Source organism: Melospiza melodia (assembly GCF_035770615.1).
Source record: "Melospiza melodia melodia isolate bMelMel2 chromosome 3 unlocalized genomic scaffold, bMelMel2.pri SUPER_3_unloc_2, whole genome shotgun sequence".
NCBI classification, from domain to species: domain Eukaryota; kingdom Metazoa; phylum Chordata; class Aves; order Passeriformes; family Passerellidae; genus Melospiza; species Melospiza melodia.
In genome coordinates this window covers 154,960-220,882 of record NW_026948492.1, presented here as the reverse complement: position 1 = coordinate 220,882, position 65,923 = coordinate 154,960, and the positions used below count along the sequence as shown (strand labels likewise).

The 65,923-nt window shown below is 41.2% G+C and overlaps 2 protein-coding genes and 1 long non-coding RNA gene across 3 annotated transcripts in view; 2 read left to right on the top strand and 1 right to left on the bottom strand.

The window, feature by feature from the left end:
• Positions 1-25,830: 25,830 nt before the first annotated feature.
• LOC134432645 (uncharacterized) lies at positions 25,831-41,761 on the top strand. Its single transcript, XR_010031385.1, has 3 exons — positions 25,831-25,995; positions 31,938-32,082; positions 41,702-41,761. It is a non-coding gene; the product is annotated as an uncharacterized LOC134432645 (long non-coding RNA).
• A 1,962-nt stretch (positions 41,762-43,723) lies between these two features.
• On the top strand, positions 43,724-48,160 carry POMC (proopiomelanocortin). Its single transcript, XM_063181547.1, has 5 exons — positions 43,724-43,903; positions 45,119-45,202; positions 45,653-46,230; positions 47,655-47,718; positions 47,805-48,160. Exons 1-5 carry the CDS (start codon positions 43,724-43,726, stop codon positions 48,000-48,002), a joined length of 1,104 nt encoding a protein of 367 aa, XP_063037617.1. The 3' UTR covers positions 48,003-48,160.
• An 8,296-nt stretch (positions 48,161-56,456) lies between these two features.
• Positions 56,457-65,923, bottom strand: part of LOC134432648 (adenylate cyclase type 3-like) — a 73,965-nt gene continuing 64,498 nt past the window's right edge. The window contains 4 exon segments of the mRNA XM_063181545.1: positions 56,457-57,613; positions 59,179-59,303; positions 60,061-60,190; positions 65,636-65,749. Of these exon segments, the coding sequence (XP_063037615.1) occupies positions 57,425-57,613; positions 59,179-59,303; positions 60,061-60,190; positions 65,636-65,749 (558 nt within the window). The 3' untranslated portion in view covers positions 56,457-57,424.

The following is a 65,923-nucleotide window of genomic DNA, read 5'->3' as shown; positions in this document are numbered from 1 at the left end:
TGAAAAAATGGAATTTTTAATGGGAAAAATTGGGATTTTTAATGGGAATAAAATGGGCAAAGATTTGGAAAAAAGGGGGGAATAAAGGGGGGAAATGGGAAAATGGGGGAAAATGGGAAAAAGGAGGAAAATAATGGGGGGAAATTGACTTTTTAATGGGAAAAATGGGAATAAAATGAGGAAAAAAGAGAGGAAAATTGGGATTTTTAATAGGAAAAAATGGATTTTTTATAGGAAAAAAATGAATGGAAATGGAAATAAAATGGCGGGAAATGGGGAATTATTAATGGGAAAAAATTGGATTTTTAATGGAGAAAAGAGGGAAAATAACAGGAGGAAAATAATGGGGAAAAATTGGAATTTTAATGGGAATAAAACGGGAATGAAATGGGGAAAAATTGGATTTTTAATGGAAAAAAAGAGGAAAAATATTAGGAGGAAAATAATGGGGAAAAATTGGAATTTTAATGGGAATAAAACGGGAATGAAATGGGGAAAATTGGGATTTTTAATGGGAAAAATAGGAAAAATAATAGGAGGAAAATAATGGGAAAAATTGGAATTTTAATGGGAATAAAGTGGGAATGAAATGGGAAAAAAGAGGAAAAATAACAGGAGGAAAATAATGGGGAAAATTGGAATTTTAATGGGAATAAAATGGGAATGAAATGGGGAAAATTGGATTTTTAACGGGAAAAAATGGATTTTTAATAGGGAAAAATGGGAATAAAATGGCGAGGAAATGGGAATTTTAATGGGAAGAAAATTTGGATTTTTAATGGGAATAAAATGGGCAAAAAATTGGAAAAAAGGAGGGAAATAATGGGGAAGAATTGGAAATTTAATGGGGAAAATGGGAATAAAATGGAGGGAAATGGGGAATTATTGATGGGAAAAAATTGGATTTTTAATGGGAAAAAAGAGGAAAAATAACAGGAGGAAATTATTGGGGGAAAAATTGGAATTTTCATGGGAATAAAATGGGAATGAAATGGGGAAAAATTGGGATTTTTAATGGAAAAATGGATTTTTAATAGGGAAAATGGGAATAAAATGGGAATGAAATGGGAAGAAAATTGGGATTTTTAATGGGAAAAATGGATTTTTAATAGGGAAAAATGGGAATAAAATGGCGGGGAAATGGGAATTTTAATGGGAAGAAAATTTGGATTTTGAATGGGAATAAAATGGGCAAAAAATTGGAAAAAAGGAGGGAAATAATGGGGAAAAATTGGAAATTTAATGGGGAAAATGGACATGAAATGGAGGGAAATGGGGAATTATTAATGGGAAAAAATTGGATTTTTAAATGGGGAAAAAAGAGGAAAAATAACAGGAGGAAAAAAGGGGAAAAATTGGAATTTTCATGGGAAAAAATGGGAATGAAATGGGGAAAAATTGGGATTTTTAATAGGAAAAAATGGATTTTTAATAGGGAAAAATGGGAATGAAATGGGAATGAAATGGGAAGAAAATTGGGATTTTTAATGGGAAAAAATTGGATTTTTAATGGGAAAAAAGAGGAAAAATAATGGGGAAAAATTGGAATTTTTATGGGAAAAAAATGGGAATGAAATGGGGAAAATTGGGATTTTTAATGGGGATAATGGAGGAAAAAAATGGAATTTTTAATGGGAAAAATTGGGATTTTTAATGGGGAAAAATTGGATTTTTAATGGGAAAATTGGGAAATAAGAGGGAAAAAAAGGGAAAATTCCCCAATTTTGTGGAAATTTGAGATTTTTATTGGGAATTTTTCTTTTTCCAGGCTCACAGCTGCACGCGGAAGGATCTGGAAGAAATGTACCCAGAATTTCACAAATTCCGAGCCCTGAGGGAAAAGTTGGACCCCAAGGGGATCTTCCTCAACTCCTACCTGGAAAAAGTCTTTTTTTAACCCAAATTCATGGAAAAATCGGAATTTTTCTGAATGTTTAACCCAAAATTCATGGAAAATCGGAATTTTCCTGAATTTTTAACCCAAAATTGATGGAAAAATCGGAATTTTCCTGAATTTTTAACCCAAAATTGATGGAAAATCTGAATTTTCCTGGCAATTTTGGTGCCTTTTCCCAGAATTTTGTGGCAAAAAATTCCATTTATTTGCTCAATAAAATTAAAAAAAAAAAATTCCCATTATTTGCTCAATAAAAGGTCCTGGAGAAGAATTTTTGCTGATTTTTGGTTTGGGAATTGGGGAAAAAATGAGGAAAAATTTCAAAAAGAATTTGATGAAAACATCGCAAAGAATCCCAAAAAATCACCAAAAAAATCTGAAAAAAACAAAAAAAACACCCCAAAAAATCCCCCCAAAATAAAAATAAAATTTACGAAAAATCTTAAAAATTCCCAAATTTCCAATGGCAGCTGGAGCCCAAGGGGATCTTCCTCAATTCCTACCTGGAAAAAGTCTTTTTTTAACCCAAAATGGATGGAAAAATCGGAATTTTCAACAAAAATTGATGAAAAATCAGAATTTTCCTGAATTTTTAACCCCAAAATTGATGGAAAAAGCGGAATTTTCCTGAATTTTTAACCCATATTGATGGAAAATCTGAATTTTCCTGGATTTTTACCCCAAAATTCATGGAAAATCTGAATTTTCCTGGATTTTCCTGGGAATTTTGGGTTTTTTTCAGCAGAATTTTGTGAAAAATGAAAAAAAAATCCAATTATTGTCCTCAATAAAGATTCGTGGAATAGAATTTTTCCCGATTTTTTTATTGAATTTCTGAAAAAACAATTAAAAAATTGTTAAATCCCAGCTAAAAAATCCCCCCCAAAAATCCCCCCAAAATAAAATTAAAATTCAAAAAATAATCCTAAAAATAAAACATAAAAAAACCCAAGTTCCCATCAATCGCCCCCAAAAAATCCACAAAATCCATTAAAAAAATCCCCCCCAAAAAAAATTAAAATTCCCCAAAAAATCCCCCCCAAAAACCCTAAAAAATAAAAAAAAAATTTAAAAATTCTAAAAAATTAAATGTAAAAAATTCCCAAAAATTCCCAAAAATTCCAAAAATTCCCCAAAATTCAATCCCAGCTGGACCCCAAGGGGATCTTCCTCAACTCCTACCTGAAAAAGTCTTTTTTTAACCCAAAATTGACGGAAAAATCGGAATTTTCCTGAATTTTTAACCCATATTGATGGAAAATCTGAATTTTCCTGAATTTTTCTGGGAATTTTGGTGACTTTTCCCAGAATTTTGGTGAAAAAAACCAATTTTTTTTGCTCAATAAAAGGTCCTGGAGAAGAATTTTTGATGATTTTTTTTTGTTGTTTTGGGAAAAAATAAAAAAAAAATTAATAAAATATCTCAAAGGCTCCCAAAAAATCACCCAAAAAGTCATCCAAAAAATCTGACAAAAATCCCAAAAAATCCCCTGAAATTGCCCAAAAACTTTCAGAAAAATCCCCCAAAATAAAATTAAAAAAAAAAAAAACTCCCCAAAAATGCCCTAAAAATACAAATAATATTTTAAAAATCCCCAGAATTGAAATGCAAAAAACCTCCCAAAAAAAAAACCTCAAAAATCCTCCCCAAAAATAAAATTACAATTTAAAAAAATCCCCCCAAAAACCCCTTAAAAATTCAATAAAATTTCCGAAAAAACTCCCAAAAATAAAATGTAAAAACTCCCCCCAAAAATTCCTCAAAATAAAATTAAAATTCGCCCGAAACCCCTTCAAAATTCAATAAAAATCCCAAAAGTAAAAGGTAAAAAAAGACTCAAAAATTCCAAAATATTCAAAAAATTTCCCAAAATTTCCCAAAATTTCCCAAAAATTCCCAAAATTCCCCAAAATTCCCCAAAATTCCAATGGCAGCTGGAGCCCAAGGGGATCTTCCTCAACTCCGACCTGGAAAAAATCTGCTTTCAACCCAAATTTTCCAAATTTTTTAATCCCATTTTGATCTCATTTTTATCTCCTTTTATCTCATTTTGATCTCATTTTGATCTCATTTTTCTCCTTTATTTTCTCCCATTTATCTCATTTTTAAGCTCATTTTTTATCTCATTTTTTCTCTGTTTTTCCTCCCGTTTTATCTCATTTTTATCTCATTTTTTTCTCATTTTTATCTCATTTTCCACTCCATTTCCCCCTTTTTTCATCCCCTCCATTATTCCCATTTTTATCCCATTTTTATCCCATTAATCTCCTTTTTATCTCCTTTTTTTCTCCCATTTTTATCTCATTTTTTCTCCTTTTTTTATCCCATTTATCTCCTTTTAATCTCATTTTTATCTCATTTTTCCCTGTTTTTTCTGCTTTTTTAATCCCATTTCTCTCATTTTTATTTCATTTTTTCTCCCATTTTCCTCCTTGTTTTATCCCATTTTTTATCCCATTTTTCTCCATTTTTATCTCATTTTTCCTCCTTTTTTTCTCCCATTTATTCTGCCATTTTTTCTCATTTTTATCCCATTTTTATCTCATTTTTCTCCTTTTTTAATCCCATTTTTATCCCATTTTTTTCTCCTTTTTAGCTCATTTTTTCTCCTTTTCCCCCATTTTGATCTCATTTTGATCTCATTTTTCTCCTTTATTTTCTCCCATTTATCTCCTTTTTAATCTCATTTTTAATCTCATTTTTATCTCATTTTTCTCATTTTTTCCTCCCATTTATCCCATTTCTAGATCTCATTTTTCTCCCATTTTTCTCTCATTTTTCAACCCCATTTATCCATTTTTATCCCATTTTTATCTCATTTTTTCTCCTTTTTTCCTCCATTTTTTCTCATTTTTAGATCTCGTTTTTCTCCCATTTTTATCTCATTTTTCGCATTTATTTTCTCCAATTTATCTCCTTTTAATCCATTTTTTATCTCATTTTTATCTCATTTCTTTCTCCTTTTTTTACCCCATTTTTTCTCCCGTTTCTCTCATTTTTATCCCATTTTTCTCCATTTTTCTCCTTCTTTTATCCCATTTTTTTCTCCTTTTTTCCTCCCATTTATCCCATTTTTAGATCTCATTTTCTCCCATTTTTATCTCATTTTTCTCTCATTTTTCTCCTTTATTTTCTCCCATTTATCTCATTTTTTATCTCATTTTTATCTCATTTTTCCCTGTTTTTTCTCCTTTTTCTCCCATTCCTCTCATTATTTCTCTCATTTTTTCTCCTATTTTCCTCCTTGTTTTATCCCATTTTTATCTCATTTTTCTCCCATTTTTATCTCATCTTTCCTCCATTTCTCCCATTTTTCTCCTTTTTTCTCCCATTTTTATCTCATTTTTCCTCCTTTTTTTCTCCCATTTTTTCTCCCATTTTTTCTCCCATTTTTCTCTCCTTTTTTTCCTTTTTCCATTCAATTTTCCCAGCCCATCCCCTCCATTTATCCCATTTTTATCTCATTTTTTCTCCTATTTTTTCTCCCATTTTTCTCCCATTTTTCTCTCCTTTTTTAATCTCATTTTTCCCATTTTTAATCCCATTTTTCCCATTTTTAATCCCATTTTTCCCACCCCATCCCCTCCAGAATCCCATTTTTAGCTCATTTTTAGCTCATTTTTACCTCATTTTTTATCGCATTTTTATCTCATTTTTCCTCCTTTTTTCCCCCATTTACGTCATTTTTATCTCATTTTTTTCTCATTTTTATCTCATTTTTATCTCATTTTTATCTCATTTTCCACTCCATTTCCCCTTTTGTCCATCCCCTCCATTAATCCCATTTTTATCCCATTTTTATCCCATTAATCTCCTTTTTATCTCCTTTTTTTCTCCCATTTTTATCTCATTTTTCTCCTTTTCTATCCCATTTATCTCCTTTTAATCTCATTTTTATCTCATTTTTCCCTGTTTTTTCTGCTTTTTTAATCCAGTTTCTCTCATTTTTATTTCATTTTTTCTCCCATTTTCCTCCTTGTTTTATCCCATTTTTTTCTCCCATTTTTCTCCCATTTTTATCTCATTTTTCCTCCTTTTTTTTCTCCCATTTATTCTGCCATTTTTTCTCATTTTTATCCCATTTTTATCTCATTTTTCTCCTTTTTTAATCCCATTTTTATCCCATTTTTTTTCTCCTTTTTAGCTCATTTTTTCTCCTTTTCCCCCATTTTGATCTCATTTTGATCTCATTTTTCTCCTTTATTTTCTCCATTTATGTCCTTTTTAATCTCACTTTTAATCTCATTTTTATCTCATTTTTCTCATTTTTTCCTCCCATTTCTCCCATTTCTAGATCTCATTTTTCTCCCATTTTTCCCTCATTTTTTCCTCCTTTTTTAACCCCATTTATCCCATTTTTATCCCATTTTTATCTCATTTTTTCTCCTTTTTTCCTCCCATTTTTCTCATTTTAGATCTCGTTTTTCTCCCATTTTTATCTCATTTTTCTCATTTATTTTCTCCAATTTATCTCCTTTTAATCTCATTTTTTATCTCATTTTTATCTCATTCTTTCTCCTTTTTTACCCCATTTTTCTCCCGTTTCTCTCATTTTTATCCCATTTTCCTCCCATTTTTCTCCTTCTTTTATCCCATTTTTTTCTCCTTTTTTCCTCCCATTTATCCCATTTTTAGATCTCATTTTCTCCCATTTTATCTCATTTTTCTCTCATTTTCTCCTTTATTTTCTCCCATTTATCTCATTTTTTATCTCATTTTTATCTCATTTTCCCTGTTTTTTCTCCTTTTTAATCCCATTTCTCTCATTTTTATTTCATTTTTTCTCCATTTTCCTCCTTGTTTTATCCCATTTTTTATCCCATTTATCCCATTTTTATCTCATTTTTCCTCCTTTTTTCTCCCATTTATTCTGCCATTTTTTCTCATTTTTCTCCCATTTTTATCTCATTTTTCCTCCTTTTTTCTCCCATTTATTCTGCCATTTTTTCTCATTTTTATCCCATTTTTATCTCATTTTTCTCCTTTTTTAATCCCATTTTATCCCATTTTTTTCTCCTTTTTATCCCATTTTTTCTCCTTTTCCCCCATTTTGATCTCATTTTGATCTCATTTTTCTCCTTTATTTTCTCCCATTTATCTCCTTTTTAATCTCATTTTTAATCTCATTTTTATCTCATTTTTCTCCTTTATTTTCTCCCATTTATCTCCTTTTTAATCTCATTTTTAATCTCATTTTTATCTCATTTTTCTCATTTTTTCCTCCCATTTATCCCATTTCTAGATCTCATTTTTCTCCCATTTTTCCTCCTTTTTTAACCCCATTTATCCCATTTTTATCCCATTTTTATCTCATTTTTTCTCCTTTTTTCCTCCCATTTTTCTCATTTTTAGATCTCGTTTTTCTCCCATTTTTATCTCATTTTTCTCATTTATTTTCTCCAATTTATCTCCTTTTAATCTCATTTTTTATCTCATTTTATCTCATTTCTTTCTCCTTTTTTTACCCATTTTTTCTCCCGTTTCTCCCATTTTTATCCCATTTTTCTCCCATTTTTCTCCTTCTTTTATCCCATTTTTTTCTCCTTTTTTCCTCCCCTTTATCCCATTTTTAGATCTCATTTTTCTCCCATTTTTATCTCATTTTTCTCTCATTTTCTCCTTTATTTTCTCCCATTTCTCTCATTTTTATCTCATTCTGATCTCATTTTTATCCCATTTTTATCCCATTTTTTCTCCTCTTTTTTCTCCCATTTTTATCCCATTTTTCCTCCTTTTTTTCCCCCATTTACGTCATTTTAATCTCATTTTTTTATCTCATTTTTATCTCATTTTCCACTCAATTTCCCCTTTTTCCATCCCTCCATTCATCCCATTTTTCTCCCATTATTCCCCTTTTTATCTCATTTTTTTCTCCCATTTTTATCTGATTTTTTCTCCTTTTTTTTTATCCCATTAATCTCCTTTTTATCTCATTTTTTTCTCCCATTAATCTCCTTTTTATCTCATTTTTTATCTCATTTTTTCTCCATTTTTATCCCATTTTTATCTCATTTTTCCCATTCAATTTTTCCCTTTTTTTCCACCCACTCCAGATCCATTAAGGGACTCGACCTTGGCTCTTCCTCAGCTTTAAAATTCCATTGATTTTCCATTTTTTTACCCTTTTATTTCCATTTTTTTACCCTTTTATTTCCATTTTTTTACCATTTTATTTTCATTTTTTCCCTTTTATTCCCATTTCTTTACCTCCTTTTAGTTCCATTTTTAACCCTTTTTATTCCCAATTTTTCTCCCATTTATTTCCATTTTTCCCATTTTTTATTCCATTTATTCCCATTTTTAATCTCATTTATTTTCCATTTCCCCCCCTTTTTTCTCCCATTTATTTCCATTTTTTTCCTATTTTCATTCCCATTTATTTCTCCCATTTTTATTCCATTTTCCCCTTTTATTCCCATTTTTTCTCCCATTTATTCCCCCATTTTTTCTCCCCCTTTTTCGTCCTTTTTCCCCCTTTTTCCTCCCATTTATTCCCATTTTTCCCCTTTTATTTTCCATTTTTCTCCCCTTTTTCACCTTTTTTTGGTCCATTTTTTTACCCTTTTATTCCCATTTTTTACCCTTTTATTCCCATTTTTTTACCCTTTTATTCCCATTTTTCCCTTTTATTCCCATTTCTTTACCTCCTTTTAGTTCCATTTTTAACCCTTTTTATGCCCCTTTTTTCTCCCATTTATTTCCATTTTTCCCATTTTTTATTCCATTTATTCCCATTTTTAATCTCATTTATTTTCCATTTCCCCCCCTTTTTCTCCCATTTATTTCCATTTTTTTCTATTTTCATTCCCATTTTTTCTCCATTTTTATTCCATTTTTCCCCTTTTATTCCCATTTTTTCTCCCATTTATTCCCCATTTTTCTCCCCATTTTTCGTCCTTTTTTCCCCTTTTATTTTCCATTTTTTCTCCCTTTTTCACCTTTTTTGGTCCATTTTTTTCCCTTTTTTTACCTTTTAATTTCCAATTTTTCTCCCCTTTTTTCACCTTTTTTGTCCATTTTCCCCCCTTTTTTCACCTTTTATTTTCCATTTTTCCATTTTTAAAATATTTTCCTCCGTTTTCCCCCCCATTTTCCCCATTTTTCTCCACTTCTTCCTCACATTTTCCCCCATTTTTTCCCATTTTTTTCCCATTTTTTCACATTTTCCTCCATTTTTCCCCCATTTTCCCTCTTTTTCTCCCATTCTTCCTCACATTTTCCCCCATTTTTTCCCTTTTTTTTGGTGTTTTTTCCCCATTTTTCCCTACTTTTTCTCATTTTTTTCATATTTTCCCCCCATTTTTTCTCATCATTTTCTCCCATTTCTTCCTCACATATTCCCCATTTTTTCCCATTTCCTCCATTTTCCCCATTTTTCCCCATTTTTCTCCCATTTCACCCCTTTTTTTCCTTTTTTTTGCTGTTTTTTCCCATTTTTGATATTTTCCTCCCATTTTTCCCCCCATTTTCCCTTTTTTCCCATTTCTTCCTCACATTTCCCCCATTTTTCCATTTTTTCCTCCCATTTTTTCCATTTTTCACCCATTTCTTCCTCCTATTTCCCCATTTCCCCCCTTTTTCCCATTTTTTCGCTAATTTTTTCCCATTTTTTCCATATTTTCCTCCCATTTTTCCCATTTTTCTCCCATTTCTTCCTCATATTTTCCCCCATTTTTTCCATTGTTCCCCATTTTTTTCATAATTTCCCCCCATTTTTCCCCCATTTTTTCCTCCCATTTCTCCTCACATTTTCCCCCATTTTTCCCATTTTCCCTTTTTTTTCACATTTCCCCCCATATTTCCCATTTTCCCCAATTTTTCCCTATTTTTTCCCATTTTTCCCATTTTTTCACTATTTTTCCCCATTTTTTCACATTTTCCTCCCATTTTCCCCACATTTTCCCTCTTTTTCTCCCATTTGTTCCTCACATTTTCCCCCATTTTTTCCTTTTTTTCCCATTTTTTCCTCTTTTTCCCATTTTTCCTCTTTTTTCCCATTTTTCCCATTTTTCCTCCATTTCCCCCATTTTCCCATATTTTTCAGTGGTTTTTTCCCATTTTTTCATTATTTTTCCCATTTTTTTTTCATATTCTCCTCCTTTTTTCTCCCCCATTTCCCTCTTTTTCTCCCATTTCTTCCTCACATTTTCCCCCATTTTTTCCTTTTGTTTTCCCATTTTTTCACTATGTTTTCCTCTTTTTTTCCCTATTTTCCTCCCTATTTTTCCCTCTTTTCTCCCATTTCTTCCTCATATTTTCCCCCATTTTTTCCCATTTTTTCCCCATTTTTCCCCATTTTTTCCCATTTCTTCATATTTTCCTCCCATTTTTTCCCATTTTTCTCCCATTTCTCCTCACGTTTTCCCCAATTTTTCCCCATTTTTTCCCATTTTTTTCCTATTTTCCTCCCATTTCCCCCCCTTTTTTCCCATTTTTCTCCCATTTCTCCTCACATTTTCCCGATTTTTCCCATTTTTTTCCATTTTCCCTCCATTTTTTCCCATTTTTCCCATTTTTTCCCATTTTTCCCCCATTTCACCCCTTTTTTTCCTTTTTTTTGCTGTTTTTTCCCATTTTTTGATATTTTCCTCCCATTTTTCCCCCCATTTTCCCTCTTTTTCTCCCATTCTTCCTCACATTTTCCCCCATTTTTCCATTTTTTCCTCCCATTTTTTCCCATTTTTCACCCATTTCTTCCTCCTATTTCCCCATTTCCCCCTTTTTCCCATTTTTTCGCTATTTTTTCCCATTTTTTCCATATTTTCCTCCCATTTTTCCCATTTTTCTCCCATTTCTTCCTCATATTTTCCCCCATTTTTTCCATTGTTCCCCATTTTTTTCATATTTTCCCCCCATTTTTCCCCCATTTTTTCCTCCCATTTCTTCCTCACATTTTCCCCCATTTTCCCATTTTCCCTTTTTTTTCACATTTCCCCCCATATTTTCCATTTTTCCCCATTTTTCCCTATTTTTTCCCATTTTTCCCATTTTTTCACTATTTTTCCCATTTTTTTTTTCACATTTTCCTCCCATTTTCCATGCATTTTCCCTCTTTTTCTCCCATTTCTTCCTCACATTTTCCCCATTTTTCCCCCATTTTCCCCCATTTCCGCCCATTTTTTCCCTTTCTTTCCCTTTTTTTTTTCTCATTTTTTTGCCATTTTTCCCCATTTTTCCTCCCCCTCTCGGTGATTTTTAGGATTTGATACCAATTCTGATTTTTCCATTTTTCTCCATTTTTTCCTCAAATTTTCCTATTTTCCCCCATTTTTTCACTGTTTTTTCCCATTTTTTTCATATTTTCCTCCCATTTTCTCCCCCATTTCCCCTCTTTTTCTCCCATTTTTTCCTTTTTTTTTTGCTGTTTTTTTCCCCATTTTCCCATTTTTTCCCTATTTTTTCCCATTTATTTCATATTTTCCTCCCATTTTCCCCCATTTCTTCCTCATATTTTCCCCCATTTTTTCCCTTTTTTTTTTGCTATTTTTCCCCCAGTTTGTCCCATTTTTCAGTATTTTTCCATTTTTCACAACATTTTCCTCCCCATTTTTCCCCCCATTTCCCCTCTTATTTTCCCCCATTTTCCCCCATTGTTTTCGCTATTTTTTCCCATTTTTCCCATTTTTCCCCCATTTTTTCCCATTTTTTTCACATTTTCCTCCCATTTTCACGCATTTTCCCTCTTTTTCTCCATTTCTCCCTCACATTTCCTCCTTTTTTCAATTTTTTTCCCCATTTTCCCTTTTCCCCCCATTTTCCCCCATTTTTTCCCTTTCTTTCCATTTTTTTTCTCATTTCTTTCCCATTTTCCGCCATTTTTTCCCCACTTTTCTCCCATTTCTTCCTCAGATTTTCCTATTTCCCCATTTTTTCCCATTTTTTCCATTTTTTTACTATTTTTCCCATTTTTTCACTACTTTTTCCCATTTTTTCTCCATTTTTTTCCCCATTTTTTCCATTTTTTCCCATTTTTCCCCATTTTTTCCCATTTTTTCATATTTTCCTCCTATTTTTTCCTCATATTTTCTCCCATTTCTTCCTCACATTTTCCCCATTTTCCCCCCATTTTTTCCATATTTTCTTCCCATTTTTTCCCATTTTTTCTCTCATTTCTTCCTCACATTTTCCCCCATTTTTTCCTTTTTTTTTGCTGTTTTTTCCCCATGTTTTCCCCATTTTTTTCATACTTTCCTCCCATTTTTTCCTCGCATTTTCCCTCTTTTTCTCCCAATTTCTTCCTCACATTTCCCCCATTTTTTCCCTTTTTTTTGGTGTTTTTTCCCATTTTCCCTACTTTTTCTCATTTTTTCATATTTTCCCCCCATTTTTTCCTCATATTTTCTCCCATTCTTCCTCACATATTCCCCATTTTTCCCATTTTTTTCCCATTTTCCCCCCATTTTTTCCCATTTTCCTCCCATTTCCCATTTTTTCCCCATTTTTCCCCCATTTCACCCCATTTTTTCCTTTTTTTTTGCTGTTTTTTCCCATTTTTTGATATTTTCCTCCCATTTTTCCCCCCATTTTCCCTCTTTTTCTCCCATTTCTTCCTCACATTTCCCCCATTTTTCCATTTTTTCCTCCCATTTTTTCCCATTTTTCACCCATTTCTTCCTTCTATTTCCCATTTTCCCCCATTTTTCCCATTTTTCCCCATTTTTCCCATATTTTCTTCCCATTTTTTCCCATTTTTCTCCCATTTCTTCCTCATATTTTCCCCCATTTTTTCCATTTCTCCCCATTTTTTTCACATTTTCCCCCCATTTTTTCTTCCATTTCTTCTCACATTTTCCCCCATTTTCCCATTTTCCCTTTTTTTTCACATTTCCCCCCATATTTTCCCATTTTTCCCTATTTTTTCCCATTTTTCCATTTTTTCACTATTTTTTCCCATTTTTTTCACATTTTCCTCCCATTTTCCCCACATTTTCCCTCTTTTTCTCCCATTTCTTCCTCATATTTTCCCCCATTTTTTTCACTATTTTTCCCATTTTTTTCATATTTTCCTCCCATTTTTTCCCATTTTTCCCCATTTTCCCATTTCCCCCCATTTTCCCTTTCTTTCCCTTTTTTTCTCATTTCTTTCCCATTTTCCTCCATTTCCCCCTTTTTTTCCATTTTTTTGCTGTTTTTTTCCATTTTTTCCCATTTTCCTCCCATTTTCCCCATTTTTTCCCATTTTTCTCCCATTTCTTCCTCATATTTCCCATTTTCCCCATTTTTTCCCATTTTTCCCCCATTTTCCCTCTTTTTCTCTCATTTCTTCCTCACATTTTCCCCTATTTTTTCCCATTTTTTCCCCACTTTTCCCATTTTTTTCCCTTTCCTTCCCTTTTTTTCCCCCATTTTCCCCCCATTTTTCCTCCCCTCTGGCTGATTTTTGGCATTTGATCCCAACTCTGATTTTTCCCATTTTTCTCCCATTTCTTCCCCATATTTTCCTATTTTTCCCCATTTTTTCCCATTTTTTCACATTTCCCTCCCATTTTCCCCCCATTTTCCCTCTTTTTCTCCCATTTCTTCCTCACATTTTCCCCCATTTTCCCCATTTTTCCCCCATTTTCCCCCATTTCCGCCCATTTTTTCCCTTTCTTTCCCTTTTTTTTTCCTCATTTTTTTGCCATTTTTTCCCCATTTTTCCTCCCCCTCTCGGTGATTTTTAGGATTTGATACCAATTCTGATTTTTCCCATTTTTCTCCCATTTCTTCCTCAAATTTTCCTATTTTCCCCCATTTTTTCACTGTTTTTTCCCATTTTTTTCATATTTTCCTCCCATTTTCTCCCCCATTTCCCCTCTTTTTCTCCCATTTTTTCCTTTTTCTTTGCTGTTTTTTTCCCCATTTTCCATTTTTTCCCTATTTTTTCCCATTTATTTTCATATTTTCCTCCCATTTTTCCCCATTTCTTCCTCATATTTTCCCCCATTTTTTCCCCTTTTTTTTTTTTGCTATTTTTCCCCAGTTTGTCCCATTTTTCAGTATTTTTCCATTTTTCACAACATTTTCCTCCCATTTTTCCCCCCATTTCCCCTCTTATTTTCCCCCATTTTCCCCCATTGTTTTCGCTATTTTTTCCCATTTTTTTCCCATTTTCCCCCATTTTTTCCCATTTTTTTCACATTTTCCTCCCATTTTCCACGCATTTTCCCTCTTTTTCTCCCATTTCTTCCTCACATTTTCCTCCTTTTTTTCCATTTTTTTTCCCATTTTCCCTTTTCCCCCCATTTTCCCCCATTTTTTCCCTTTCTTTCCATTTTTTTTCTCATTTCTTTCCATTTTCCGCCATTTTTTCCCCACTTTTCTCCCATTTCTTCCTCAGATTTTCCCATTTCCCCCATTTTTTCCCATTTTTTCCCATTTTTTTACTATTTTTTCCCATTTTTTCACTATTTTTTCCCATTTTTCTCCATTTTTTCCATTTTTTCATATTTTCCTCCATTTTTTCCTCATATTTTCTCCCATTTCTTCCTCACATTTTTCCCCATTTCCCCCCCATTTTTTCCATATTTTCTTCCCATTTTTTCCCATTTTTCTCTCATTTCTTCCTCATATTTTCCCCCCATTTTTTCCTTTTTTTTTTGCTGTTTTTTCCCCATGTTTTCTCCATTTTTTTCATACTTTCCTCCCATTTTTTCCTCGCATTTTCCCTCTTTTTGTCCCATTTCTCCCTCACATTTTCCCCCATTTTTCCCATTTTTTTCCCCATTTTTCCCCATTTTTCCCCATTTTTCCCAATTTTTTCCCATTTTTCCCCATTTTTTCCCCTATTTTTCTCCTTTTTTTTCCCTTTCCCCCTCCCCTCGCGAGTGTGGCAGTCAGGATTCGCTCCCTGCCGGGATTTTCACCCCGCTCAGAACTTTCCAGAAGGCGCCAATGACGGCACAGCCCCGGAGCAGGAGATCAAATGATTCCGCAATCCCTTTGACATTTAGTGCCTTTTGAACCCCATTTATTCTCTTTTTCTCCCCTTTTAATTTTCTTTTTTCCCCATTTATTCCCATTTTCCCTCCATTTATTCCCATTTTTCCCCCATTTTTTCTCTTTTTTCCCCCATTTATTCCCATTTTCCCCCATTTATTCCCATTTTTCCACCCATTTATTCTCTTTTTTCCCCAATTAATTCTCTTTTTCCCCAATTATTCTGTTTTTTTCCCCATTTATTCCCATTTTCCCCCCATTTATTCTCTTTTTTTCCCCCATTTATTCTCTTTTTTCCCCCATTTATTCTCTTTTTTCCCCCCATTTATTCCCTTCCCCCCCCTTTAATTTTCTTTTTTCCCCCATTTATTCCCATTTTCCCCCCATTTATTTTCTTTTTTCCCCCATTTTTTCTCCATTTCTTCCTCCCCTTTTCCCCCCATTTTCCCTCTTTTTCTCCCATCTCTTCCTCACATTTTCCCCATTTTTTCCCTTTTTTTTGGTGTTTTTTCCCCATTTTTTCCTTACTTTTTCCCATTTTTTTCATATTTTCCCCCCATATTTTCCTCATATTTTCTCCCATTTCTTCCTCACATTTTCCCCCATTTTTCCCCATTTTTCCCCACTTTTCAGCCCATTTTCCCCCATTTTTTCACTATTTTTTCCCATTTTTCTCCATTTTTTCCCATTTTTCCCCATTTTTCCCCATTTTTCCCATTTTTCCCCATTTTTCCCCACCCCCTCCCCTCGCGAGTGTGGCAGTCCGGATTGGCCCTGCCGGGATTTTCACCCCGCTCAGAACTTTCCAGAAGGTCTCGAATGACGCAGGGACGGAACCCAGACACCAAACCCGATCAAATGGCACCAAAATCATTCTTGCAAATTCATTATTGCAAATTAATTATTGCAAATTCATTATTGCAAATTAATTATTGCAAATTTTTCCCTTCATTCCCCTGGCTTTTCTCCATTTCTTTTCTATTTTTCCCCCAATTTATTCCCATTTTTTCCCCATTTATTCAATTTTTCCCCATTTATTCTCTTTTTTCCCCAATTAATTCTCTTTTTTCCTGTTATTTTTTCCCCTTTTTTCTTTCTTTTTTTTTTCCCATTTTATTCCCATTTTCCTGTGGTTTTTTTCCCCATTTTTTCCCTTTCTTTCCCTTTTTTTTTCTCATTTCTTTCCCATTTTTCCCATTTTTCCTCCCTCTCTGGCTGATTTTTGGCATTTGATCCCAACTCTGATTTTCCCATTTTTCTCCCATTTCTTCCTCACATTTTCCGCCCATTTCCCCCATTTTTTCTTCCCATTTTTTCCCTTTTTTTCCCCATTTTTCTCATTTTCCCCCCATTTTCCCCATTTTTCTCCCATTTCTTCCTCACATTTTCCCCATTTTTTCCCTTTTTTTTTTGCTATTTTTTTCCCATTTTCCCCCATTTTTTCCCCATTTTTTTTCCCATTTTCTCCCCCATTTCCCCTCTTTTCTCCCATTTCTTCCTCACATTTTCCCCCATTTTTTTCCTTTTTTTCCCATTTTTCCTCCATTTCCCCCCATTTTCCCATATTTTTCAGTGGTTTTTGCCCATTTTTTCATTATTTTTTCCCATTTTTTTCATATTCTCCTCCTTTTTTCCCCCCCATTTTCCCTCTTTTTCTCCCATTTCTTCCTCACATTTTCCCTCATTTTTTCCTTTTGTTTTCCCATTTTTCACTATGTTTTCCTCTTTTTTTCCCTATTTTCCTCCCTATTTTTTCCTTTTTTTCTCCCATTTCTTCCTCATATTTTCCCCATTTTCCCCCATTTTTCCATATTTTCTTCCCATTTTTTCCCATTTTTCTCTCATTTCTTCCTCATATTTTTCCCCATTTTTTCCTTTTTTTTTGCTGTTTTTTTCCCCATGTTTTCCCCATTTTTTTCATATTTCCCTCCCATTTTCCCCCATTTTCCCTCTTTTTCTCCCATTTCTTCCTCACATTTTCCCCCATTTTCCCCATTTTTCCCCCATTTTCCCCCATTTCCGCCCATTTTTTCCCTTTCTTTCCCTTTTTTTTTTCTCATTTTTTTGCCATTTTTCCCCATTTTTCCTCCCCTCTCGGTGATTTTTAGGATTTGATACCAATTCTGATTTTTCCCATTTTTCTCCCATTTCTTCCTCAAATTTTCCTATTTTCCCCCCATTTTTTCACTGTTTTTTCCCATTTTTTTCATATTTTCCTCCCATTTTCTCCCCCATTTCCCCTCTTTTTCTCCCATTTTTCCTTTTTTTTTTGCTCTTTTTTTCCCCATTTTCCCATTTTTTCCCTATTTTTTCCCATTTATTTTCATATTTTCCTCCCATTTTTCCCCCATTTCTTCCTCATATTTTCCCCCATTTTTTCCCCTTTTTTTTTTGCTATTTTTCCCCCAGTTTGTCCCATTTTTCAGTATTTTTCTTATTTTTCACAACATTTTCCTCCCATTTTTCCCCCCATTTCCCCTCTTATTTTCCCCCATTTTCCCCATTGTTTTCGCTATTTTTTTTCCCATTTTTTTCCCATTTTCCCCCATTTTTTCCCTTTTTTTCACATTTTCCTCCCATTTTCCACGCATTTTCCCTCTTTTTCTCCCATTTCTTCCTCACATTTTCCTCCTTTTTTTCCATTTTTTTTCCATTTTCCCATTTTCCCTTTTCCCCCCATTTCTTCCCTTCTTTCCATTTTTTTTTCTCATTTCTTTCCCATTTTCCGCCAATTTTTCCCCACTTTTCTCCCATTTCTCCACAGAATTTCCTATTTCCCCCATTTTTCCCATTTTTTCCCATTTTTTTCCCATTTTCCCCATTTTTTCCCCTTTTTTCCCATTTTTTCCCTTTTTTACCATTTTTCCTCCCATTTTTTCCCCATTTCTTCCCCATATTTACCCTCTTTCTTCCATTTTTTCCCATTTTTAATATTTTTCTCATTATTTTCCTATTTTCCTCCCATTTTCCTCATATTTTTCCATCTTTGTCATTTTTTCCCATTTTTCCCCATTTTTCTCCCATTCATCCTCATATTTTCCTATTTCCCCCATTTTTTCCCCATTTTTTCCCATTTTCCTCCCTTTTCCCCCCTTTTTCCCGTTTTTCTCCCATTTCTTCCTCACATTTTCCCCCATTTTTCCCCCATTTTTCCCATTTTCCCTCCATTTTTCCCATTTTTCCCATTTTTTCCCATTTTTCCCCATTTCACCCCTTTTTTTCCTCTTTTTTTGCTGTTTTTTCCCATTTTTTCACCTTTTCCTCCCATTTTCCCCAATTTTCCCTTTTTCTCCCATTTCTTCCTCACATTTTCCCCATTTTCCCCATTTTTTCCCATTTTTTCCATATTTTCTTCCATTTTTCCCATTTTTCTCCCATTTCTTCCTCATATTTTCCCCCATTTTTTCCATTTCTCCCCATTTTTTTCATATTTTCCCCCCATTTTCCCCCATTTTTTCCTCCATTTCTTCCTCACATTTTCCCCATTTTCCCATTTTCCCTTTTTTTTCACATTTCCCCCATATTTTCCCATTTTTCCCCATTTTCCCTATTTTTTCCCATTTTTCCCATTTTTTCACTATTTTTTCCATTTTTTTCACATTTTCCTCCCATTTTCCCCACATTTTCCCTCTTTTTCTCCCATTTCTTCCTCATATTTTCCCCCATTTTTTTCACTATTTTTTCCCATTTTTTTCATATTTTCCTCCCATTTTTTCCCATTTTTCCCCATTTTCCCACTTCCCCCATTTTTTCCCTTTCTTTCCCTTTTTTTCTCATTTCTTCCCATTTTCCTCCATTTCCCCCTTTTTTTCCATTTTTTTGCTGTTTTTTTCCATTTTTTCCCATTTTCCTCCCATTTTCCCCATTTTTTCCCATTTTTCTCCCATTTCTTCCTCATATTTCCCCATTTTCCCCATTTTTTCCCATTTTTCCCCCATTTTCCCTCTTTTTCTCTCATTTCTTCCTCACATTTTCCCCTATTTTTTCCCATTTTTTCCCCACTTTTCCCATTTTTTCCCTTTCCTTCCCTTTTTTTTTTCCCATTTTTTCCCATTTTTCCTCCCTCTCTGGCTGATTTTTGGCATTTGATCCCAACTCTGATTTTCCCATTTTTCTCCCATTTCTTCCTCACATTTTCCCCATTTTTTCCCTTTTTTTGGTGGTTTTTCCCCATTTTTTCCTTACTTTTTCCCATTTTTTTCATATTTTCCCCCCATATTTTCCTCATATTTTCTCCCATTTCTTCCTCACATTTTCCCCCATTTTGCCCCATTTTTTCCCCATTTTTCAGCCCATTTTCCCCATTTTTTCACTATTTCTTCCCTTTTTTTCCCCATTTTCCATTTTTCCCCATTTTTCCCCATTTTTCCCCATTTTTTCCCATTTTCCCCATTTTTCCCCATTTTTCCCCATCCCCTCCCGAGTGTGGCAGTCCGGATTGGCCCTGCCGGGATTTTCACCCCGCTCAGAACTTTCCAGAAGGTCTCGAATGACGCAGGGACGGAACCCAGACACCAAACGCGATCAAATGGCACCAAATTCATTCTTGCAAATTAATTACTGCAAATTAATTATTGCAAATTAATTCTTGCAAATTTTTCCCTTCATTCCTCCTGGCTTTTCTCCATTTCTTTCTTTTTTTCCCCCATTTATTCCCATTTTTTCCCCCATTTATTCTCTTTTAATCCCCAATTAATTCTCTTTTTTTCCTGTTATTTTTCCCCTTTTTTCTTTCTTTTTTTTTCCCCATTTATTCCCATTTTCCTGTGGTTTTTTTCCCCATTTTTTCCCTTTCTTTCCCTTTTTTTTTCTCATTTCTTTCCCATTTTTTCCCATTTTTCCTCCCTCTCTGGCTGATTTTTGGCATTTGATCCCAACTCTGATTTTCCCATTTTCTCCCATTTCTTCCTCACATTTTCCCCCATTTCCCCCCATTTTTTCTTCCCATTTTTTCCCTTTTTTTCCCCATTTTTCTCATTTTTCCCCCCATTTTCCCCATTTTTCTCCCATTTCTTCCTCACATTTTCCCCCATTTTTTCCCTTTTTTTTTGCTTATTTTTTTCCATTTCCCCCATTTTTTCCCCATTTTTTTCCCATTTTTGCCCCCATTTCCCTCTTTTTCTCCCATTTCTTCCTCACATTTTCCCCCGTTTTTCCCATTTTTTCGCTATTTTTCCCCATTTTTAAAATATTTTCCTCCCTATTTTTCCCCCCCATTTCCCCTCTTTTTCTCCCATTTCTTCCTCACATTTTCCCCCATTTTTTCCATTTTTTGCTGTTTTTCCCATTTATTTTCATATTATCCTCCCATTTTTCCCCCATTTTCCCTCTTTTTCTCCCATTTCTTCCTCACATTTTCCCCCATTTTTTCCTTTTTTTCCCATTTTTTCCTCTTTTTTCCCATTTTTCCCATTTTTCCCATTTTTCCTCCATTTCCCCCCATTTTCCCATATTTTTCAGTGGTTTTTTCCCATTTTTTCATTATTTTTTCCCATTTTTTTTCATATTCTCCTCCTTTTTTCTCCCCCTTTTCCCTCTTTTTCTCCCATTTCTTCCTCACATTTTCCCCCATTTTTTCCTTTTGTTTTCCCATTTTTTCACTATGTTTTCCTCTTTTTTTCCCTATTTTCCTCCCTATTTTTCCCTCTTTTCTCTCATTTCTTCCTCATATTTTCCCCCATTTTTTTCCATTTTTTCCATTTTTCCCCATTTTTCCCATTTTTTCATATTTTCCTCCCATTTCTTCCTCATATTTTCTCCCATTTCTTCCTCACATTTTCCCCCATTTTTTCCTTTTTTTTTGCTGTTTTTTCCCCATGTTTTCCCCATTTTTTTCATACTTTCCTCCCATTTTTTCCTCGCATTTTCCCTCTTTTTCTCCCATTTCTCCCTCACATTTTCCCCCATTTTTCCCATTTTTTTCCCATTTTTTCCCATTTTTCTCCATTTTTTCCCCATTTTTCCCCATTTTTCCCCACCCCCTCCCCTCGCGAGTGTGGCAGTCAGGATTGGCCCTGCCGGGATTTTTCACCCCGCTCAGAACTTTCCAGAAGGCGCCAATGACGGCACAGCCCCGGAGCAAGAGATCAAATGATTCCGCAATCCCTTTGACATTTTCTGCCTTTTTTCCATTTATTCTCTTTTTTTTTTTTCTCATTTATTCTCTTTTTCTTCCCATTTATTCTCTTTTTTCCCCCCTTTAATTTTCTTTTTGTCCCCCATTTAATTCCCATTTTCCCCCCATTTATTCTCTTTTTTTCCCCATTTATTCCCACTTTCCCCCCATTTATTCTCTTTTATTTCCCCCCATTTATTCTCTGTTTTGCCCCCAATTAATTCTCTTTTTTTCCTCCATTTATTCTCTATTTTTTCCCCATTTATTCCATTTTCCCCCCCATTTATTCCCTTTTTTTCCCCCATTTATTCTCTTTTTTCTTCCCCATTTATTCCCATTTTCCCCCAATTAATTCTCTTTATTTTCCCCCAATTAATTCTCTTTTATTTTCCCCATTTATTCTCTTTTTTCCCCATTTATTCCCATTTTTCCCCCATTTATTCCCATTTCCCCCCATTTATTCTTTTTTTTCTCCATTTATTCTCCATTTTCCCAACATTTATTCCCATTTTCCCCCCATTTATTCTCTTTTTTTTCCCCATTTATTCTCTTTTTCCCCCATTTATTCTCTTTTTTCCCCCCATTTTCCCCCCATTTTTCCCCATTTATTTTCTCTTTTTTCCCCCCATTTATTCCCATTTTTTTCCCCCATTTATTCTCTTCTTTTCCCCCATTTATTCTCTTTTCATCCCCCATTTATTCTCTTTTTTTTTCTCATTTATTCTCTTTTATTTCCCCATTTATTCTCTTTTTCCCCCATTTATTCTCTTTTTTCTTCCCCATTATTCTCTTTTTCCCCCCCATTTATTCCCATTTTTCCCCATTTATTCTCTTTTTTTCCCCCATTTATTCTCTTCTTTCCCCAATTTATTCCCATTTTCCCCCCATTTATTCTCTTTTTTCCCCCTTTATTCCTATATTTTCCCCCATTTATTCTCTTTTTTTTGCCCCATTTATTCCATTTTCCCCCCATTTATTCCCATTTTTCTTCCCCATTTATTCCCATTTTCCCCCCATTTATTCCCATTTTTCCCCCATTTATTCTCTTTTTTCCTCTCATTTATTCTCTTTTATTTCCCCCCATTTATTCTCTTTTTTCTTCCCCATTTATTTCCATTTTCCCCCCATTTTTCCCCCATTTTCCCCCATTTTTCCCCCATTTTCTCCCATTTTTCCCCCATTTATTCTCTTTTTTTCCCCCATTTATTCCCATTTTTCCTGTTATTTTCCCCCCATTTTATTCCCATTTTCCTGTGGTTTTTTCCCCATTTTTTCCTTGGCTTTTTCCCATTTCCCCCATTTTTCCCCTCTTTATTTTCTCATTATTTTCTCATCCCTTCCCTGCTTTTTTCCCTTTTTTTCCCCTTTTTTTCCCCTTTTTTCCCCCCCCTTTTTTTCCCCATTTTCCTCCATTTTCCTCTTTTTTCTTGGTTTTTTCCCCATTTTCCCCCCATTTTTTTCCTGCCTTTTTCCCATTTTCCTCCCCCATTTTTCCTGCTTTTTCTTGGGTTTTTTTCCCATTTTTTCCCTCCTAATTTTTCCCATTTTCCCCCAATTTTCCCCTCATTTCCCCCTTTATTTTCCCTTTATTTCCCCCTTTATTTTCCCCTTCTTTTCCCATTTTTCCCCTTTTTTCCCTCATTTTCCCCTTTTTTCGCCTGTTTTTCCTTGGGTTTTTTCCCATTTTCCCCCCATTTTTCCCCACTTGATCTTCTCATTATTTTCCCATCCTTTTCCCTGCTTTTCCCCTTTTTTTTTCGCCCCATTTTTTCCCCATTTTTCCTGTTTTTTCTTGGCTTTTTTCCCCATTTTTTCCTGATTTTTCCTGCCTTTTTTCCCATTTCCCTCCCACATTTTTCCTGGTTTTTCCTTGGGTTTTTTCCCATTCCCCCCGATTTTTCCCCGCTTTATTTTCACATTATTTCCCCATCCTTTCCCTGCTTTTTCCCTTTCTTTTCCCTTTTTTTCCCCTTTTTTTTCCCTTTTTTTCCCTCTTTTTTTCCCATTTTTCCCCATTTTTCCCTGTTTTTTCTTGGCTTTTTTCCCTATTTTTTCCTGATTTTTTCCTGCCTTTTTTCCCATATTCCTCCCCCATTTTTCCTGGTTTTTCTTGTTTTTTTCCCCATTTTTTCCCCTCTTATTTTTTCCAATTTTCCCCCCAATTTTCCCCCCAATTTTTCCCCCTTATTTTCCCCTTCTTTTCTCCATTTATTCAATTTTCCTCCAATTTTTCCCCTTTTTTCCCCCAATTTTTCCCCTTTTTTCCCCTGTTTTTCCTTGGTTTTTTTCCCATTTCCCCGATTTTTCCCCGCTTTATTTTCTCATTATTTTCCCATCCTTTCCCTGCTTTTCCCTTTTTTATTTCCCTTTTTTTCCCTTTTTTTTTCCCCTTCTTTTTCCCTTTCTTCCCCCATTTTTTCCCCTCATTTATTCCCTTTCCCCCCTATTTTCCCCTTAATTTTTTCCCATTTCTTCCTGCTTTTTCTTGTTTTTCTCCCATTTTTTAATTTATTTTTTCCCCATTTTTTCCCTCATTTATTCCCTATTTTCCCTTATTTTTTTCCCTTTTCTTCCCGCTTTTTCTTGTTTTTCTCCCTTTTTTTAATTTATTTTTTCCCCATTTTTCCCTTCATTTATTCCCTTTTCCCCTATTTTCCCCTTAACTTTTTCCCATTTTTCCTCACTTTTTCTTGTTTTTCTCCCATTTTTTAATTTATTTTTTCCTCATTTTTTCCCTCATTTATTCCCTATTTCCCCTAATTTTTTTTCCATTTCTTCCCTGCTTTTTCTAGTTTTTCTCCCATTTTTTAAATTTATTTTTTCCCCATTTTTTCCCTCATTTATTCCCTTTCCCCCCTATTTTACCCTCAATTTTCCCCTTAATTTTTTCCCATTTCCTCCCTGCTTTTTCTAGTTTTTCTCCTTTTTTTTTTTATTTATTTTTTCCCCATTTTTTCCCTCATTTATTCCCTTTTTCCCCTATTTTACCTTCAATTTTTCTCCCATTTTTTCCCATTTTTTCCCCGCTTTTCCTTGTTTTTCTCCATTTTTTCTTTGTTTTTCTCCCCGTTTCCCCCTGGCGCCCCCCGAGCCCTTTCTCCCTTCCCTGTTCATCCTTTTCTAATCCCATTTTTGCTCCTTTTTTTCTCTTTTTTTATTCCCATTTTCCTCCCACCTCCTCCCCCCTGCTTTTTCCCTTTTTTCCCCATTTTTCCCCATTTTTTCTCAATTTTCCCCATTTTTCCTGTTTTTTCTTGCCTTTTTTCCCCATTTCCCCCCATTTTTTTTCTGCCTTTTTTCCCATTTTCCTCCCCATTTTTCCTGGTTTTTCTTGTTTTTTTCCCCATTTTTTCCCCTCTTATTTTTTCCAATTTTCCCCCAATTTCCCCCTCATTTTCCCCATTATTTTCCCTTCTTTTCTCCATTTATTCAATTTTTCCCCAATTTTTCCCCTTTTTTTCCCCCAATTTTTCCCCTTTTTTCCCCTGTTTTTCCTTGGTTTTTTCCCATTTCCCCGATTTTTCCCCGCTTTATTTTCTCATTATTTTCCCATCCTTTCCCTGCTTTTCCCTTTTTATTTCCCTTTTTTTCCTTTTTTTCCCTTTTTTTTCCCCTTCTTTTTCCCTTTTTCCCCCCATTTTTCCCCCTCATTTATTCCCTTTCCCCCCTATTTTCCCCTTAATTTTTCCCATTTCTTCCCTGCTTTTTCTTGTTTTTCTCCCATTTTTTAATTTATTTTTTCCCCATTTTTTCCCTCATTTATTCCCTATTTTCCCTTATTTTTTCCCTTTTCTTCCCGCTTTTTCTTGTTTTTCTCCCTTTTTTTAAATTTATTTTTCCCCATTCTTCCCTTCATTTATTCCCTTTTCCCCTATTTTCCCCTTAACTTTTTCCCATTTTTCCTCACTTTTTCTTGTTTTTCTCCCATTTTTTAATTTATTTTTTCCTCATTTTTTTCCCTCATTTATTCCCTATTTCCCTAAATTTTTTCCATTTCTTCCCTGCTTTTTCTAGTTTTTCTCCCATTTTTTAAATTTATTTTTTCCCCATTTTTTCCCTCATTTATTCCCTTTCCCCCCTATTTTACCCTCAATTTTCCCCTTAATTTTTTCCCATTTCCTCCCTGCTTTTTCTAGTTTTTCTCCCATTTTTTTTATTTATTTTTTCCCCATTTTTTCCCTCATTTATTCCCTTTTTCCCCTATTTTACCTTCAATTTTTCTCCCATTTTTTCCCATTTTCTCCCCAATTTTTCTCCGCTTTTTCTTCTTTTTCTCCCATTTCTCTTTGTTTTTCTCCCGTTTCCCCCTGGCGCCCCCCGAGCCCTTTCTCCCTTCCCTGTTCATCCTTTTCTAATCCCATTTTTGCTCCTTTTTTCTCTTTTTTTTATTCCCATTTTCCTCCCACCTCCCCCCCCTGCTTTTTCCCTTTTTTCCCCATTTTTCCCCATTTTTTCTCAATTTCCCCATTTTCCTCAGTTTTCCCCCTGTTTTATTCCCAATTCCCCCATTTTTCCTGGTTTTTCTTGGTTTTTTCCCCATTTTTTCCCCTCTTATTTTTTCCAATTTTCCCCCCAACTTCCCCCTCATTTTCCCCTTTATTTTCCCTTTCTTTTTCCCATTTATTCAATTTTTTTCCATTTCCACCCATTTTTCTTGTTTTTTCTTGGGTTTTTTCCCATTTTTCCCCCATTTTCCCCGCTTTATTTTCTCATTATTTTCCCATCCTTTCCCTGCTTTTTCCCTTTTTTTTTCCCCCTTTTTTCCCCCCTTTTTATTCCCTTTTCCCCCTATTTTACTTCAATTTTTCTCCCATTTTTTCCCCGCTTTTTCTTGTTTTTCTCCCGTTTCTCTTTGTTTTTCTCCCGTTTCCCCCTGGCGCCCCCCCGAGCCCTTTCTCCCTTCCCTGTTAATCCTTTTCTAATCCCATTTTTGCTCCTTTTTTTCCATTTTTTCCCGATTTTTATTGGGATTTCTGCGGCTCCGCCCCCTCCGTGTCCGATAAATGCCGGGCGGAGCCTCCGGGGGCAGCGAGCGGAGCCGGCAGCGAGCGGAGCCCGAGCCAGGTAAAGCCCAAAAACCCCAAAAAATCCCCAAAACCCTGAAAAAACCCCCAAAAGAATCCCCGGAAAAATCCCAAAAAAATCCTTGAAAAAAAACCCATTAAAAAATGGAAAAAAAGCCTTAAAAATCCTTTCAAATGGAATTAAATTCAAATGAATTCAAATAAAATAAAATAAAATTCAATTAAAATAAAAAATCCCCAGAAAAATACTAAAAAAAAAAAAAATCCAAAAGAAATCCCCCCAAAAAGTCCTAAAAAATCCCCCCAAAATAATCCTGGAAAAAATCCCCAAAAAATCCCCCAAAAATCCTTGAAAAACCCCAAAATAATCCTGGAAAAAATCCCCAAAATCCCCAAAAAACCCCAAAATAATCCCGGAAAAAATCCCCAAAAATCCCCCAAAAACTCCAAAAGAATCCCCGGAAAAATCCCGGAAAAAATCCCCCAAAAATCCCAAAGAATCCCCGAAAAAATCCTTGAAAAACCCCAAAAGAATCCCGGAAAAAATCCCCAAAAAATCCTTGAAAATATCCCATAAAACTGGAAAAAAAAAGCCTTAAAAATCCATTTAAAATCCTTTTAAAATTCAATTAAATTCAAATAAATTCAAATGAAATTAAATTAAATTCAATTAAAATAAAAAATCCCCAGAAAAATACTAAAAAAAATGCCCAAAAAATCCCCGAAAAAATCCTTGAAAAACCCCAAAATAATCCCCGGAAAAATTCCCAAAAAATCCCCGAAAAACCCCAAAATAATCCCGGAAAAAATCCCAAAAAATCCTTGAAAAAACCCAAAATAATCCCGGAATAATCCCCAAAAATCCTTGAAAAACCCAAAATAATCCCGGAAAAAAACCCCCAAAATCCCCAAAAAACCCCAAAACAATCCCGGAAAAAATCCCCAAAAATCCCAAAAAACTCCAAAGAATCCCCGGAAAAAATCCCGGAAAAAATCCCCAAAAAATCCCAAAAGAATCCCGAAAAAAATCCTTGAAAAACCCCAAAAGAATCCCCGGAAAAATCCCCCCAAAATATCCTTGACAAATATCCCATAAAACTGGAAAAAAAAAGTCTTAAAAATCCATTAGAAATCCTTTTAAAATTCAATTCAATTCAAATAAATTCAAATAAAATGAAATTAAATTCAATTAAAATAAAAAATCCCCAGAAAAATACTAAAAAAAAAAAAAAATCCCAAAAGAAATCCCCCCAAAAAGTCCCTAAAAAATCCCCCCCAAAATAATTCCCCAAAAAAACCCCCAAAAATCCTTGAAAAACCCCAAAATAATCCCAGGAAAAAATCCCCAAAAAATCCCCACAAAATCCTTGAAAAACCCCAAAAGAATCCCGGAAAAAATCCCCAAAAAATCCTTGAAAATATCCCATAAAACTGGAAAAAAAAGCCTTAAAAATCCATTTAAAATCCTTTTAAAATTCAATTAAATTCAAATAAATTCAAATGAAATTAAATTAAATTCAATTAAAATAAAAAATCCCCAGGAAAATACTAAAAAAAATGCCCAAAAAAATCCCCCGAAAAAATCCTTGAAAAACCCCAAAATAATCCCAGAAAAATTCCCAAAAAATCCCCGAAAAACCCCAAAATAATCCCGGAAAAAATCCCCAAAAAATCCTTGAAAAAACCCAAAATAATCCCGGAATAATCCCCAAAAAATCCTTGAAAAAACCCAAAATAGTCCCGGAAAAAAACCCCAAAAATCCCCAAAAAACCCCAAAACAATCCCGGAAAAAATCCCCAAAAATCCCCAAAAAACTCCAAAAGAATCCCCGGAAAAAATCCCGGAAAAAATCCCCCAAAAATCCTTGAAAAACCCCAAAAGAATCCCCGGAAAAATCCCCCAAAAAATCCTTGAAAATATCCCATAAAACTGGAAAAAAAAAGCCTTAAAAATCCATTTAAAATCCTTTTAAAATTCAATTAAATTCAAATAAATTCAAATGAAATGAAATTAAATTCAATTAAAATAAAAAATCCCCAGAAAAATACTAAAAAAAATGCCCAAAAAAATCCCCCGAAAAAATCCTTGAAAAACCCCAAAATAATCCCCGGAAAAATTCCCAAAAAATCCCCGAAAAACCCCAAAATAATCCCGGAAAAAATCCCCAAAGAATCCTTGAAAAAACCCAAAATAATCCCGGAATAATCTCCAAAAAATCCTTGAAAAAACCCAAAATAATCCCGGAACAAAACCCAAAAATCCCCAAAAAACCCCAAAACAATCCCGGAAAAAATCCCCAAAAATCCCCAAAAAACTCCAAAAGAATCCTCGGAAAAAATCCCGGAAAAAATCCCCCAAAAATCCTTGAAAAACCCCAAAATAATCCCCCGGAAAAATCCCCAAAAAATCCCCCAAAAATCCTTGACAAATATCCCATAAAAATGGAAAAAAATGCCTTAAAAATCCATTCAAAACCCTTTAAAAATGAAATTAAATTAAAATCAATTCAAGTGAAATGAAATTGAATTCAATTAAAATATAAAAAAAAAAAAAAAAAAAAACAAAAAAAAACCAGAAAAATACTAAAAAAATTACCCAAAAAAATTCCCCCAAAAAGTCCCTAAAAAATCCCCCCAAAAGAATCCCCGGAAAAAATCCCCGAAAAATCCCCAAAAAATCCTTGAAAAAAATCCCATCAAAATGGGAACAAAAAAGGCTTAAAATCCATTAGAAATGCTTTTAAAATTCAATTCAATTCAAATCAATTCAAATAAAATGAAATTAAATTCAATTACAATAAAAAATCCCCAGAAAAATACTAAAAAAAAAAAATCCCAAAAGAAATGCCCCCAAAAAATCCCCCCAAAATAATCCTGGAAAAAATCCCCAAAAAATCCCCCGAAAATCCTTGAAAAACCCCAAAATAATCCCGGAAAAATTCCCCAAAAATCCCGAAAAAATCCTCGAAAAATCCCAAAATAATCCCGGAAAAAAATCCCCAAAAAATCCCTGAAAAAAATCCCATCAAAATGGAAAAATAAAGCCTTCAATCCATTTAAAATCCTTTTAAAATGAAATTAAATTCAAGTAAATTCAACTAAAAATGAAATTCAATTCCATTAAAATAAAAAATTACTAAAAAAAATCCCCCCAAAAATCCCCAAAATCCTAAAAAACCCCTTTAAATAAATCCCATTGAAATGAAAAAAAAGCCTTAAAAATCCATTAGAAATGCTTTTAGAATTCAATTTAATTCAAATAAATTCAAATGAAATGAAATGAAATTCAATTAAAATAAAAAATCCCCAGAAAAATACTTTAAAATATCCCCCAAAATCTCCCCAACACCCTCTCAAAAATCCCAAAAGAATCCCCGGAAAAATCCCCCCAAAATCCTTGACAAATATCCCATAAAACTGGAAAAAAATGCCTTAAAAATCCATTAAAAACCCTTTAAAAACGAAATTAAATTAAAATAAATTCAAATGAAATGAAATTGAATTCAATTAAAATTTAAAAAAAAAAAAAACAAAACAGAAAAATACTAAAAAAATTCCCCAAAAAAATTCCCCCAAAAAGTCCCTAAATAATCCCCCCAAAAGAATCCCCGGAAAAAATCCCCGAAAAATCCCCAAAAAATCCTTGAAAAAAATCCCATCAAAATGGGAACAAAAAAGGCTTAAAATCCATTAGAAATGCTTTTAAAATGAAATGAAATCCAAATCAATTCAAATAAAATGAAATTAAATTCAAATAAAATAAAAAATCCCCAGAAAAATATTTTAAAAAATCCCCCAAAAAATTCAAAAAAATCCCATTAAATGGCCCCAAAAAATCCTAAAAGAATCCAATAAAATCCCAAAAAAATCCCCCCCAAAATCCTAAAAAATTCCCCAAAAAAATCCTAAAAAAATCCCAAAAATCCCATAAAATAACCCCAAAAAATCCTAAAACAATCCCATAAAATCCCATAAAATGCCCCAAAAAATCCCCCAAAAATCCTAAAAACATCCCAAAAATCCCATAAAAATTCCCAAAAAGTCCCGTAAAATCCCCCCAAAATTCGCCAAAAAATCACAAAAAAATTTCCAGAAAATTCCTAAAAAAACTCTAAAAAATCCTAAAAAAAATCACCAAAAATCCCATAAAATGCCCCAAAAAAATCCCATAAAATCAAAAAAAAATCCCCAAAAAATCCCCCAAAAATCCCATAAAAATCCCCCAAAATCCCATTAAAATGCCCCAAAAATCCCATAAAATCCCCCTAAAAAAATCCTAAAAAAATCCCAATAAATGACCCCAAAAATCCTTTAAAAATCCCAAAAATCCTATAAAATCCCCAAAAAAATCCCATAAAAATCCCCCCAAAAAATCCTAAAAAAATCCCAATAAATGACCCCCAAAAATCCTTTAAAAATCCCAAAAATCCCATAAAATGCCCCAAAAAAATCCCATAAAATCCAAAAAAATCCCCAAAAAATAAAAAAAAAAAATCCTAAAAACATCCCAAAAATTCCAAAAAAATCCCCAAAAATTCACCAAAAAATCCCCAAAAAATCCCCCCAAAATTCCCCCCAAAATCCTAAAAAAATCTCCAAAAATCCGATAAAATCCCATGAAATGACCCCAAAAAATCCCCCAAAAAATTCAAAAAAATCCCATAAAATGCCCCAAAAAAATCCCATAAAATCCCCCCAAAAATCCCACAAAAATCCTAAAAACATCCCAAAAATCCCATAAAATGACCCCAAAAATCCTAAAAAAATCCCATAAAATCCCATGAAATGCCCCAAAAAATCCCCAAAAATTTGCCCAAAAAATCCTACAAAAATCTCGAAAAATCCCATAAAATCCCATGAAATGACCCCAAAAAATTCAAAAAGTCCCATAAAGTGCCCCAAAATATCCCATAAAAATCCCCAAAAATCCCCAAAAATCAAATCCCCCCCAAACTGGCCAAAAAATCCCAAAAACATCCCCCCCAAAAATCGTCCAAAAATTCTAAAAAATCCCATAAAATCCCATGAAATTACCCCAAAAAATTCAAAAAAATCCCATAAAATGCCCCAAAAAATCCCCCAAAATCCCCAAAAAATTTCCAAAAAATCCCCCAAAAATCCCATAAAACCCCGAAAATCCCACAACCTCCAAATCCCTGATTTTATTTTATTTTATTATTTTATTTTATTTTATTTTATTTTATTTAAATTTATTTTATTTTATTTGGTTTTATTTTATTTTATTTTATTTTATGTTATTTTATTTTATTTTATTTATTTTATTTTATTTGGTTTTATTTTATTTTATTTTATTTTATTTTATTTTATTTTATTTTATTTCATTTCATTTCAATTCATTTTATTATTTTATTTTATTTCATTTCATTTCATTTCATTTCATTATTTTATTTTATTTTATTATTTTATTTTTTATTTTATTTTATTTTATTTTATTTTACTTTATTATTTTATTTTATTTCATTTCATTTCATTTCATTTCATTTCATTTTATTAATTTATTTTATTTTATTTCTTTTTTATTTTATTTTATTTTATTTTATTTTATTTTATTTTATTATTTTATTTTATTTTATTTCATTTTTTATTTTATTTCATTTCATTTCATTTCATTATTTTATTTTATTCCATTTTATTTTTTTTATTATTTTATTTTATTTTATTTTATTTTATTTTATTTTATTTTATTTTATTTCATTTTATTTCATTTCTTTTCTTTTCTTTTCATTTAATTTCATTTTATTATTTTATTTTATTTATTTTATTTTATTTTATTTTATTTTATATTTTGTTTTGTTTTATTTTATTTTATTTTATTTTATTTCATTTCATTTCATTTCATTTCATTTTATTATTTTATTTTATTTATTTTATTTTATTTTATTTTATTTTATTTTATTTTATTTTATTTTATTTTATTTTATTTTATTTTATTTCATTTATTTTATATTTTTGTATTTCCAGCTGTGTGCCGGCGATGGCTCCGTGTTTTCTCCTCCTTCTCCTTTTGGGTTTTTTTCTGTGCGGCCCCGCGGGAGCTTCGGGGCCGTGCTGGGAAAATCCCAAAAATCCCAAATGCGACCCCGGGGACGGCGACGGCGGAACCGCGGTGAGAGAGCGGGCTCTGGGTCAAATCCTAAAAATTATCCCAAAAATCCACCCAAAAATCCAAAAAAAATCCCACAAAAATCCCAAAAAATTCCCCAGAAAAATCCCAAAAAATTCCCCAGAAAAATCCCCAAAAATCCCCGAAAAATTGCCAAAAAAAATGCCCAAAAATATCAAAAAAATAAATAAAAATCCCTCAAAAATGCCCCAAAAATCCCAAAAAATTCTCCAGAATAATCCCCCAAAAATCCCAAAAAGTCCAAAAAATTCCCCCAAAAATCCCCCCCAAAAATCCCCAAAAAAGTCCCCCAAAAATCCCAAAAAATCCCCCCAAAAAATGCCCCAAAAATCCAAAAAATTCCCACAAAAATCCCCACAAAAATCCCCACAAAATGCCTCCAAAAATCCCAAAAAGTTCACCAAAAATATCTCCCAAAAATCCCCAAAAATCCCCCAAAAAATCCCACAAAATGCCCCCAAAACTCCCCAAAAATTTCCCCAAAAAATTCCCCCAAAAATCCCCCAAAAATCCCAAACAATTCCCCCAAAAATCCCCCCCAAAAATCCCCCCAAAAAATCCCCCCAAAATCCCAAAAAATTCCCCAAAAAAATCCCCCCAAAAATCCAAAAAATCCCCAGAAAATCCCAAAAATTCCCCAAAAAAGTCCCCCAAAAAATCCCAAAAAATCCCCGAAAATCTTCCCAAAAATCCTCAAAAATTCCCCAAAAATCCCCCAAAAATCAAAAAAAAAATCCCCCAAAAATGCCCCGAAAAAATCCCCAAAAATCCCAAAAAATTCCCCAAAAAGTCCCCCAAAAATCCCCCCAAAATTGAGGGGTTTGGGGTTTTTGGGGTTTGGGGTTTTGGGATTTGGGATTGGGGGTTTGGGGTTTTGGGGTTCAAATCCTAAAAAATATTTTTAAAAATCCACAAAAAAATCCACAAAAAAATCCACAAAAAAATCCCAAAAAAATTGAGGGATTTGAGGTTTGAAGGGTTTGGGGGTTTTGGGATTTGGGGTTTTTGGGGTTTGGGATTGGGGGTTTGGGGTTTTTGGGGTTCAAATCCTAAAAAATATTTTAAAAAATCCGCCAAAAAAATCCCCCCAAAATCCCAAAAAATCCCAAAAAAATCCCAAAAAAATCCCAAGAAATTGAGGGATTTGGGGCTTTGGGGATTTGGGATTGGGAGTTTGGGGTTTGGGATTTGGGGTTTTAGGGTGCAAATCCTAAAAAATATCCCACAAAAATCCCCCCAAAAATCCCCAAAAATTCCCCCAAAAATCCCAAAAAAATCCCCCCAAAAATCCCCCCCAAAAAATCCCCCAAAAATTGAGGGATTTGGGGTTTTGGGGTTTGGGGTTTGGGGTTCAAATCCTAAAAAATGTCCCAAAAAAATCCCCCCCAAAATCCCCCAAATTCCCAAAAAAAAAGCCCCAAAAATCCCCCAAAAATCCCCCCAAAAATCCCAAAAAATTCCCCCAAAAATCCAAAAAAATTCCACAAAAAATCCCCTAAAAATCCCAAAAATCCCCACACAATCCCCCCAAAAATCCCAAAAAGTCCAAAAAATTCCCACAAAAATCCACACAAAATCCCCCCCAAAATCCAAAAAAATCCCCCCAAAATCCCCCCAAAATCCCCAAAAATTCCCCAAAAAAGTCCCCCCCAAAATCCAAAAAAATCCCCAAAAAATCCCCCCAAAAAAGTCCCCCAAAAATCCCAAAAATTTCCCCAAAAATCCCCAAAAATCCCCCCAAAAAATCCCACCAAAATTGAGGGATTTGGGGTTTTGGGGTTTTTGGGGTTTGGGATTTGGGGTTGGGGTTTTGGGGTTCAAATCCTAAAAAATATCCCCAAAAAATCCCCCCAAAAAATCCCCCAAAAATCCCAAGAAATTCCCCAAAAAATGCCGCAAAAATCCCAAAAAATCCCCCCAAAATCCCCCCAAAATCCCCCAAAAAATCCCAAAAAATCCCCCCAAAAATCCCCCCCAAAAAATCCCCCAAAAATTGAGGGATTTGGGGTTTTGGGGTTTGGGGTTTGGGATTTGGGCTTCAAATCCTAAAAAATATCCCAAAAAAATCCCCCCCAAAATCCCCCAAATTCCCAAAAAAAAAGCCCCAAAAATCCCCCCAAAATCCCCCCAAAAAATCCCCCCAAAATCAAAAAAATTCCCCAAAAAAGTCCCCAGAAAAATCCCCCCAAAATCCCCAAAAATTCCCCCAAAAATCCAAAAAAATTCCACAAAAAATCCCCTAAAAATCCCAAAAATCCCCACACAATCCCCCCAAAAATCCCAAAAAGTCCAAAAAATTCCCACAAAAATCCACACAAAATCCCCCCCAAAATCCAAAAAAATCCCCCAAAAATCCCCCCAAAAAATCCCCCCAAAAATCCCCAAAAATCCCCCAAAAATTCCCCAAAAAAGTCCCCCCAAAAATCCAAAAAAATCCCAAAAAAATCCCCCCAAAAATCCCCCAAAAATCCCAAAAATTTCCCCAAAAATCCCCAAAAATCCCCCCAAAAAATCCCACAAAAATTGAGGGATTTGGGGTTTTGGGGTTTTTGGGGTTTGGGATTTGGGGTTTGGGGTTTTGGGTTTTGGGGTTCCAATCCTAAAAAATATCCCCAAAAAATCCCCCCAAAAAATCCCCCAAAAATCCCAAAAAATTCCCCAAAAATGCCGCAAAAATCCCAAAAAATCCCCCCAAAATCCCCCAAAAATCCCCCAAAAAATCCCAAAAAATCCCCCCAAAAATCCCCCCCAAAAAATCCCACAAAAATTGAGGGATTTGGGGTTTTGGGGTTTGGGGTTTGGGATTTGGGGTTCAAATCCTAAAAAATATCCCAAAAAAATCCCCCACAAAATCCCCCAAATTCCCAAAAAAAGCCCCAAAAATCCCCCCAAAATCCCCCCAAAAAATCCCCCAAAAATCAAAAAAAATCCCCAAAAAAGTCCCCAGAAAAATCCCCCAAAAATCCCAAAAAAGTCCCCCAAAAATCCAAAAAAATTCCACAAAAAATCCCCTAAAAATCCCAAAAATCCCCACACAATCCCCCCAAAAATCCCAAAAAGTCCAAAAAATTCCCACAAAAATCCACACAGAATCCCCCCCAAAATCCAAAAAAATCCCCCAAAAATCCCCCCAAAAAATCCCCCCAAAATCCCCCAAAAATCCCCAAAAATTCCCCAAAAATGTCCCCCCAAAAATCAAAAAAAATCCCAAAAAAATCCCCCCAAAAATCCCCCAAAAATCCCAAAAATTTCCCCAAAAATCCCCAAAAATCCCCCCAAAAATCCCACAAAAATTGAGGGATTTGGGGTTTTGGGGGTTTGGGATTTGAGGTTTGGGGTTTTGGGGTTCAAATCCTAAAAAATATCCCCAAAAAATCCCCCCAAAAAATCCCCCAAAAATCCCAAAAAATTCCCCCAAAAAATCCTGCAAAAATCCCAAAAAATCCCCCCAAAATCCCCCAAAAATCCCCCAAAAAATCCCAAAAATTCCCCCCAAAAATCCCCCCCAAAAAATCCCACAAAAATTGAGGGATTTGGGGTTTTGGGGTTTGGGGTTTGGGATTTGGGGTTCAAATCCTAAAAAATATCCCAAAAAAATGCCCCACAAAATCCCCCAAATTCCCAAAAAAAAAGCCCCAAAAATCCCCCCAAAATGCCCCCAAAAAATCCCCCAAAAATCAAAAAAATTCCCCAAAAAAGTCCCCAGAAAAATCCCCCAAAAATCCCCCCAAAAATCCCAAAAAATTCCCCCAAAAATCCAAAAAAATTCCACAAAAAATCCCCTAAAAATCCTAAAAATCCCCACACAATCCCCCCAAAAATCCCAAAAAGTCCAAAAAATTCCCACTAAAATCCACACAAAATCCCCCCCAAAATCCAAAAAAATCCCCCAAAAATCCCCCCAAAAAATCCCCCCAAAATCCCCCAAAAATCCCCCAAAAATTCCCCAAAAAAGTCCCCCCAAAAATCCAAAAAAATCCCCAAAAAATCCCCCCAAAAATCCCCCAAAAATCCCAAAAATTTCCCCAAAAATCCCCAAAAATCCCACAAAAATTGAGGGATTTGGGGTTTTGGGGTTTTTGGGGTTTGGGGTTTTGGGGTTCGGGGTTTTGGGGTTCAAATCCTAAAAAATATCCCCAAAAAATCCCCCCAAAAAATCCCCCAAAAATCCCAAGAAATTCCCCAAAAAATGCCGCAAAAATCCCAAAAAATCCCCCCAAAATCCCCCAAAAATCCCCCAAAAAATCCCAAAAATTCCCCCCAAAAATCCCCCCCAAAAAATCCCACAAAAATTGAGGGATTTGGGGGATTTGGGATTTGGAAGTTTGGGGTTTTTAGGGTTTGGGGTTTGGGGTTTGGGATTTGGGTTAGGGGTTTAAATCCTAAAAAATATTAAAAAAATCCCCCCAAAAATCCCAAAAAATCCCCCAAAAAAATCCCAAAAATTCCCCCTGAAAAATCCCCCAAAATTCCCCCCAAAATCCCCCCAAAATTGAGGGATTTGGGGTTTTTGGGATTTGGGATTTTGGGGTTTGGGGTTTTTGGGGTTCAAATCCTAAAAAATATCCCCAAAAAATTGAAGGGATTTGGGGTTTGGGGTTTTTGGGGTTTTGGGGTTTTGGATTAAAATCCAAAAAAATTCCCCCCAAAATCCCCCAAAAATCCCGAAAAAAATAAAAAAAAATCAAAAAAAAAAAAAAAAAACCCAAAATGAGGGATTTGGGGTTTGGGGTTTTTGGGGTTTGGGGTTTGGAATTTGGGGGTTTAAATCCCAAAAAAATCCCCAAAAAGCCAAAAAAAAAAATTCCCAAAAATTAAGGGATTTGGGGTTTGAGGTTTTGGGGGTTTGGGTTTAAGGTTTGGCACTCAAATCCCAAAAAAAATCCCCCAAAAATCCCCCCAAAAAATCCCCAAAATGTCCCAAAAAATTGAGGGATTTGGGGTGTGGGGATTATTTGGGGATATTTTTTAGGATTTGAACCCAAAAAACCCGAAATCCCAAACCACAAAATCCCAAATCCCAAATCCCAAAACTCCAAATCCCTCAATTTTTTGGGGAATTTTTTGGGATTTTTTGGGGGATTTTTTGGGGGGACTTTTTGAGGGATTTTTGAAGGATTTTTTTTGGATTTCAACCCCAAAACCCCAAAAACCCAAAATCCTCAAAATCCCAAAACCCCGAATCCCTCAATTATTGGGAATTTCTTGGGAATTTTGGGGCATTTTTTGGGGATTTTTTGGGGATTTTTGGGGGAATTTTGGGAAACTTTTTTAGGATTTGAACCCCAAACCCCAAAATTGAGAGATTTGGGGGTTTGGGGATTTGGGATTGGGAATTTTGGGGATTGGAGATTTGGGGGATTTGGGGGTTTGGGGTGTTTGGGGTTTGGGTTTAAGGTTTGGCATTCAAATCCCAAAAAAAATCCCCCAAAAATCCCCCCAAAAATCCCCAAAATGTCCCAAAAAAATTGAGGGATTTGGGGTGTGGGGATTATTTGGGGATATTTTTTAGGATTTGAACCCAAAAAACCCGAAATCCCAAACCACAAAATCCCAAATCCCAAATCCCCAAATCCCAAAACTCCAAATCCCTCAATTTTTTGGGGAATTTTTTGGGATTTTTTGGGGGATTTTTTGGGGGGACTTTTTGAGGGATTTTTGAAGGATTTTTTTAGGATTTCAACCCCAAAACCCCAAAAACCCAAAATCCTCAAAATCCCAAAACCCCGAATCCCTCAATTATTGGGAATTTCTTGGGAATTTTGGGGGATTTTTGGGGGATTTTTTGGGGATTTTTGGGGGAATTTTGGGAAAATTTTTTAGGATTTGAACCCCAAACCCCAAAATTGAGAGATTTGGGGGTTTGGGGATTTGGGATTGGGAATTTTGGGGATTGGAGATTTGGGGGATTTGGGGGTTTGGGGTGTTTGGGGTTTGGGTTTAAGGTTTGGCATTCAAATCCCAAAAAAAATCCCCCAAAATGTCCCAAAAATTGAGGGATTTGGGGGTTGGGGATTTGGGGATTTTTGGGGTTCGAGGTTTGGGATTTTTGGGGTTCGGGGTTTTTGGGGTTTGTGGTTTGGGATTTTTGGGGTTTGGGATTTTTGGGGTTCGGGGTTGGGGATTTGGGGGATTTTTGGGATTTGGGAATTTAGGAATTTTGGGGAGTTTTGGGATATTTTGGGACTTGGGGATTTGGGGATTTTGGGGATTTGGGATTTGGGGATTTGAGGATTTTGAGACTTGGGATTTGGGGATTTTGGGGTTCGGGGTTTGGGATTTTTGGGGTTTGGGGTTTGGGTTTGGGATTGGAGATTTTGGGGATTTGGGGGATTTTTGGGATTGAGGATTTGGGGATTTTTGGGATTTGGGATATTTGGGATTTTTGGGATTGAGGGATTGGGGATTTGGGGATTTGGGGATTTTGAGACTTGGGATTCTGGGATTTTGGGGTTTGGGATTTTTGGGGTTCGAGGTTTTTGGGGTTTGCGATTTTTGGGGTTTGGGGTTGGGGATTTGGGATTGGAGAATTTGGGGATTTGGGATTTTTGGGATTGAGGGTTGGGGGTTTGGGGGTTTCGGATTTGGGATTCAAATTCCCAAAAAATTGAGGGATTTGGGAATTTGGGGTTTGGGATTCTGCGATTTTGGGGTTTGGGGATTTGGGGATTTTGGGGATTTGGGGTTTTGGGATTTTGGGATTGGGATCTGGGATTTGGGAATCAAATTCTAAAAAAATGGAGGGATTTGGGGCTTGAGATTCGGGGATTTGGGATTTGGGGGATTTGGGAATTTTGGGGATTTTTGGGATTGAGGGATTTGGGAATTTTGGGGATTTGGGGATTTTGAGACTTGGGATTCGGGGATTTGGGGGTTCGGGGTTTGGGATTTTGGGGTTTGGGATTTTGGGGTTTGGGGTTTTTGGGGTTTGGGGTTTTAGGAGTTTGGCGATTTTGGGGTTTGGGGTTTGGGATTTTTGGGGTTCGGGGTTTTTGGGGTTTGGGGTTGGGGATTTGGGATTGGAGATTTTGGGGATTTGGGGGATTTTTGGGATTGAGGATTTGGGGGTTTGGGGTTTCGGAGTTTTGGGGTTTGGGATTCAAATCCCAAAAAACTGAGGGATTTGGGGTTTGGGATTCTGGGATTTTGGGATTTTGGGATTGGGGTTTGGGATTTTGGGATTTGGGAATCAAATTCTAAAAAATTGAGGCATTTGGGATTTGGGGCTTGAGATTTGGGGGATTTGGGAATTTTGGGGATTTTTGGGATTTGGGATTTGGGGATTTGGGGATTTTGAGACTTGGGATTTGGGGATTTTGGGGTTCGGGGTTTGGGATTTTTGGGGTTTGGGGTTTGGGTTTGGGATTGGAGATTTTGGGGATTTGGGGGATTTTTGGGATTGAGGATTTGGGGATTTTTGGGATTTGGGATATTTGGGATTTTTGGGATTGAGGGATTGGGAATTTTGGGGATTTGGGGATTTTGAGACTTGGGATTCTGGGATTTTGGGGTTTGGGGTTTGGGATTTTTGGGGTTTGGGATTTTTGGGATTTGGGATTTTGGGGATTGAGGATTTGGGGGTTTGGGGTTTGGGATTTGGGATTTGGAATTCAAATCCCAAAAAATTGAGGGATTTGGGAATTTGGGGTTTGGGATTCTGGGATTTCGGGATTTTGGGGATTTTTGGGATTTGGGCATTTTGGGATTGGGGTTTGGGATCTGGGATTTGGGAATCAAATTCTAAAAAATGGAGGGATTTGGGATTTGGGGCTTGAGATTCGGGGATTTGGGGATTTGGGAATTTTGGGGAATTTGGGGATTTTTGGGATTTGGGATTCGGGATTTTTGGGATTGAGGGATTTGGGAATTTTGGGGATTTGGGGATTTTGAGACTTGGGATTCGGGGATTTGGGGGTTCGGGGTTTGGGATTTTGGGGTTTGGGATTTTGGGGTTTGGGGTTTTTGGGGTTTGGGGTTTTAGGAGTTTGGCGATTTTGGGGTTTGGGGTTTGGGATTTTTGGGGTTTGGGGTTTTTGGGGTTTGGGATTTTTGGGGTTTGGGGTTTGGGTTTGGGGTTGGAGATTTTGGGGATTTGGGGGATTTTTGGGATTGAGGATTTGGGGATTTGGGGTTTCGGAGTTTTGGGATTTGGGATTCAAATCCCCCAAAAATTGAGGGATTTGGGAATTTGGGGTTTGGGATTCTGGGATTTTGGGGGTTGGGGATTTGGGGGTTTGGGATTTTGGGATTGGGGTTTTGGGATTTTGGGAATCAAATTCTAAAAAATTGAGGGATTTGGGATTTGGGGCTTGAAATTCGGGGATTTGGGAATTTGGGGGATTTTGGGATTTGGGAATTTTGGGGATTTTGGGGATTTTTGGGATTTGGGATTTTTGGGATTTGGGATTGCGGGATTTGGGGTTTGAAATTTTGGGGCTGAGGGGATTTGGGGGTTGGGATTTTGGGAATTTGGGATTTTGGGGTTTGGGATTGGGGATCTTTGGGATTTGGGATTTGAGGGAAATGTGGATCTGGGGGAGGACGAGTGGGACTGGGAGTTTTCCTGAGGATTTTTGGGGATTAAATGGCAAAAATCCCCAAAAATTGGGGAATTTGGGAACGGGAATTCTCCCAGGGAATTTTTGGGATCCGATCCCAAAGATCCCAAAGAAATCCCCAAATTTGGCAACTCCCAAATCCCTACCCCACAAGGGATTCGCCCAAAACTTTTTTTTGTTCCAGGGAAATTCCCAAATAATTCGGGATTCTCCCCAATTTCCAGAGGGTCCAGAATTCCAAATTGTCCCAAAATTCTCCCACTTCCAGATGGCCCCAAATTCCCAATTCCCAAATTTTTCTGAGGATCACCAAAAGTGGGAATTCCATCCCAGAATCCCCAAACTCTGGAATTCCCAAATCCTTCCCCACGTGGGATTCTCCCAAAATTCCAGAGGGTCCAGAATTCCAAATTTTCCCAAAATTCTCCCTCTTCCAGATGGCCCCAAATTCCCAATTCCCAAATTATTCCCAGTATCAGAAAAAGTGGGAATTCCATCCCAGAATGCCCAAACTCTGGAATTCCCGAATCCCTCCCTGTGTGGGATTTTCCCCAATTCCAGGGGGTTCAGAATCCCAAATTTTTCCAAAATTCTCACATTTCCAGGTGGTTCCCAAATCCCCCAATTCCCAAACAATCCCGAACTCCAGGGTCACGAAAAATGGGAATTCCATCCCCAAATTTGGGAATTCTCAAATCCCAAATTTCCCACTTTAGGAGGGTCCCAAATTCCCCATTCCCAAATTTTTCTGAGGATCACGAAAAGTGGGAATTCCAAACTCCGGGATCACGAAAATTGGGGATTCCACCCCAAATTAGGGAATTCCCAAATCCCTCCCCACATGGGGTTCGCTCAAAATTTTTGGTTTTCCAGGGAATCCCCAAATTTGGGATTCTCCCAGATTCCAGAGGGTCCAGAATTCCCAATTTTCCCACTTCCAGAGGGTCCCAATTCCCCCATTCCCAAGCGATTCCCAACCGAGATAAATCACGAAAATTGGGAATTCTGCCCCAAATTCCCTATTTTCCCCGCGTGTTTCGCAGGCGTGCTCGGTGGGCTCGTGCCGCGGCCGCCTCTCGCTGGAGTCGCCCGTTTTCCCCGGCAATCCCGGAATTCCCATTCCTTGGGTTTCTCCAAATTCCAGAGGGTCCAGAATTCCAAATTTTCCACTTCCAGAGGGTTCCCAAATCCCCCAATTCCCAAACAATCCCAAACTCCAGGATCACGAAAAATGGGAATTCCATTCCCAAATTTGGGAATTCCCAAATCCCAAATTTCCCACTTTAGGAGGTTCCCAAATTCCCCCAATTCCCAAACAATCCCGAACTCCAGGATCACGAAAAATGGGAATTCCATTCCCAAATTTGGGAATTCCCAAATCCCTTCCCCGCATGGGATTTCTCCCAAATTCCAGAGGGTCCAGAATTACAAAATTTCCACTTCCAGATGGCCCCAAATTCCCAATTCCCAAAATTTTTCTGAGGATCTCAAAAAGTGGGAATTCCATCCCAGAATGCCCAAACTCTGGAATTCCCCAATCCCTCCCTGTGTGGGATTTTCCCCAATTCCAGGGGGTTCAGAATCCCAAATTTTTCCAAAATTCTCACATTTCCAGGTGGTTCCCAAATCCCCCATTCCCAAAGAATCCCAAACTCCAGGATCACGAAAATTGGGAATTCCATCCCCAAATTTGGGAATTCCCAAATCCCTTCCCCACATGGGATTCTCCCAAATTCCAGAATCCCAATTTTCCCACTTCCGGAGGCTCCCCAACCCTTCATCCCCCAGCGATGCCAAACTCCGGGACCACGAAAATTGGGAATTCCGCCCCAAATTTGGGAGATTCCCAAATCCCATCCCCACAAGGGATTCTCCCAAAATTTTTGGTTTTGCAGGGAATCCCCAAATTTGGGATTCTCCCAGATTCCAGAGGGTCCAGAATCCCAATTTTCCCACTTCCAGAGGGTCCCAATTCCCCCATTCCCAAGCGATTCCCAACCGAGATAAATCACGAAAATTGGGAATTCCGCCCAAAATTCCGTGTTTTCCGCGTGTTTCGCAGGCGTGCTCGGTGGGCTCGTGCCGCGGCCGCCTCTCGCTGGAGCCGCCCGTTTTCCCCGGCAATCCCGGAATTCCCATTCCTTGGGTTTCTCCAAATTCCAGAGGGTCCAGAATTCCAAATTTTCCACTTCCAGGTGGTCCCAAATCCCCCATTCCCAAACAATCCCAAACTCCAGGATCACGAAAGTTGGGAATTCCATTCCCAAATTTGGGAATTCCCAAATTCCAAATTTCCCACTTTAGGAGGTTCCCAAATCCTGCAATTCCCAACCAATCCCGAACTCCAGGGTCACAAAAAAAAAGGGAATTCCATTCCCAAGCTTGGGAGTTCCAGAGGGTCCAGAACCCCAAATTCTCCCACTTCCGGAGGCTCCCAAATTCCCCATTCCCAAATTTTTCTGAGGATCACGAAGAGTGGGAATTCCAAACTCCGGGATCACGAAAATTGGGAATTCCACCCCAGGATCCCACAACTTTGGGGTTTTCCCCCGTGTTTTCCAGGCGTTTCCCCAAGGAATCACCAAATTTGGGAATTCCCAAATTCCAGAGGGTCCAGAATTCCAAATTTTCCGCTTCCAGGTGGTCCCAAATCCCCCATTCCCAAAGAATCCCGAACTCCAGGATCACGAAAGTTGGGAATTCCATTCCCAAATTTGGGAATTCCCAGATCCCAAATTTCCCACTTTAGGAGGTTCCCAAATTCCCGCAATTCCCAAACAATCCCGAACTCCAGGATCACGAAAAATGGGAATTCCATTCCCAAATTTGGGAATTCCCAAATCCCTTCCCCGCATGGGATTTCTCCCAAATTCCAGAGGGTCCAGAATTCCAAAATTTCCACTTCCAGATGGCCCCAAATTCCCAATTCCCAAATGATTTCAAACACCATGGAAAGTGGGAATTCCATCCCAGAATTCCTTAAATTGGGAATTCCCAAATCCCTTCCCCACATGGGACTGTCCCAGATTCCAGAGGGTCCAGAATTCCAAAATTTCCACTTCCAGATGGCCCCAAATTTTTCTGAGGATCACGAAAATTGGGGATTCCGGCCAAAATTCCGTGTTTTCCGCGTGTTTCGCAGGCGTGCTCGGTGGGCTCGTGCCGCGGCCGCCTCTCGCTGGAGTCTCCATCCCTTGCGTTTCCCCAAGGAATCACCAAATTTGGGGATTCCCAAATTCCAGAGGGTCCCGAATTCCAAATTTCCACTTCCAGGTGGTCCCAAATCCCCCCAATTCCCAAACAATCCCGAACTCCAGGGTCACGAAAAATGGGAATTCCATTCCCAAGCTTGGGTACTCCCAGATTCCAGAGGGTCCAGAATTCCCAATTGTCCAAAAATTCTCCAACTTCCACATGGCCCCAAATTCCCCATTCCCAAATTTTTCTAAGGATCACGAAGAGTGGGAATTCCAAACCCCGGGATCACGAAAATTGGGGATTCCGCCCCAAATTTGGGAGATTCCCAAATCCCTTCCCACGTGGGATTGTCCCAAATTCCAGAGGGTCCAGAATCCCAAATTCTCCCAAAATTTTCCACTTCCAGATGGTTCCCAAATTCCCTCATTCCCAAACAATCCCGAACTCCAAGGTCACGAAAAATGGGAATTCCATTCCCAAGCTTGGGTACTCCCAGATTCCAGAGGGTCCAGAATTCCCAATTGTCCAAAAACTTCTCCAACTTCCAGATGGCCCCAAATTCCCCATTCCCAAATTTTTCTGAGGATCTCGAAAAGTGGGAATTCCATCCCAGAATCCCCAAATTCTGGAATTCCCAAATCCTTCCCCACGTGGGATTCTCTCAAAATTCCAGAGGGTCCAGAAACCCAAATTTTCCCAAAATTTTCCCACTTCCAGAGGCTCCCAAATTCCCCCAATTCCCAAACAATCCCGAACTCCAGGATCACAAAAAAAATTTGGAATCCCATTCCGGAATCCCCAAATTTGGGGATTTTGGAATTCCAGGGGGTCCAGAATTCCAAATTTTCCCAAAATTCTCCCACTTCCAGGTGGTTCCCAAATCCCCCCATTCCCAAACAATCCCGAACTCCAGGGTCACGAAAAATGGGAATTCCATCCCCAAATTTGGGAATTCTCAAATCCCAAATTTCCCACTTTAGGAGGGTCCCAAATTCCCCATTCCCAAATTTTTCTGAGGATCACGAAAAGTGGGAATTCCAAACTCCGGGATCACGAAAATTGGGGATTCCACCCCAAATTTGGGAATTCCCAAATCCCTTCCCCACATGGGATTGTCCCAAATTCCAGAGGGTCCAGAATTCCAAATTTCCACTTCCAGATGGCCCCAAATTCCCAATTCCCAAAATTTTTCTGAGGATCACGAAAATTGGGAATCCCACCCCAAGACGCCCCAAATTCCGTATTTTCCGCGTGTTTCGCAGGCGTGCTCGGTGGGCTCGTGCCGCGGCCGCCTCTCGCTGGAGTCGCCCGTTTTCCCCGGCAATCCCGGAATTCCCATTCCTTGGGTTTCTCCAAATTCCAGAGGGTCCAGAATTCCAAATTTTCCCAAAATTTTCCACTTCCAGGTGGTCCCAAATCCCCCATTCCCAAATAATCCCGAACTCCAGGATCACGAAAAATGGGAATTCCATTCCCAAATTTGGGAATTCCCAAATCCCTTCCCTGCATGGGATTTCTCCCAAATTCCAGAGGGTCCAGAATTACAAAATTTCCACTTCCAGATGGCCCCAAATTCCCAATTCCCAAATGATTTCAAACACCATGGAAAGTGGGAATTCCATCCCAGAATTCCTTAAATTGGGAATTCCCAAATCCCTTCCCCACTTGGGACTCTCCCAAATTCCAGAGGGTCCAGAATTCCAAAATTTCCACTTCCAGATGGCCCCAAATTTTTCTGAGGCTCACGAAAATTGGGGATTCCGCCCCAAATTCCGTGTTTTCCGCGTGTTTCGCAGGCGTGCTCGGTGGGCTCGTGCCGCGGCCGCCTCTCGCTGGAGTCGCCCGTTTTCCCCGGCGCTGCCCTCGAGCATCTCCGGCCGCCGTCGGCGTGGCCGCGGCGCTACGTGATGGGGCACTTCCGCTGGAACCACTTCGGCACCAAGCACAACGGCACCGCCGACGCCGGCAGGAAGCGGGACAACGACGAGGAAGAGGAGGAGGAGGAGGAAGGAAAAGAATTGGGAAGAAAATTGGAGGATTTGGGGTTGTGGGGCAAGGACGGGAAGCGCTCGTACTCCATGGAGCATTTCCGCTGGGGGAAACCCGTGGGGCGCAAGAGGCGCCCGGTCAAGGTTTACCCCAACGGGGTCGGCGAGGAGGAGGAGGGTGAGGAGGAGAATTCGCGGGTTGCGGAGTTCCGGAGGGAGGAGGAGGGTGAGGGTGAGGATGAGGAGGGTGAGGGTGAGGAGGGTTTGCCGTGGGGGTGGCGGAAGGAGAAGCGCTACGGCGGCTTCATGGGCTCGCAGAGGGCGCGGACGCCGCTGGTGACGCTCTTCAGGAACGCCATCGGGAAGAGCTTCGGCAAGGAGGGGCAGTGACGGGGGAGAGAAAACGGGGAAAATCCCTGGGAAAAAATTCCGGGGAAAATCCGGGGGAAAATGGGAAAAACCCTGGGAAAAAATTCCGGGACAAATCCGGGGGAAAATGGAAAAAATCCTGGGAAAAAACACGGAAAAATTGAGAAAATACAATGGGATTTGTGGTCCTTGTAGTGTCCTCTTAGCGTTCGATTATTAAAGAAAAAATTCCAGGGAAAGTCCTGGATAAATCCGGGGGAAAGTCTTGGAAAAATCCTGGGAAAAATTCCAGGGAAAATCCTGAGAAAAAACGGGGAAAAATTCCAGGAAAAATCCTGGGAAAATCCGGGAAAAAACACGGAAAAAATGAGAAAATCCAATGGGATTTGTGGTCCTTGTAGTGTCCTCTTAGCGTTCGATTATTAAAGAAAAAATTCCAGGAAAAGTCCTGGGAAAATTCCGGGAAAAATCTCGGAAAAAATGGGAAAAATCCCGGGAAAAATTCCTGGAAAAATCCAGGAAAAAAATGGGAAAAGTCCTGGGAAAATTCCGGGGGAAAATCTGGGAAAAAATGGGAAAAATCCTGGGAAAAAAACGGGGGAAAATGGGAAAAATCCTGGGAAAAAAATGGGGAAAAATGGGAAAAGTCCCTGGAAAAATTCCGGGAAAAATCCAGGAAAAAATGGAAAAAATCCTGGGAAAAAAACTTGGAAAAAACGGGAAAATCCAACGGGATTTGTGGTCCTTGTAAGTTCCTCATAGTGTTCAATTATTAAAGAAAAAATTCCAGGAAAAATCAGGGAAAAATTCTGGGAAAAATTCCAGGAAAAATCCTGGGAAAAATCCTGGGGAAAACGGGGAAAATCCTGGGAAAAAAATGGGGAAAAAACACGGAAAAATTGAGAAAATCCAAGGGGATTTGTGGTCCTTGTAGTGTCCTCTTAGCGTTCGATTATTAAAGAAAAAAATTCCAGGGAAAGTCCTGGGAAAAAATGGGAAAAGTCCCTGGAAAAATTCCGGGAAACATCCAGGGAAAAATTGGGGAAAATCCCGGGAAAAATCCGTGCAAAATCATGGGGAAAATCCGGGAAAAATTATGGAAAAGAACATGGAAAATCCAATGGGATTTGTGGTCCTTGTAAGTTCCTCATAGTGTTCAATTATTAAAGAAAAAATTCCAGGAAAAATCCTGAAAAAAAACCGGGAAAAATTCTGGGAAAAATTCTGGGAAAAAATCCTGGGAAAAAAGACGGAAAAAATGGGAAAATCCAAGGGGATTTGTGGTCCTTGTAGTGTCCTCTTAGTGTTCGATTATTAAAGAAAAAATTCCAGGAAAAATCCTGAAAAAAATCCGGGAAAAATTCTGGGGAAAAAATGGGAAAAAAGACGGAAAAAAGGGGAAAATCCAAGGGGATTTGTGGTCCTTGTAGTGCCCTCTTAGAGTTCAATCATTAAAGAAAAAAGTCCGGAATTCCGGAGGGATGAACGCTTGGGAGAGGAGGAGGGTGAGGAGGAGGAGGATGAGGATGAAGATGAGGAGGATGAGGAGGATGAGGAGGGTGAGGAGGATGAGGAGGGTGAGGATGAGGATGAAGAGGATGAGGAGGATAAGGAGGGTGAGGATGAGGAGGATGAGGATGAGGAGGGTGAGGATGAGGAGGGTTTGCCGTGGGGGTGGCGGAAGGAGAAGCGCTACGGCGGCTTCATGGGCTCGCAGAGGGCGCGGACGCCGCTGGTGACGCTCTTCAGGAACGCCATCGGGAAGAGCTTCGGCAAGGAGGGGCAGTGACGGGGAGAGAAAACGGGAAAAATCCCTGGGAAAAAATTCCGGGGGAAAATCCGGGGGAAAATGGGAAAAACCCGGGGAAAAAATTCCGGGACAAATCCGGGGGAAAATGGAAAAAATCCTGGGAAAAAACACGGAAAAATTGAGAAAATCCAATGGGATTTGTGGTCCTTGTAAGTTCCTCATAGTGTTCAATTATTAAAGAAAACATTCCAGGAAAATCCGGGAAAAATTCTGGAAAAGTTCCGGGAAAGATCCTGGGAAAAAGTGGGGAAAATCCCGGGAAAAAAATGGGGGAAAATGGGAAAAGTCCCTGGAAAAATTCTGGGGGAAAATGGGAAAAGTCCTGGGAAAAATCCGTGAAAAATCAAGGGAAAAATCCGGGAAAATTTATGGGAAAAAAGACGGAAAAAACGGGAAAATCCAACGGGATTTGTGGTCCTTGTTGTGTCCTCTTAGCGTTCGATTATTAAAGAAAAAATTCCAGGAAAAGTCTGGGAAAAATTCCAGGAAAAATCTCGGAAAAAATGGGAAAAATCCCGGGAAAAATTCCTGGAAAAATCCAGGAAAAAAATGGGAAAAGTCCTGGGAAAATTCCGGGGGAAAATCTGGGAAAAAATGGGAAAAATCCTGGGAAAAAAACGGGGGAAAATGGGAAAAATCCTGGGAAAAAAATGGGGAAAAATGGGAAAAGTCCCTGGAAAAATTCCGGGAAAAATCCGGGAAAAAATGGAAAAAATCCTGGGAAAAAAACTTGGAAAAAACGGGAAAATCCAACGGGATTTGTGGTCCTTGTAAGTTCCTCATAGTGTTCAATTATTAAAGAAAAAATTCCAGGAAAAATCAGGGAAAAATTCTGGGAAAAATTCCAGGAAAAATCCTGGGAAAAATCCTGGGGAAAACGGGGAAAATCCTGGGAAAAAAATGGGGAAAAAACACGGAAAAATTGAGAAAATCCAAGGGGATTTGTGGTCCTTGTAGTGTCCTCTTAGCGTTCGATTATTAAAGAAAAAATTCCAGGAAAAGTCCTGGGAAAAAATGGGAAAATCCCTGGAAAAATTCCGGGAAACATCCAGGGAAAAATTGGGGAAAATCCTGGGAAAATTCCGGGAAAAATCCGGGGGAAAATGGAAAAAATCCTGGGAAAAAACACGGAAAAATTGAGAAAATCCAATGGGATTTGTGGTCCTTGTAAGTTCCTCATAGTGTTCAATTATTAAAGAAAAAATTCCAGGGAAAGTCCTGGATAAATCCGGGGAAAAGTCTTGGAAAAATCCTGGGAAAAATTCCAGGGAAAAATCCTGAGAAAAAACGGGGAAAAATTCCAGGAAAAATCCTGGGAAAATCCGGGAAAAAACACGGAAAAAATTGAGAAAATCCAATGGGATTTGTGGTCCTTGTAGTGTCCTCTTAGTGTTCGATTATTAAAGAAAAAATTCCAGGAAAAATCCGGGAAAAAACGGGAAAAAATGGGAAAAATCCTGGGAAAAAAACGGGGAAAAATGGGAAAAGTCCCTGGGAAAAATCCGGGAAAAAATGGGAAAAATCCCGGGAAAAATCCCGGGAAAAATCCGGGAAAATTATGGAAAAAAACACGGAAAATCCAACGGGATTTGTGGTCCTTGTAGTGTCCTCTTAGCGTTCGATTATTAAAGAAAAAAATTCCGGGAAAAAGCCTGAAAAAAATGGGAAAAATTCTGGGAAAAATCACGGGAAAAAAATGGGAAAAAACGGGAAAAAATGGGAAAAATCCTGGGAAAATTCTGGGAAAATCCTGGGAAAAAAATGGGAAAAAACGGGAAAAATCCTGGGAAAAAACCGGGGGAAGATCCGGGGAAAAATGGGAAAAGTCCCTGGAAAAAATCCAGGAAAAATCCAGGGAAAAATCCTGGGGAAAATCACGGGAAAATTCCGGGGAAAATCCGGGGAAAATCACGGGGAAAAAATGGGGAAAAAACACGGAAAAAATGGGAAAATCCAATGGGATTTGTGGTCCTTGTAAGTTCCTCACAGTGTTCAATTATTAAAGAAAAGATTCCAGGAAAAATCCAGGAAAAATCCGGGAAAAATTCTGGGGAAAATCCTTGGAAAAAACGGGGAAAATTTCCGGAAAAAATCCGGGAAAAATCCCGGGAAAAAATCCGGGAAAAAACACGGAAAAAACGGGAAAATCCAATGGGATTTGTGGTCCTTGTAAGTTCCTCATAGTGTTCAATTATTAAAGAAAAAATTCCAAGAAAACTCCTGGAAAAATAAAAATCTGGGAAAAAATCCTGGGAAAAACATTCCAGAAAAAATCCGGGAAAAATTCCAGGAAAAATTCCAGGAGAATTCCAGGAGAAATCCGGGAAAAAATGGGAAAAATCCTGGGACAAAACGGGGAAAATTGGGAAAAATCCTGGGAAAAAACCAGGGGAAAATCTGGGAAAAAAAATGGGGAAAAATGGGAAAAGTCCCTGGAAAAATTCCGGGAAAAATCCGTGAAAAAATGGGAAAAATCCCGGGAAAAGTCCAGGGAAAAAATGGGAAAAAAGATGGAAAAACGGGAAAATCCAATGGGATTTGTGGTCCTTGTAGTGTCCTCTTAGTGTTCAATTATTAAAGAAAAAATTCCTGGAAAAATCCGTGAAAAAAACGGGAAAATTCCAGGAAAATTCCAGGAAAAATCCGGGAAACAATGGGAACAATCCTGGAAAAAAACGGGGAAAAATGGGAAAAATCCTGGGAAAACATGGGAAAAGTCCACAGAAAAATGGGAAAATGGGATTTTTGGGATCCAGGATCCATCCCGAGGGATTTTTATGGGATTTGGGGCTGGAAAAGAGAAGTGGAACCCCAAATTCCCAAAATTCCCAAAATTCCCAAAATTCCTTCCCGGAGAAGAATCAGGTGTCGGAAAGGGATGGGATTGAAGCTCCAGGGATCCCAAAATCCCAAGAATTCCGGGATTTTTGGGATCCAGGATCCATCCCGGGGGATTTTTATGGGATTTGGGGCTGGAAAAGAGAAGTGGAATCCCAAAATTCCCAAAATTCCCAAAATTCCTTCCCGGAGAAGAGTCAGGTGTCGGAAAGGGATGGGATTGAAGCTCCAGGGATCCCGTCCCGAGAATTCCGGGATTTTTGGGATCCAGGATCCATCCCGAGGGATTTTTATGGGATTTGGGGCTGGAAAAGAGAAGTGGAATCCCAAATTCCCAAAATTCCTTCCCAGTCCTGGTCCTGGTCCCAATTCCCTCCCCGATCCCATCCCGATCCCGATTCTGATCCTGACCCCGATCCTGTTCCCGTTCCTGATTCTGGTTCCGATCCCGATCCATATTTCGATTTAGATCCCGATCCCAATCCCAATCCCAATCCCAATCCATATTTCGATTTAGATTCCGATCCCGATTCCAATCCCGATCCATATTTTGATTTAGATTCCGATCCCGATCCCAATTCCGGTTCCAATCCCGATCCATATTTTGATTTAGATTCCGATCCCCATTCCGATCCCGATCCATATTTCGATTTAGGTTCCGATCCCGATCCCGATCCATATTTTGATTTAGATTCCGATCCCGATCCCGATTCCAATCCCGATCCATATTTCGATTTAGGTTCCGATCCCGATCCCAATTCCAATCCATATTTTGATTTAGATCCCGATCCCAATTCCGATCCCAATCCATATTTCGATTTAGATTCCGATCCCGATCCCAATCCCGATCCTGATCCCAATTCCGATCCCGATCCATATTTAGATCCCGATCCCAATCCCGATCCCGATTCCAATCCATGTTTCGATTTAGGTTCCGATCCCGATCCCAATTCCGATCCCGATCCATATTTCGATTCCAATCCATGTTTCGATTTGGATTCCGATCCCGATCCCCATCCGCATTCCAATTCCGCGCCCAATCCTGATGCCGATCTCGATCCCGATCCCAATTCCGCTTCCAATCCCAATCCCCATCCAATTCTGATCCTGATCCCAATCCCAACCCCAACCCCAACCCAAATCCCATTCCCAATCCCATTCCCAATCCTGATTTTCACCCCCATCCCAAATCCAATTCCTATCACGATTCTGACACAGATTCCGATGCCAATTCCAATCCCAATCCCATTCCCGATCCCGTTCCCAATCCCAATCCTGATCCCGATCCCGATCCCAATCCTTATTCTAGTCCCAATCCCAATCTGAATCTCAATCTTGATCCTGATCCCGATCCCAATCCCGATCCCAATCCCAATCCTGATTCTGATCCCAATCCCAATCCCAATCCCAATATTGATGTCAATACCGATCCCGCTCCCATTCCCGATCCCAATCCCAGTCCTGATCCCAATCCCAATCCTGATTCTGATCCCAATCCCAATCCCGATCCCAATCCCAATATTGATCTCAATACCGATCCCACTCCCAATCCCAATCCCAATCCTGATTCTGATCCCAATCTCAATCCTGATCACAATCCCAATCCCAATATTGATCTCAACACCGATCCCACTCCCATTCCCAATCCTGATCCGAATCCCAATCCCGATCCCAATCCCAATTCCAATCCTGATCCCAATCCCCATCCCAATTCCAATCCTGATTCTGATCCCAATCTCAATCCCGTTCCCAATCCCAACCCCAATATTGATCTCAACACCGATCCCACTCCCATTCCTGATCCCGATCCCAATCCCAATCCCGATTCCAATTCTGATTCCGATCCCACTTCCAACCCCAATCCTGATCCCAATCCCAATCCCAATCCTGATTCTGATCCCAATCCCAATCCCAATCCCAATCCCAATCTTGATCTCAATACCGATCCCATTCCCAATCCCAATCCCGATTCCAAACCCAATCCCAATCCCAATCCTGATTCTGATCCCAATTTCAATCCTGATCCCAATCGCAATCCTCATCCCAATTCCAATCCTGATTCTGATCCCAATCCCAATCCCAATCCCGTTCCCAATCCCAACCCCAACCCCAATCCCGATCCCAATTCCATTCCCAATATTGATCCCAATACCGATCCCACTCCCATTCCCGATACTGATCCCAATCCCAATCCCGATCCCAATAAACCCGATAATCCCGCTAATCCCGCTAATCCAGCTAATCCAGATAATCCCGCTAATCCCGATAACCCCGCTAATCCTGCTAATCCAGCTAATCCCGATAATCCCGCTAATCCTGATAACCCCGCTAATCCCGATAACCCCGCTAATCCAGCTAATCCCGATAATCCCGATAACCCCGCTAATCCCGATAACCCCGCTAATCCCGATAATCCCGCTAATCCCGATAACCCCGCTAATCCCGCTAATCCCGCTAATCCCGCTAATCCCGATAACCCCGCTAATCCCGATAATCCCGCTAATCCCGATAACCCCGCTAATCCCGATAACCCCGCTAATCCCGCTAATCCCGCTAATCCCGATAACCCCGCTAATCCCGCTAATCCCGCTAATACCGATAACCCCGCTAATCCCGATAACCCCGCTAATCCCGCTAATCCCGATAATCCCGCTAATCCCGATAACCCCGCTAATCCCGCTAATCCCGCTAATCCTGCTAACCCCGCTAACCCCGCTAATCCCGCTAATCCCAATAACCCCGCTAATCCCGCTAATCCCGCTGATCCCAATAATCCCGCTAATCCCAATAATCCCGCTAATCCCGCTAATCCCGATAACCCCGCTAATCCCGATAATCCCGCTAATCCCGCTAATCCCGATAACCCCGCTAATCCCGATAACCCCGCTAATCCCGATAACCCCGCTAATCCCGCTAACCCTGCTAATCCCGATAATCCCGCTAATCCCGATAATCTCTATAATCCCCGGCGGCGGCGCGGCACAAAGGCGAGCCCATCTCTCTCTCTTGTCCGATCGATCACGTTTATGGGTCCGTGACACAAACGCGCGCGCCCGACGCCGCGGAGCCGCCCCGACCGTCCCTGAGCTCGGCTCTCCGCCCCTGGAGCCGCCGCCGTTCCCGCGAAAAAAAAACCCGGATCCGCCTTTTCCATGGAATAAAAACACCAAAAAAACCTCCAAAAATAAACCCAAAAATAAAATTAAAAAAAAATCAAAAAAATCCCCTCAAAAAAACCCCAAAAATTAAAAAAAAAAATTTCAAAAATACTCCAAAAATACCCCCAAAAATCCACAAAAAAATCCTCCAAAACCCCCAAAAATTTTTTAAAAATCCCCCCAAAACATCCCCCAAAAAATCCCCCCAAAAATCCCCCAAAATCCCCAAAAAAATTTTAAAAATTCCCCCCAGAAAATCCCCAAAAAATCCTAAAAAGTCCCAAAAAAATTTTAAAAGTCCCCAAAAAAAAAATCCCCCAAAACATTAAAAAAAATGCCCCAAAAAATCCCCCAAAATCCCCAAAAAATTTTAAAAAATCCCTCCAAAAAATCCTAAAAAGTCCCAAAAAATTTTAAAAATCCCCAAAAAAATCTCCCAAAATATTAAAAAAAATCCCTCAAAAAATCCCCCCAAAAATCCCCCAAAATCCCCCAAAAAAGTCCCCAAAAAATCCCCCAAAAATCCCCAAAAAAATTTTAAAAATCCCACAAAAAATCCCCCCAAAATTAAAAAAAAATCCCTCAAAAAATCCCCCCAAAAAATCCCCCAAAAAAATCCCAAAAAAATTTAAAAATCCCCAAAAAAATCCCCCAAAAAATCCTAAAAAGTCCCAAAAAAATCCTAAAAAACCCTCCGGGATGGGGTCAGGGGCTCTGGATGCCGGTGGAGGTTCCAGAAGGTTCCTCAGAGGTTCTCCAGCACCTGGAGGCTCCGAGGAGCGATCCCGGTTTCTCGCGGCCCACAATTCCCGGATCCGCCTTTTCCATGGAATAAAAACCCCAAAAAATCCCAAAAAAATCCAAAAAAACCCTCCGGGATGGGGGCAGGTGGAGGTTCCAGAAGGTTCCTCAGAGGTTCTCCAGCACCTGGTGGGGCAGGGCCACAGCGGTGGAGGATCTGAGGATCGATCCCGGTTTCTCACGGCCCGGATCCGCCTTTTCCATGGAATAAAAACCCCAAAAAATCCCAAAAAAATCCCAAAAAACCCTCCGGGATGGGGGCGGGTGGAGGTTCCAGAATGTTCCTCAGAGCTTCTCCAGCACCTGGAGGCTCCAAGGAGCGATCCCGGTTTCTCACAGCCCGGATCCGCCTTTTCCATGGAATAAAAACCCCAAAAAATCCCAAAAAAATCCCAAAAACACCTCCGGGATGGGGGCGGGTGGAGGTTCCAGAAGGTTCCTCAGGGGTTCTCCAGCACCTGGAGGCTCCAAGGAGCGATCCCGGTTTCTCACGGCCCGGATCCGCCTTTTCCATGGAATAAAAACCCCAAAAATCCCAAAAAATCCCAAAAAAACCTCCGGGATGGGGGCGGGTGGAGGTTCCAGAAGGTTCCTCAGGAGTTCTCCAGCACCTGGAGGCTCCAAGGAGCGATCCTGGTTTCTCACAGCCCGCAATTCCTGGATCCGTCTTTTCCATGGAATAAAAACCCCAAAAAATCAAAAATAAATCCCAAAAAAACTCCGGGATGGGGGCGGGTGGAGGTTCCAGAAGGTTCCTCAGAGGTTCTCCAGCACCTGGAGGGTCTGAGGATCAATCCCGGTTTCTCACGGCCCGGATCCGCCTTTTCCATGGAATAAAAACCTCAAAAAAATCCCAAAAATTCCGAAAAAATCCTCCGGGATGGGGGCGGGTGGAGGTTCCAGAAGGTTCCTCAGAGGTTCTCCAGAACCTGGTGGGGCAGGGGCACGGTGCTGGCGGCTCCAAGGAGCGATCCCGGTTTCTCGCGGCCCGGATCCGCCTTTTCCATGGAATAAAAACCCCAAAAAATCAAAAAAAAATCCCAAAAACCCTCCGGGATGGGGTCAGGGGCTCCGGATGCCGGTGGAGGTTCCAGAAGGTTCCTCAGGGGTTCTCCAGCACCTGGAGGCTCCAAGGAGCCATCCCGGTTTCTCATGGCCCGGATCCGCCTTTTCCATGGAATAAAAACCCCAAAAAATCCCAAAAAAATCCCAAAAATCCTCCGGGATGGGGGCGGGTGGAGGTTCCAGAAGGTTCCTCAGAGGTTCTCCAGCACCTGGAGGGTCTGAGGATCGATCCTGGTTTCTCGCGGCCCGGATCCACCTTTTCCATGGAATAAAAACCCCAAAAAATCAAAAAAAAATTCCCAAAAAATCCTCCGGGATGGGGGCGTGTGGAGGTTCCAGAAGGTTCCTCAGGGGTTCTCCAGCACCTGGTGGCTCCGAGGAGCGATCCTGGTTTCTCGCGGCCCGCAATTCCCGGATCCGCCTTTTCCATGGAATAAAAACCCCAAAAAATCCCAAAAAATCCCAAAAATCCTCCGGGATGGGGTCGGGGTTCTGGATCCTGGTGGAGGTTCCAGAAGGCTCCTCAGAGGTTCTCCAGAACCTGGTGGGGCAGGGGCACGGTGCTGGCGGCTCCGTGGAGCGATCCTGGTTTCTCGCGGCCCGGATCCGCCTTTTCCATGGAATAAAAACCCCAAAAAATCCCAAAAAAATCCCAAAAAAACCTCTGGGATGGGGGCGGGTGGAGGTTCCAGAAGGTTCCTCAGGGGTTCTCCAGCACCTGGTGGGGCAGGGCCACAGCGGTGGAGGATCTGAGGAGTGATCCTGGTTTCTCACGGCCCGGATCCGCCTTTTCCATGGAATAAAAACCTCAAAAAATCCCAAAAAAATTCCCAAAAAATCCTCCGGGATGGGGGCGTGTGGAGGTTCCAGAAGGTTCCTCAGGGGTTCTCCAGCACCTGGTGGCTCCGAGGAGCGATCCTGGTTTCTCGCGGCCCGCAATTCCCGGATCCGCCTTTTCCATGGAATAAAAACCCCAAAAATTCCCAAAAAAATCCCAAAAAAACCTCTGGGATGGGGGCGGGTGGAGGTTCCAGAAGGTTCCTCAGGGGTTCTCCAGCACCTGGAGGCTCCAAGGAGCGATCCCGGTTTCTCGCGGCCTGGATCCGCCTTTTCCATGGAATAAAAACCTCAAAAAATCCCCAAAAAACCTCCGGGATGGGGGCGGGTGGAGGTTCCAGAAGGTTCCTCAGAGGTTCTCCAGAACCTGGTGGGGCAGGGGGATGGTGGTGGTGGATCCGAGGAGCGGCGCCGGTTTCTCGCGGCCCGGATCCGCCTTTTCCATGGAATAAAAACCCCAAAAAATCCCAAAAAAATCCCAAAAAAAACTCCGGGATGGGGGCGGGTGGAGGTTCCAGAAGGTTCCTCAGAGGTTCTCCAGCACATGGTGGGGCAGGGGCACAGCGGTGGAGGATCTGAGGAGTGATCCTGGTTTCTCGCGGCCCAGATCCGCCTTTTCCATGGAATAAAAACCCCAAAAATCCCAAAAAAATCCCAAAAAACCCTCCGGGATGGGGGCGGGTGGAGGTTCCAGAAGGTTCCTCAGGGGTTCTCCAGCACCTGGTGGGGCAGGGGGATGGTGGTGGTGGTGGCTCCGAGGAGCGGCGCCGGTTTCTCGCGGCCCTTGAGGAAGAAGGTGAGCAGCTCGCCCTTGCCCTTGACGTAGACGGCGCCGCGGCGCACGAAGCGGAAGCCGTAGTCCTTCAGGATCTGCTGCGTCTCCTCCACCACCTGGGACAACGAAACGGGGAAGTTCCTCGTGGTCACACATGGGTGTTCGCCGTGGTTCCACATGGACGTTCCCAATGGTCACACCTGGATGTTCCTCATGGTCCCACCTCAATGTTCCCCATGGTCCCACCTGGATGTTCCCCATGACTCCACCTCAATGTCCCCCATGGTCCCACCTCAATGTCCCCCATGACCCCACCTGGACGTTCCCCATGGTCCCACCTGGACGTTCCTCATGGTCCCACATGGACGTTCCTCATGGTCCCACCTGGACGTTCCCCATGGTCCCACCTCGATGTTCCCCATGGTCCCACCTGGACGTCCCCCATGGTCCCACCTGGATGTTCCTCATGGTCACACCTGGATGTTCCCCATGATCCCACCAGGACTTTGCCCATGATCCCACCTGGACTTTGCTCATGATCCCACATGGACGTTCCCCATGATCCCACCTGGACTTTGCCCATGATCCCACATGGACGTTCCCCATGATCCCACCTGGATGTTCCTCATGGTCCCACCTGGACTTTGCCCATGGTCACACCTGGATGTTCCCCATGGTCCCACCTGGATGTCCCCCATGACCCCACCTCAATGTTCCCCATGGTCCCACCAGGACGTTCCCCGTGGTCCCACCTGGATGTTCCCCATGATCCCACCTCAATGTCCCCATGATCCCACCAGGATGTTCCCCATGATTCCTCCTGAACTTTGCCCATGATCCCACCTGGATGTTCCCAACATTCCTGGAGTGATCCCACCAGGACGTTCTCCATGATCCCACCAGGACATCCCCCACGATCCCACCTCAATGTCCTCCATGATCCCACCAGGACATCACCCATGGTCCCACCAGGACATCACCCATGGTCCCACCAGGACGTCCCCCATGGTCCCACCAGGATGTCCCCCATGGTCCCACCTGGATGTTGCCCATGACCCCACCTCAATGTCCCCCGTGGTCCCACCTGGATGTCCCCCATGACCCCACCTCAGTGTCCCCCATGGTCCCACCTGGACATTCTCCATGATCCCACCTGGATGTTCCCCATGGTCCCACCAGGATGTCCCCCATGGTCCCACCAGGATGTCCCCCATGGTCCCACCTGGATGTTCCCCATGGTCCCACCTGGACGTCCCCCATGGTCCCACCTCAATGTCCCCCATGGTCCCACCTGGACGTCCCCCATGACCCCACCTGGATGTTCCCCATGGTCCCACCAGGACGTTCTCCATGATCCCACCTCAATGTCCCCCATGATCCCACCTGGACACTGCCCATGGTCCCACCTCCATGTCCCCCATGACCCCACCTCAATGTCCCCCATGGTCCCACCTGGATGTTCCCAGGATTCCTGGTGTGGTCACACCTGGATGTTCCCCATGGTCCCACCTGGACGTTCCCAGGATTCCTGGTCTGATACCACCTCAATGTCCCCCATGGTCCCACCTGGACGTTCCCCATGGTCCCACCTGGATCTTCCCCGTGGTCCCACCTGGACGTCCCCCATGACCCCACCTCAATGTCCCCCATGGTCCCACCAGGACGGTCCCCGTGGTCCCACCTGGATGTTGCCCATGACGCCGGTGGACTCCATCCTGCTGGCCACGTTGACCGTGTTGCCCCAGATGTCGTAGTGCGGCTTCCTGGCCCCGATGACCCCGGCCAGCACCGCGCCCTTGTTCATCCCTGCCCGGGTGGACACACGCAACGTTCCAGAACCTTCCGGAACCTTCCGGAACCTTCCAGAACCTTCCAGGACATTCCAGAACCTCCCAGAACCTTCCAGAACATTCCAGAATTTGTTCCAGAATTTGTTCCAGAACATTCCAGAACCTTCCAGAACATTCCAGAATTGGTTCCAGAACCTTCCAGAACATTCCAGAAGATTCCAGAACTGGTTCCAGGACATTCCAGAACCTTCCAGAACCTTCCAGAACCTTCCATGACATTCCAGAACCTTCCAGAAGATTCCAGAACCTTCCAGAACTGGTTCCAGAACCTTCCAGAACATTCCAGAATTTGTTCCAGAACCTTCCAGAACATTCCAGAACATTCCAGAATTCGTTCCAGAACCTTCCAGGACCTTCCAGAACCTTCCAGAACATTCCAGAATTGGTTCCAGGACATTCCAGAACCTTCCAGAACCTTCCAGAATTGGTTCCAGAACATTCCAGAACCTTCCAGAACATTCCAGGACATTCCAGAACCTTCCAGAACCTTCCAGAATTTGTTCCAGAACCTTCCGGAACCTTCCAGAATTGGTTCCAGGACCTTCCAGAACCTTCCAGGACATTCCAGAATTGGTTCCAGGACATTCCAGAAGATTCCAGAATATTCCAGAACCTTGCAGAACTGGTTCCAGGACATTCCAGAACCTTCCAGAATTGGTTCCAGAACCTTCCAGAACCTTGCAGAACCTTCCAGAAGTGGTTCCAGGACTTGCCTATGCGCAGCATGAAGTTGTTGAAGGACTGGTAGTTGATGTTCATCAGCGTCACCTTCATGGCCAGCGCGAAGTCGGCCAGGTCGGCCAGGTGCTGCCACCGCTCCTTCTCCGAGCGCGGCTCCTTCTGCTGGAGATCCCGGAATTCCCGGAAATCCCCCAAAAAATCGGGATTTTGCCAGGATTCCTGGGCTGGTCCCACCTGGATGTCACCCATGGTCCCACCTGGACATTCCCCATGGTCCCACCTGGATGTTCCCCATGATCCCACCTCAATGTCCCCCATGGTCCCACCTGGACGTTCCCCATGGTCCCACCTGGATGTCACCCATGGTCCCACCTGGACGTTCCCCATGGTCCCACCTGGACCTTCCCCATGGTCCCACCTCAATGTCCCCCATGGTCCCACCTGGATGTTCCCCATGGTCCCACCTCAATGTCCCCAGTGATCCCACCTGGACGTTCCCCACGATCCCACCAGGACGTTCCCCATGGTCCCACCTGGACGTTCGCCCATGGTCCCACCTGGATGTCACCCATGGTCCCACCTGGATGTTCCCCATGATCCCACCTCAATGTCCCCCATGATCCCACCTGGACGTTCCCCATGGTCCCACCTCAATGTCCCCAATGATCCCTCCTGGACTTTGCCCATGGTCCCACCTGGATGTCCCCCATGGTCCCACCTGGATGTTCCCCCATGATCCCACCAGGACATTCCCCATGGTCCCACCAGGACGTTCCCGATAATCCCACCTCAATGTTCCCCATGATCCCACCTCAATGTCCCCCATGGTCCCACCTGGACATTCCCCATGGTCCCACCTGGATGTTCCCTATGATCCCACCTCAATGTCCCCCATGGTCCCACCTAGATGTTCCCCATGGTCCCACCAGGACGTCCCCCATGGTCCCACCTCAATGTCCCCAATGATCCCACCAGGATGTTCCCCATGGTCCCACCTGGATGTTCCCCATGATGGAGATGGGAGATGGAGATGGGACATGGAGATGGGACACAGGGATGGAACGTGGAGATGGGAGGTGGATTTGGGGACATTGGGACGGGAGATGGAGATGGGACATGGAGATGGGACACAGGGATGGAACACATGGAGATGGGAGGTGGAGATGGGACATGGAGATGGGACATGGAGATGGGAGGTGGATTCGGGGACATTGGGATGGGACGGGAGATGGAGATGGGACACGGAGATGGGACACAGGAATGGAACGTGGAGATGGAACATGGAGATGGGAGGTGGAGATGGAGATGGGACAGGGATGGGACACGGAGAGGGGAGATGGAGATGGGAGGTGGAGATGGGAGGTGGACTTGGGGACATTGGGACAGGAGATGGAGATGGGACATGGAGATGGGACACGGAGATGGGAGATGGAGATGGGAGGTGGATTTGGGGACATTGGGATGGGAGGTGGAGATGGGACTGGGATGGGACACGGAGGTTGGACGAGGAGATGGGAGGAGGATTTGGGGACATTGGAGATGGAGATGGGACATGGAGATGGGACACAGGGATGGAACACATGGAGATGGGAGGTGGAGATGGAGATGGGACATGGAGATGGTACATGGAGATGGGACGTGGAGATGGGAGGTGGAGATGGGAGGTGGAGATGGGAGGTGGAGATGGGGACATTGGGACGGGAGGTGGAGATGGGACATGGAGATGGGACGTGGAGATGGGAGGTGGAGATGGGAGGTGGAGATGGGAGGTGGAGATGGGAGGTGGAGATGGGGACATTGGGACGGGAGGTGGAGATGGGACATGGAGATGGGACACGGAGGTTGGACGAGGAGATGGAACGAGGAGATGAGAGGTGGATTTGGAGACACTGGGACGGGAGATGGAGATGGGAGGTGGAGATGGAGATGGGACACAGGGATGGGACACAGAGGTTGGACAAGGAAATGGGAGGTGGATTTGGGGACACTGGGACAGGAGATGTAGATGGGACACGGAGATGGGACACAGGGATGGAACGTGGAGATGGGAGGTGGAGATGGGACATGGAGATGGGGACATGGAGATGGGACATGGAGATGGGACATGGAGGTTGGACACGGAGATGGGACACAGGAACGGAATGTGGAGATGGAACATGGAGATGGGAGGTGGAGATGGAGATGGGACAGGGATGGGACACGGAGATGGGAGATGGAGATGGGAGGTGGAGATGGGAGGTGGATTTGGGGACATTGGGATGGGAGGTGGAGATGGGACTGGGATGGGACACGGAGGTTGGACGAGGAGATGGGAGGAGGATTTGGGGACATTGGAGATGGAGATGGGACATGGAGATGGGACACAGGGATGGAACACATGGAGATGGGAGGTGGAGATGGAGATGGGACATGGAGATGGGACATGGAGATGGGACGTGGAGATGGGAGGTGGAGATGGGAGGTGGAGATGGGAGGTGGAGATGGGAGGTGGATTTGGGGACATTGGGACGGGAGGTGGAGATGGGACATGGAGATGGGACACGGAGGTTGGACGAGGAGATGGAACGAGGAGATGAGAGGTGGATTTGGAGACACTGGGACGGGAGATGGAGATGGGAGGTGGAGATGGAGATGGGACACAGGGATGGGACACAGAGGTTGGACAAGGAAATGGGAGGTGGATTTGGGGACACTGGGACAGGAGATGGAGATGGGAGATGTAGATGGGACACGGAGATGGGACACAGGGATGGAACGTGGAGATGGGAGGTGGATTTGGGGACATTGGGATGAGACATGGAGATGGGACATGGAGATGGGACACAGGGATGGAACATGGAGATGGGAGGTGGAGATGGGGACATGGAGATGGGAGATGGAGATGGGACATGGAGATGGGACATGGAGGTTGGACATGGAGATTGGAGGTGGATTTGGGCACATTGGGACGGGAGATGGAGATGGGACATGGACATGGGACATGGAGATGGACGAGGAGATGGGAAATCCATTTGGGGGCATTGGGATGGGACATGGAGATGGGACACGGAGATGGGACACAGCAATGGAACGTGGAGATGGAACATGGAGATGGGAGGTGGAGATGGAGATGGGACATGGAGATGGAACATGGAGATGGGACACGGGGATGGAACGTGGAGATGGGAGGTGGATTTGGGGACACTGGGACGGGAGATGGAGATGGGACATGGAGATGGAACGTGGAGATGGGAGGTGGAGATGGAGACATTGGAGATGGGACATGGAGATGAGAGGTGGATTTGGGGACATTGGGACAGGAGGTGGAGATGGGACATGGAGATGGAACGTGGAGATGGGAGGTGGAGATGGAGATGGGACATGGAGATGGGAGGGGGATTTGGGGACATTGGGACGGGAGATGGAGATGGGACGTGGAGATGGGACACAGGGATGGAACGTGGAGATGGGAGGTGGAGATGGGAGGTGGAGATGGAGATGGGACACGGAGATGGGAGATGGAGATGGGAGGTGGAGATGGGGACATTGGGGCGGGAGATGGAGATGGGACATGGAGATGGGACACGGAGATGGAACATGGAGATGGGAGGTGGAGATGGGAGGTGGATTTGGGGACATTGGGACAGGACATGGAGATGGGACATGGACATGGGACATGGAGATGGGAGATGGAGATGGGACACAGGGATGGAACGTGGAGATGGGAGGTGGAGATGGGACACAGGGATGGAACGTGGAGATGGGAGGTGGAGATGGGAGGTGGATTTGGGGACATTGGGATGGGAGATGGAGATGGGACATGGAGATGGGACACGGGGATGGAACGTGGAGATGGGACATGGAGATGGGACACAGAGATGGAGATGGGAGATGGAGATGGGACACAGGGATAGAACGTGGAGATGGGAGGGGGATTTGGGGACATTGGGACAGGAGATGGAGATGGGAGATGGAGATGGGACATGGAGATGGGACACAGGGATGGAACGTGGAGATGGGACACGGAGGTTGGACGAGGAGATGGGAGGTGGATTTGGGGACCTTGGGATGGGAGATGGAGATGGGACATGGAGATGGGACACAGGGATGGAACGTGGAGTTGGGAGGTGGAGATGGAGATGGGACATGGAGATGGGACATGGAGGTTGGACGAGGAGATGGGAAATCAATTTGGGGACATTGGGATGGGAGGTGGAGATGGGACACGGAGATGGGACACAGGGATGGGACACGGAGATGGGAGATGGAGATGGGAGGTGGACTTGGGGACATTGGGACAGGAGATGGAGATGGGACATGGAGATGGGACACAGGGATGGAACGTGGAGATGGGAGGTGGATTTGGGGACATTGGGATGGGAGGTGGAGATGGGACATGGAGATGGGACGTGGAGGTTGGACGAGGAGATGGGAGGAGGATTTGGGGACATTGGGATGAGACATGGAGATGGGACATGGAGATGGAAGGTGGAGATGGAGATGGAACAGAGAGATGGAACATGGAGATGGGAGGTGGAGATGGAGACATTGGAGATGGAACATGGAGATGGAACATGGAGATGGGACACGGAGATGGAACGTGGAGATGGGAGGTGGAGATGGGACATTGGAGATGGAACATGGAGATGGGAGCTGGAGATGGAGACATTGGAGATGGGACATGGAGATGGGACATGGAGATGGGACACGGAGATGGAACGTGGAGATGGCAGGTGGATTTGGGGACATTGGGACGGGAGATGGAGATGGAGATGGGACACAGGGATGGAACACATGGAGATGGGAGGTGGAGATGGAGACGGGACATGGAGATGGGACATGGAGATGGGAGGTGGAGATGGAAGGTGGATTTGGGGACATTGGGATGGGAGGTGGAGATGGGAGATGGGACACAGGGATGGGACATGGAGATGGGAGGTGGATTTGGGGACATTGGGATGGGAGGTGGAGATGGGACATGGAGATGGGATGTGGAGGTTGGACGAGGAGATGGGAGGTGGATTTGGGGACATTGGAGATGGGACACGGAGATGGGACACAGGGGTGGAACGTGGAGATGGGAGGTGGAGATGGAGATGGGACATGGAGATGGGAGGTGGAGATGGGAGATGGAGATGGGACACGGAGGTTGGACGACGAGATGGGAGGTGGATTTGGGGACATGGAGACGGGACACGGAGATGGGACACAGGGGTGGAACGTGGAGATGGGAGGTGGAGATGGGAGGTGGATTTGGGGACATGGAGATGGGACATGGAGATGGGAGGTGGATTTGGGGACATTGGGACGGGAGGTGGAGATGGGAGATGGGACACAGGGATGGGACATGGATATGGGACACGGAGGTTGGACAAGGAGATGGGAGGTGGATTTGGGGACATTGGAGATGGGACAGGGATGGGACACGGAGGTTGGACGAGAAGATGTGAAATCCATTTGGGGACATGGACATGGCACACGGAGATGGGACATGGAGATGGGACACGGAGATGGGACACGCTTGGCACAGAGACCTGGATGCTGAGATGGGACACCAGGATGGGACACCGGGAGGAAGGAACCGTGCCCATCTCCTGGAGGTGTCCCCAGGTGGGACCCCGTGCCCACCTTGGCCCCGAAGCCGTTGGCGCCGGCGTCGGGCGTCACCCCCGAGGCGGCCATGTAGGTGCTGCCGATGGTCTTGATCTTGGTGATGCAGCGGAACTGCGGCTGGTCCAGGAGCTGGAGATGGACACGGGCACGGGATCCCACCTGGATGGTCCCTGAGATCCCACCTGGATGATCCCTGAGATCCCACCTGGATGGTCCCTGAGATCCCACCTGGATGTGGCCATCATTCCCACCATGATCCCACCTGGATGGTCCCTGAGATCCCACCTGGATGGTCCCTGAGAT

Coding starts and splice junctions, on each gene's coding strand:
- POMC (XM_063181547.1), top strand. CDS start 43,724: ATGGCCCCAAATTTTTCTGAGGATCACGAAAATTGGGGATTCCGGCCA. Junction 43,904..45,118: donor GGATTCCCAAATTCCAGAGG/GTCCCGAATTCC, acceptor CGTGTTTCGCAG/GCGTGCTCGGTGGGCTCGTG. Junction 45,203..45,652: donor CCGGAATTCCCATTCCTTGG/GTTTCTCCAAAT, acceptor CGTGTTTCGCAG/GCGTGCTCGGTGGGCTCGTG.